Consider the following 72,089-nt stretch of genomic DNA (forward strand, 5'->3'; position numbering starts at 1 on the left):
TATTGTATTTTTTCTATATGTAAAAGTTGAATTTTTTTGCTGTTTCAAAGTGTTGCAGTTCCCATTTCTGTACTCCTCTTTCCTCATATCCACAGCCCCTCCTTCGCCTGGGGGCTGTCGCGGTGAATGTCTTAACTTGAATAGTGTGTTGTGACAGTTCTTTATATAGAAGCATTTTGTCATTTCCCAGAAAATTTGTCACTATTGACTCAATGCACTGTTAAAACAGCCCTGGTACAACAATCACTGAAGAGTGATCAGCGAAGAGAACTGAATGTAGGATCATGTATATTATCCCTAGCTTTCCCAAGATGCTTTCCCCTCACAGACTTTCACTGTCTTGCTCTGGACCTCGACATTCAGTGTCACGTGGTAGTTAGCAATCTGATGTTTGAGAGTTCATTAAAGATGCATACAAGTGTGGTGGCTTATGCCAGTAATCCCTGTGCTTGGGAGGCTGATGCCAGCCAGGGCTAGAGTGCCTCATTTTAGAAAAAAAAACAAAAACAAAAACAAACAAAAAAACAGGCACAGAATGTTGAAAAAGTTTAACAAAATGCAACTTGTTTCAATTCTAAATGCCTGCTTGATACTAAAAATGATGGATTTCTAGATTCACTGGGTTCATTAATGCTGAATAAAGTAAATTTGGTGCTTTTAAAATACTGTTCAAACTTTAGCCAAGATTATGTAAAGATTGTTTTGTATGTGTGATGGTGGAACTTTAAACATAGTAGGCAGGGGTGCTACCCCTGAGGTCCATCCTCAGTCCTAAAGCTGAATATTTAGATCATGATGGGAAAGGAAAGAAAATCCCTCTTCGTGGGCTCAAGAACAAGTGACGACTTTCCCCTCAAATGTTAATGGCCAGTATAGAGTGCAGGGGGAGTTTAGAAAACCTCTGCCTGGGTCATTACCCTGATAGTGACTTTGAGCTTACATTTACTATAATGAATGGATGCCTGTGTGTGTCTGTGATAAACTACTTACGATTCAACTCCACATTACTGACAGAAGCTCACAGGCTTTTTAGTGAACAGCTGCATTTGCAAAAGCCCTTTAAACCTACAAATGTCTGTTTCAACTTAATTTGCTCAAAATCCTTTCCTTGTTCTTAAATATCTCAGGCTTAGAATGCAATAATTTCTGTTTGCAGTAGCAGAAGGCCCCATAACTATACTGGTACTATAACTGGAAGTTTGACTTGTTGCTTACATTAGGCAGCAGTCAGCAGATATTAGTCTGTTGCATGTGCTAGCACTTCCTCATAGGTAGGAGGTGAGGATTCACCATTTGGATATCATTGATTATCTGGAGTAATCCAAAGAGTTGCTAAATCAGAAAGCGTATCAAAGGCAGCTGCATCAAGGGTTTCAAAGCGGCATTTATTAATTGAAAATAAATGTGTTGTAAGTTCTTGATAGCATAGAATTTATGCGATTTTTTTTAAATGAGCTTGATGTACATGAAAATTCCTCGACTCTTGTCATTTTTGTGTGTGTTTGCAACCACCATGACATTCCAGTGCAGGGGGTGGGGTGTCAGATGGAGAGGGATTGTCAACACTGTATTGAAAAAGAAAGAACCCTTCAACAGCTTTCCCTAGTTTGACAAAACTTTTGGAAAGAGAGAAAAGTACACCACAGTGTTTGTAGAACATTTATTACCATTAATTGGTGATGTGATAAGACAGTGTTCAGGTGGCTTGAAAGTTGTTCACAATCACAGCAAAGCTTACTCCAGCCTAGCATATACAAGGGAAAGTAGAAATCAGGGAGATGTGTTCAGGTACATGACAGTATGTATAAAAGTGATGCCGAGCATTTATATAGCTTGAAAAAATATAGAGCCAACTAATGCCATTGTACTTCACTAAATTCTTACTTTGCTGTACGAAAGGTATCTGAAATTTCCGTAAGACTTCCGATGACTAGGCAATAACGTGGAAGGGAAGGGAGCTGCTGTCAAGTTTGTAGCATTTCTAATTGGAAGGAAGCAACAGGGAAGCAAAAATAAATTTGGCTTTAACAAGTACCCCAGAAGGAACATTCATGCTCTAGATAATGACTTTATGTAACACTTTGTGAACAGAGCAACATACTGTTATGAAGAATACCTAGTAATTAACGGTTCTACTTTAATTTGGGGCATTGAAAACAAGTAACTACATGATTATGACCACTAAAACTTTACCTCAGGAGTCAAATGTTCCTTGGCCTTAAAAATTATGTGCTCAAGATTAGGAAAGTCTGTCTTCCTTGTCCCGCTCATTCAGAATACATAATGAATTTTAGTGTAAAACAGCATCATTCTAAGTTAGTCCTCCAAAAGTATCTATTCCCTTTGTTATAATGTGTGATGTATCCAGTAAGGGTCTTTGGTATAAATTTGGTTGCCTAAATTTTCAATAAACTTTCATTTGATCTGTGATGTGTCAATTTCCTTTATTCTTATATATACTGAAATACTACTCTAGTCTTTGGTTTCATCAAACCAGGTTTCACATAATTTAACTTTCCTTTTTCAAGTCCAGTAGTAAATGTATTTTGCCAGATTGTTGGATATATATGAATATAGACGTATCATTTCTATATATGCACATAATTATGAGGCTGACCTTTAAACTTTAAAATGTCCAGAAATAGTATGTTACTTTTTCTACATCTTTCTAATTCATATTTATGTCTCTTAATTTATCATTTGATTAACCAAAGTTCCCTTAAAAAAAAATGGGTAGGCCTGAATGAAGCAGCTTAGCAAAACAGTAATACTGACAAGACATCATCTTAAACCATTAGCTAACATGGACATGAGAGGCAGTGACCATCTACAGTGTGTGAAATGCCACAAGAAGTCATCAGCAAGGGAGGACAGTTATGTCAGTCCAATTTCTTCAAGAACACTACGTGGGGTTTCAGCTTCCTGTGGAGGAAAAATGTGAGACTCTGGTAAGCAGATACAGCTCCCAAGAGGGTCTTAAGACTATGAAAAGCTCACACGAAGGGCATGCTCATTAGAGAAGAAAGGCGGCAGTGCAGGGTCATAGGAGCAATCTACTAGTGACAGCCAGTGGGTTTCAAAGATTGGTGCCTAAAACCCAGAAGAATGTTTCCAGCAGTTACTAAATACCTAAGTAGTGACCAGTGTGCTGGGCACCATCAATTGCTATAACACAAAAAGCAAGCCCATTGTAAACTGACTAGCAATGTATGAAACTATACACAGAAAATATTATCTAAAACAGTAAAGTTCAAAATGTCTTCCAAATAAAACGCCTGGTCCTGGTCCCCACAAGTTCTAGCGAGGCATCTAACACTTTCAATGTTTTGTCTTGTCACAGCTTAACTAGAAAAATGTTTGGTGTAGTTTTTCCTTAACTGTCCACTGCAATGCTTTAGAAACAGCCACCTTCCCAGACCTCCCTTGGGTATCCATTGGCACTGGTGGAGGTGACATACAGAAGAAACAAACTATGGAACAAAAAGCGTTTTCATCTCAATAGAAAAAGGAATATTTGTTTTCAGTGTCAAAGCCAAATCAGCCAAATCTAAAAGAGATATTTTAAAATTTTCCAAACTGCCCAATTTTGTACACTATAGAAGTTTAAAAAAAAAAAAAGGACCATATAGGTCAGCAATTAACTATTACTAGCAATTTTGGAATTAAAAAGCAACATTGTTATTTTAATAGATGAAAACATTGTGAGAATTTGTTATCCAATAATAAACTTACTTTTGCATCCTAATCACGAGACAGCACAAAACAAGGAAAAGAAAAATTATTATATTACATCAGGAATCCTTAGAATGGTAGGAAATGCACTAAATAGTGTAATCTTAAATGACTTAAAATCTGTTGTTTCCATATTTGGAAAACAAAAATAGTAGTACTTACCTTCATATGTTGAGATGAGTTTAAGGCTCAATGCCTGATTTAAAGAAAGTGCTTAAAAATATTAGCTGATAGTGAAATCTAAATGAAGGGATTTAGCATTTAGTACTAAATACTTTAGCCAAAAAAGTTCATAGAATGCCTGTTAGTATGCTTGTCTAGTAATGAAAAATGGGTGGAAATCAGCTTTAGTGAAAAAGGGCGTTTTTCCAAAAGGTAATATAATCTATGAAGTACACTTTCCTCCCATCTGAACTGCAATCTTACCAGGTTACAGATCTAAGATGGAGAAAAGAAAAAGGTAAACATTGTCACAAGAATATAATCCCCTAAATAGGAATGTGGGAAACTGTATGGCAGCATCAAAAAGTCCAGTTTTGTTTTTTAATGGCAGAGTGAAAAAAAAAAAAAGGCTTGCTAAAAATTGAGAGACTAAAGGCCTATGAACCATCCAATATAAAATTTCTTTGGAATCTAATTTAACAAATTGTAAGAAGGTATTTATTCCCTCTGATAATTAGGAAAAGCTGAGCCAGGCACAAGACAAAATTAGTTACTGTCCATTTTGTTTGGTGTGGCACTGATCTGTTAGGAATACATACTGGAGCATTAAAGATGACATGACAGTTTGTCTAGGACACAAGTGGGTATGAAGTTGATAACTGTTGATGTTGAGTGATGTATAAATGAGTGCTCTGTATGGGATTCTGGTTTTGTCTAGATGTTTCATGATAGTTTTTTAAAGACAGTCTAACAACAATAGTGATAGATGCCCATCTCTTCTGCTTAAAAATGTTTGGCTTTCTTTAACCATTAAATACACGGAGAGTGATATCTGAATCACTAAACTATTTCATACTCTAGGCTCAGAAATGGTTAAAATGGTGAATTCTGTATTTAAAACATTACTTGGAAAAATGAAAATATAAAATGTTATTTTATCAAAAAGGATGAAGAAAAGTCATTTACATGAGACAAAGTGCATGTGAATTTAAAGGTTATTTCCATATAATATTATTTTTAAACTTCATTTAAACTTTAATATGTTAAAGGATCCCTACACTGAATTCTACACAGTTTATATTCTCGGCCTATCTAGATAAAAATGGCCCATAACTATTCCCTGGATGATCAGATTTCTCCAGGGTGCTCACTGCCTGTGGTCTGAAGAGAATCATGTTGCTTTCTGGATTTGCATTATTTAAAATATATGTCCTTTCTAAAAGGCCTAATTTACACATTTTATGCCTTTAAGACTGGATAAGTTGAATGTTTGTACAAACTGTTTATAATACAAAATGTAATTTTTACAAGTTCACACTGAAATTGTAGCTCAAAATTATTTAGGGAAATGATTAAAATAGAATGGTTGTTACCAGGGCCTTCCTTCAGTGAGAGAGAAATGGGAAGTGGTTGGCTGATGAGTTATGTAATTTCACTTCTGCAAGATGAAAAAGTTCTGGAGATCTGTTGTACAATATGAATATACTTAGCACTACTATAGGCTCAGAAATGGTTAAAATGGTGAATTCTATGTTATTTTTTAAATCACAATTTAAAAAATTACCTGGAAAAATGATAATATAAAATGTTATTTTATCAAAAAGGATGGAGAAAAAAGTCATTCACATGAGACAAAGTACATGCAATACTTTATTTTAGACATGCAAGAAAAGCTCTTTCAGAATCTGCTAATTTAAAGCAAGCAGCTGTATACAGATACCCCCCCTCAAAAAAAAGCGCAACATTTTGTTACAGCTCAGCACACAGCATCCAAAACAAACAGGCATGAGACAATGCATATTTATGCAACATTAAAATCAGATGAACAACATGTAGGGTGGGAGGATGGAAAAAATGGAAATGAAAGACCAATGTTTTGTGATGCTTCAGATGGTAATGGAGATAGTTGATCTATATACAGCTGCCTAATACTACGTTTCCTAAAACATTTCCATAGATCTTTCAGTGAGAAACTGGTTTGGGTATTTTTTGGCATATTTACTTTTTGTCTTTTGAGACAAGGACTCCCTCAGTAGCATAGTAATTCATCTCCTGCCTCAGCCTCCCAAGTGCTAGGATGACAGTCATGCCCTACCATGCCTCTGAAGTTATTGTTTAATGACAATTTACTTAAGCTCTAAATTCCCTAAATATAAACAATGAGTTATCTGGTACTTTTTATAATAAAATATGCTAAATGTTTTTAAAAGCATACTTATATAAAATTAATATTAAAAGCTTTTAGTATTTCAAAATATACAACCATAGTTAACACAGCACTGAGTGTTTAGAAGGCTTAATATATTAATTAGGAAGCCATTAACTAATAAATAAAAATGTTTGGATACTGAAAATGAATATCAAAATTGTCTTATTATGTAAATAGGCTCAGTATTACTACTTCAAACGAGTTAGCGAGCAACAGACGTTTCAGGAGACTTTGTGACAGCTTTGTGATGGTCAGAGGGACTGTTTGACACTGCATACATGCGGCTCAATCAATATTGGCACTACAAAATTTCTTGAAAAGTCAATGTTTGAACCTTAGGTCTTCTATAATTATAAATGATTTTTCTTTCTTATATTGCTTCAACATATACTTTTATGTGATACAGTTGAACATACTAGCTCATATAGACTGTAAGATAATCTTAGTGTTAAATAAAGCTTGGTTTTCTTCAACACACAATGGACTAAATACTGTGGTGCTGCTAACTTTGCCTGAGTTCATAACTATTTTCTTTGGTAAACATTTGTGATTGCCCAGCCTTTCTGTTATACTCTCATAAGATTAATCACAGATGGTTTACTAACAATAACTTGTATGTGTTTAGGATATTAATCAAAATATTCACAAGCCATTTTTGTCAAGAAGAAAACAGTAGTAGACAGAAATAAACTATTTATCAATATCATATACAGAATGAAAATAGAATTAGGAATGTGCACAGAAAAATACAATCATAAAGGTACTAGCTCTAAGATGCTTTTTATCTTTTTACAGGAGAATTAGTCACCAAGCTGAGGACATTTTCTTTCATAAGTATATCAGTTCTCTATTTCCTCTGTGAAATTCTGCATAGTCGATGAGCAGTCACTTAGTACACAGGGACATTAAAATATTCATGGCGTGGCTACAAAAGAAATGCATATATTCTTACACACAGTATACAAGCTGATGGAGACACAATCAAATTTTTAGATTGTTTAGTTTACAGTAAAGTTATCTAAAGCATCAGGTTTGCTTTTGTTCTTTGGTTTTTGGCTGAACATTTACATTCTTAAAAAAATGCCCAGTTCAGATTTATCTTTTTCAAGTTCATGGTATGTAACAGTAAACAAGATGACCTACATTCTACAGAATCCTAAAGCACTGTATTTACTACCAAGCTGAAAAGATTGCCAGTTTCTTCAGTCAATCTATTAGCGGCAAGTTCAGTTACAGTACTTCCCTTTTCACTTGTGTGTTACATTCATTCGGGTCCTATCCCAGTAAGGAGAGACTCCAGAGAAAAAGCTCCCCCAACAACAACAAGTTAAAAATAGTCACTATATGGTATTATTAAGTACCTAGGAAAGCTTTTAATTGTTGACTTAGCTAAAACAAATGTGACTTTGAGGCTAAAGATTAGTTTTTTTTAAGTCCTCAAAATTATTCTAAGGAATTCCCCAAGTTTGTTAAATGTCTATGCCTACAAATACATCTAACATGTTAGATGTTCTCACATCAAAAAGTGACAAAATAACCCGAGGTAGGGTCTTGAGTGGACCTTCCAGCATCCCAGATGATTTTAAAGTTGGAACTCTAAAGTATTAGGCTATAAAAGCTGCCCCTTTCCCATTTAGAATAGTGTAATGATAAGCAAGTAAAGTAATATTAGTTACAAATGCCTAATGCTTCATTTCCATATAAAAGTGTTCATTCTCACAGGGAAAGTTTAATTCTGTATTAACAGCGTTACTGATTTACTGTACTTAGAAATTCTTTGTCAGTGACTCTCAGCAGTAAATCAATAATCCCAATTATGGGTTATTATAGGGGAAAATTTCCTACAAAGAATCAATTTAATGAAATAATAGGGGCTATCCATTGGGATTTAAATGCAATTAACTTTCCAAATAATGCCAAAATACAAATAATAAACTTGACAAAATTAAAATTAAAACTGAATTCATATAGCCTACTACATTTTGATGCATGTCTGTACTCCAGCTTGTATTCTAGTACGCTTTCTTATACCCAATGATACTCTTGCTGTGAAACATATTCTCTGTTTTCTGGAGAGAGAACAAGAAAAGTTTAAGTCTCAAATAACCTTATATTTCAATACCAGTTGCCTTTATGTTATAGTTTTTTAACTTTTTGATTTCTCAACTTGATATCATGTCATATGAAAACCAACCATGAAAAAGTTTATGCCTATTGAAGGAGAAAGGTGGTTTTCCAACAGGGCTGAATATAATAAATTAAAATAAAATAATAAAATAAAAAATATAATAAAATACAGTCATCCCTTCCCAGAGAAGACTTACAAGTACAAAAATTTTATATGAACAATTTTGAAATGTGGCCACCCCAGGCATTACCATCACTTTTTAACTAACAGGTATTTTTACTAACCTATGGAAAGCAAAATGGTTGATAATAAGCCAAACTATTCTTTAATGCCAAGGGTCCATATTACTATACTAAAACAATAAATTAGTACCCATCAATTGTCAAGAATATTTTCCATAGAAAGAAACCCCTCTTCATTGGAAAAGCATCCTTCAAAAAATAGCCTCTAAAATGCACAAAAATAAATGGTGGTGGTGGTGGTGGTGGTGGTGGTGGTGGTGGTGGTGGTGGTGTGTGTGTGTGTGTGTGTGTGTGTGTATTAAATGGTATATTTTAACCACTTTTAGGATACTAGGACATGTCTGGTTCAGACTGTTAACACATGAAGAAGTTCTGCTAGAGATAAATGCCTTAGTGACTACTTAACATTTAAAGCTGTGTTTTTAAGTAAAAGATTTAACTATGTCTGTAATTGACCAAGATTTTTTTCTCTCATATGCAAAGGATGTATAGTAAGTTCAACATAAACTTCAGTATTCTGGACCCTCATACTACCAGTACATTTTCTGAGTTTAAAAAAAAATATGTAAGAACTAGGGGAGGTAATGGTAAAAGCCCATCTTGGCATACAAGAGACCCTGCACAGCTAGGTCTACTATTTTGTTCTTCCCATGGGCACCTTTGGAAACAGTCATATCTATAACCCAGTAAACTGAATTTATAAATATACTAAAATGCCAGTGATTTAAATTAAGTAGAAGTAAAGGCTAGAATAATACTGAAAAAAAAATGTAATACAGTTACATTATACAAATATAAACCACTAATTTTCCTTAGTGCAGATTCTTTGTCAAGATCTATTTTTCTGAAGAACAATTACAAATGCACTATTTTCAACTTGAAATGGGCTTTCACTTTTGAGTGGTCCCTTTGTTCAGCACTAATTTTTCTTTATTGAATCTGTTGCCATGCCCCATGCTTTGTTAGTTCCTCTTCTCCCCAGTCCCCAATGGTTCTCTAGATTTTCAAGTCCAAGAAAATAAGAACTTTCTCAATTTTGCTCATCTAGCTCATGAGGAAAAAAGATCCCCAGCTTTACTCCATGAGTAAAGGAGACGTTTCTTGTCTGTCCCTACCCCCTTTCAGTACACTCCTTCCTAGTACACGTGCTTTTTCAACTTTCCTCTGCACTAAGAATAATTTCATTCTCAGGCTACAAAAAGGACTAGATGTAGTGTGGCAAGTTTAAGATATCAAACAGAGCAGACAAGAATCAATTTAGATCTGTTTTCAAAACCACCTGTCTTCTTAAGAAAAGACAAACCCTACTACCATGAAATTTCCTAGATATTCATTCACCATGCTAAGCTTCTGGCATGGCTCTTATGTAAAACTAACTGGAAAGCTTATACACTCCTAAACTAGCAATTGCATTGGCTTAACTGCTGTTGAACTGAGAGATGCTTTAGTAAGCTAATGGTGTTAGATATTCAAGACTGAATGGCTACTCTCCTGATTCTACTTCAATGTAGTAAAAGAGAAAATAATTTATATTTAATGAAAAGCAAATATAAGAAAGTGTGATTTCAAGTTTATCACCTTACTGAAATTTTTAAACACCATACTCTCTGTGTTACAAAATTGTATATTTTGTCTCATGTTTTATAAACAATGGTCCTTTTTATTGACCCTAACTGAATTCTGTGGCAAAGCATGCAAACTTCTTATGCTCAACATTGAAAGTCTATTCTTTGAGTTTAAGCTCCAAAGGGTCACACAATATGGCAAACTCACTAAGATCTATTTTGGGTAATGAATTTTAAAAATAGAAGGATTGAAAACAGTTCATGAAGCACCTTTTAGATGACAGGGCTCATGGTATAGTTCTATTTTATAAAATTTGTAAATTAATAAGAACATCTACTGATTTTCTTTTTGTGGAAATGCATTTCTAATTATTTCTATTATTTTAATTATATGTAGGCATGTGTCTCTGCATATGGGTATGTACATGAGTGCAAGTGCCTGCAGAGGCCAGAGGTCTCAGCTTCCCCTGGAGCTGGAATGACAGACAGTTGTGAGCCACCTGATGTGTGTGTGTGTGTGTGTGTGTGTGTGTGTGTGTGTGTGTGTGTGTGTGTATTGGGGACTGAACCCAGGGCCTCTGGATGAACAACAGCAAGTGCTCTTAAGCACTGAGCCATCTCTCCAGCCTTCTATTGATTTTCTTTAACATTAAGTTAGTAATGAGTAGCAAGAGCTTTATGGCTACTCCAGATGGTTAGTGTATCACATGGACAAAAGCTGAAAGTGCTTTACCCTGTGCTGACCCTTTATTTTAGCAAATTCTACTCAGGTTTTTACCATCTGTGTGTGGAGAAACAATGTGAATTCTCAAACAGCAGCATTCTTCCACCAAAAAATGTATAATATTAACTACATGCCCATTTTCCTCTTCTGAAAAATGGAGTGAAGAGCTTTATAATAAATAGTCACTATCCTTGATCATTTATCATTTCATATATCTTTAGTATCTTTCCACATCATTACACAGAAATTTAGTCTTATTTATTTTTACAGTTATGTTAGCAATTGTAGGTATGACTGTGTTGTAATTTTCTTCACTTGTTTCCCACTAATGGACATTTGGGTAAATTCCAGGGGCTAAATATTATGCTAAGCCTATATGTCTTGGTGCATATACATACATACATACATACATACATACATATACATACACACACACACACATATACATTTCTCAGTTGGATAAAATTCTTAGATGTGCAACTAATGGGACAGAAAGTTTCATCATGAAATAGATACCACAAAACCATTCCTTCAAAATGAAACACAAGTTTAAGTGTTTACAAGCAGTAACAATAATATCTCTTATTGCTGCAAGAAGGAAAAATTTCAAAAAGGTTAGGTGGTATTTTAAGGTATTTTAACTTGTATTCCCTTAGTAAAGACTGTTTTTGTTTTTTTCATCCCCAACTTAGTCATGTCCTCTGCTCTTTCCTACTGGGCTACTCATCTATGTCTATTGTTTTTTCCTTCAAAATAAGTGGAGTAACTTTTTTATTACATCTTATAAATGCTACTCCAAAACTTGTTAACTATAAGATCCTAAGGACAAATTACTTTCTCTGGCATCTAATTATGCTTTTTAAATAAAACGACAGAAAGTTAGCTTAGACTTATTCTAGTGTAGCTGTATTTGTCTTCAAATACCCTAAATTTAACCAGTTTTCTAGAAAATGGTTTCTTAGAGTCAGAACTTCAAACAAACTCTTCAAGACTAACAGTGTAAGAACAAAAAGTCTATCTATAAGAAAAGGAAGTCTGTTTATGTAAATCTAGTCACTTTATTCTTCCTTTAAGAAATGATCACATCCTAAAGTGGATGAGGAAATCGGCAGAAAATTCAATAGTGTTCTGCCTGCCTGCAGGGTAGATTCAATCTTGTTTCCACAGAAAAACTCAATTACCTTAATAGAAATGAACAGAGGTAGTTGTTGTTCAGGAAATTCGATTATTCAGTGACATCCCATAAGCTTTTCTGTGGCTTAGGTTCTAAAGGCACCCATAGATTATCTCCCTAGTCGCTAGTTATCAGGCAAAGGTAATTTGTTTGTATCAATCACAGGGGTGGTTTTTTTTATAGCCATTTATGTGTTCTTTAGCATATGTTTTTCTTCACAATTTTAAAGTTTTTTCTACTCATTTGCATTTCTGACTAAGTTTCAACCATTATATATACTGAATACTACATATACTATTGAAAAGATGTAACCATTTATAAATGAAAATGAAATTTTTAGTTCAAGGTATTAAATTATGTCAGGGTTTCTCACCTTGAAAACAACTGACTTTTGGGGCTGGATAATTCTTTGGTGGGTGTGCCTGGGCAGAATAAATAAGATATTTAGCAGTGTCCTTGGTCTCTTCTTAGTAGATGCCAGTCATAATACACAACAAGGAATTTGTCTGGGCATGCATAGCCCAATGTATCCTGGAAGTGCACGAATGCCCCACCTCATTCCCAGGAGAATCAATGAGTTAATCTAATTGGCTCTGCTTGGTGGGTAAGAATATATTCTAGTGTGTTGGCCTGTATTTATTAATTTTTCTACTCTGAGAATTAATTTTTTAAGCACAGAGGAACAAAACAAATTATAATGTCAGCAGGGGAATAACTCAAACCTAAAATTTTCATCAAGTACTGTTTAATGAAAAAAATTACCATTGACCACTTGGAATATGCTTTTAGTAGGTCCTAACCCTAGGATCATGAAATCAATTATTAAGAATAGCATTAAAAAAAGAAAAATAGAATAGAATATAAAACTTGAGGGAACAAAGCAAGAAATGAGACTACTCAATAATTTTTGTACTTTATATGCATTATGATATAACATTGCATTTACTATTATGGGTTTTAGTGAAAAAAATCATTCCAAGATCAACTTTGCAATAATTGGCTATTTAAATTACTCCAGCTTTTAATGATTAGGAAAAGCCAAGTAGAGCCAGGGATACAGGTTTACAGTGACAGAGGGCTTGCCTAGCGTGGGGACTACCAGGAGTTCTCGCCCCAGGCACTGCAGAAACAAACGAGAAACCAAGAGCTGCTTCACCATGAGTTAGAAAAGAAACAACAAGGTGTGGGGGCGGGGGGTGGGTTCAAAATTACAAAGAACAAACAAAAACACTGACTAAAACTCCATAGAACAAAATGATTCCAACCCAGAAAGCAGACACCAATGCCACTAGTCATACTGGATGGCACTAAAAGTAAAGCTAAAGGAGACTGATTCTGCCTTGTGTATCTGTCCGCTTCTAGACTGTCTATTTTAAGCAGCAATAAAACCTCCTTTCTCCAGAATCTGTTCTAGAAGACCCTGAAACTGCATTTAAAACACTCTTGCATTAAGAACTATAGCCTTAACTTTTAATGTAATTAAAGAAACAGTTTAAGCCTAAAAGTTATATAACATGAAAGAATGGTAATTACAAAAGAATTACAGGGGTTTTTTGCTTCTTAAAGCAAATCGGAAAAAAATTTATAACAACGTGTTGTGCTGTTAAATGACATTGTATATATTTGAAAAGATCTATGCTTTTAAAACAATTTTAGATATTCTTGAGTCTCACTACATGCCTAAATATTAATTAGCAAAGTTTAATTTTTTTGAAAAACTTAAATCTTCATAATGTTATAAGATTATGTTATAAGTTATAAGAATTACTTCACAAAATAATTATTTGCTTAATATTATTATAAAAATAATAATAAAAACCTCATTTTTTTTTTTTTTTTGGTTTTTCGAGACAGGGTTTCTCTGTGTAGCTTTGCGCCTTTCCTGGATCTCACTTGGTAGTCCAGGCTGGCCTCGAACTCACAGAGATCCACCTGGCTCTGCCTTCTGAGTGCTGGGATTAAAGGCGTGCGCCACCACCACCCGGCAAAACCTCATTTCTTTAAAGAAATCACTTTTCTCTCAAGATTCTTACCTTTCCATTTTATGCAGTCCCACAGATTAATGATTACTTTCACAAAGACATAGCATACTATTAAGATATTTCATGCAGGCCTCAGCACTAAAACAAATCAATTTTAGCAGCAGTAATTCTTCATAGACTACTGCTTTCTAGACGAGACAGACAAACATCTGCAAATCCAGTCAATCTATTCATAAAGTGGATCATCTTCAAGTAGAAGCAAATTCATGAGTACAGTGCTTGCTTTTGGCACCTCACTTTTCCATTTCATTGATTACTTTAGTGAGAAACAATACCAACAGCAAACAAAGCTCAAAAGAAAAAATTCCCCAGAGATTTCAAAATGATGCTGTTAGTATAAAAAAGAAAGATCGACACATCTCAAAGCGCTGATCAACACCATCATGCATCTACCTCTAGGGTTATAACAAGCCCAATGCCTAACATTTAACTATTTGATCTTCACAGATCAAGCAAAGACTTGAAATCATCTCACGTGCAACAGTCTCTGCATAGTGCCATTTTATCCATGCCACAAAAATGGTAAATTTGGTAGTTACCAATAAATAAGTTGGGGATCAAAGGAACTAAAGTCTTAGACTGCTCTTTATCATAAGATATCCTCAGACAAACCTCCCCATTCTTCATTCTGGCTCTATAAAATTAAGGAGCAGAGAAAAACTGGTAAGTGCCTGACTTCACAGGGAAAAAAAGCCATACTATTATTTCCTTTGTCATTATCAATATATGTGTTTATAAAATAAATTCAACTACATGATACCTCACCTTGCCACCCAAAAACTAGGTATGTGGGGAGAGAAATGTGCTAAGCATTATAAAGAATATAATTTCATTAATCTTAGCATGTCATATCTTAATTTAAAAATCAACTTTAGTACCAGTGGCATGTTGAGATGACATGTTTTAAATTCTAACAGTCAAATATCGAAAATTGGATAATGGGTCAATTTCTGGGCTTACTCACCCAAAGCTAATTATGAATTCATACAACCAAAAGGTATAAATACAGAATTTGTCTACAAATGTCAAATATGAAAAATATACCATTAAATCACAATGTTTACTAATGTTTTGGCAGTTATTCAGATATACATTTGTTTTGTTCTTATTACTAACTGTAGCATAACAGCAGAAAATCTACTTTAACCACTGACATCTGCTCTGCTTGCCCATAAAATGAAAGACTACCTACATTACATATTTAAATAAGCTGGGCAAAAGCAAAATTTTAACAAATTTTCTGAATAGAAGTAAGAATAGAAATTTATATTATTATATATATTCTATAAGAATAGAAATACATATTTCACAAATTATAAAAAGATCTAAAATCAAAATTATTCTAATTTGTATATACTATTCAGCCAACAGATAAAGTTCATTGTTAATTCAAAATTATCTTTAGTGCTTAAAACAGTCCCAATAAAGATTTTGACACCAAATAGAAAAGTTATAATACATGAAAAATTACATTTCAATTGGATTTTTAGTTCCTTTACTGCAAATTTTAGGATACATTTAGCTAAAATAGCTATCCTTAAACAATTTTAGAAACAAAATCACTTGAGGACACTGACAAAGTGACTACTATATTTCAAACTCTAAGACCTACAAAGCTATTAGAGACCTAGGCATTTTGCTAAATCTTAACAAGGAGACTTTGGAGAAAACACTGTCTCTAAATCTAACTACTGATAATGACAATAGTGAACATACTCAGGCCTAAGAAGTTTCTATTTCTTAGTAGTATTCTATAGCACATACTGCTATAATAATGCTTTGTATCCTTTCATAGAGTAAATACACACTATCAAGTAAACATGATATTGTTGTCTGATTATAAAGCATAGAGCAATTTTTTAGCATCATTTAAAAAGCAACTCAGGAACAAGAAGATTATCAGTGCCCTAGGAACACATTAAAAGGAAAAACTGAGCTTTAATATCTTTAAAGATGTCTTAAAAACAACAAAAAATTAACCAGAAAGTGGTGAAAAACAGAAGAAACACCAAGTTCTGATACAAGAGATTATAGTTCTGTAAGAAACATTATTAAGACAAGACACAAATATGAGGAATTTCCAACTCTTAATGTTGGGGCCTATCTTTTGGTTAGTTTTATTTTTTGTTTTTGGCAGGGCCTCAGGTTGCCCAGGCTTCCTTTGAAACTTAACTTTGTAGCCCAGACCTTGAACTGATTCTTCTGTTTCCACTTCCCAAGTACTAAGAAAATAGGCACATACTACTCTACTTAAGACTGCTGAACTTAGGGCTTCATGCAAGCGAGGGAAACACTCTTCCAACTGAGCTACATCCTCAGATTGACCTAATCGCTTTTTTAATTGTTGTTGTTTCTCTTAAGTTTGATTAGTAAATAACAAAAAGGAGATGCTAATTTTAAAACCAATATTATAACAGTAGGATATACTTTTGGAGTCAGCATACCTGATGTTAAAATTACAAACCTCCAAAATGACATGTTTGCAGTCAATTAATAAAGCACCATGGCAAACTGTGCACACAAGGAAAAGGTCTGTGCTCATTGGACTACCAACAGCAGATGGCATGAGGGCTGTCACTGAAATACTTGAGTTTTGCACTCACCAACCATTTTTCTGATAACTACAACATCATTAAACACACAGTTCATTGTCTCCCATTTAATAGTTGTAGACTTTGATTGATATCAACACAACTTGAAGCAGGCCCTAGAGCTGACTGATACAGAGGATTCACTAGGAGTTCCCCCCACCACAGAGGCCAAAAGTAAAGAAATTTTAACAGAGAATTTGAGTTATTCTCCCCTTAGTCATTCCTTTAAAGCTAGCCATTTCAGAAATACTAAAAATTTTGAGTTTAAAAGTCTATTTTACTAATTAAAACATAATAAATATGTAATAATGAAAGGGTTAAAATAAAATAAGAATACAAATCTACTTTTAACACTTTAGTAAATGAACCCATGGGACATAAATATTCATTTGTGTCATATATATATATATATATACACACACACACACTACACACACTACACACACACACACAAATACATACAGCTATCTTAATAAAAATACCCCATTTTTCTTTACTAAGCCATTTTCTTGGTAAACTTTGTATACTGTAACAACCACAATTAGTTCTAAGCCATAACTGAATTTGGTACCTAAGCATCAACCACACGGTTAGCTCAGGATATTGAAGGCAATCAGGAGGGAAAGGGGTTGGTATGGTTCTGGGATATGGAAGTTAAGAATAGAATAGTTTAGACAGAACATGGTTAGTTATTTCAAAAGAACAAAGAGAAGTACAAATTCATTTTAAGTTAATTTTGTTAACACAAAGCCAGAGGGTTCTAGAAAAAGTGTAATTAGAAAACACTAACATTTGCTTGGCTACATTTGTACTTAATGGACATGAGGTGAAAACATGAAGCAATTTGGAAAGGAAATGCCATAATCTCACAGTCAACTCTTAATTATCCACTCTAATGAAACAGGTGGGCGGTTTTTAAGTAATTCAAAACAAAGGATGAGAAGTTCTCAAATGATAATTATTTTTGGCCAATTGTTCCCCCCTTTAATATATATTTATTCATTTACTTATTTTAATTGAAGTAGTCTGTCCTCTAAATCAGCCTGACTGGCAGGCTATCTCCACAAAGAACCATCCATCCATAGATAACTGAGTTGATGTGACTGACACATATTCCAGTCAAACTGTACATGAACACTACATACCAAGCATGCTTTGAAGTAATTTCTGAAACTTGTAGGAATGATGACTGAGATTTCCCTAGCAAAAGCAAAACATGCTAGTTTCTTTTCAGGAGCCTAAGTAGCTTACCTCCTGCAGGAGATCAGCCTGTTCAATTGCTTTAAGGACATTTTTCTTGGACGTTTCCTGAACTTCTCCTCCCAAAAGAAATTCATCCAAAATAAAATAGGCCTTCTCAAAATTAAAGATGATATCAAGTTCACACACCTGGAAAGCAAAAGCAAAATGAAACCAAACAAAGCCTGTTAAAACTTAAGTCAAAGATGCTTATTCACTACTAGGTAGTGAATAAATCTGATCAGATTGAATTGATCTTAATTTTTTCAAAATAGAAATCTTGCTGATTAAGCGACATTGATTTAAGTAAGCTTAATTTTAAGATTTCAAGTACTTGACAACACAATGCCTACAAGTAAGACCTGGCTCTGCACACTCCCTATGTAGTCAACAATAATTTTCCACTCATAAAAACTGATCTTTAAATACATATTTCTTGAGTAATGTGATTAAACTGCAACAATTCTGAAAGCTATACTTCACACTTACAGAATGCTAGTATCAGCAATAGGACTCTTCTATTTCACTAGTGTGTGTGTGTGTGTGTGTGTGTGTGTGTGTGTGTGTGTGTGTGTGTGTGTGTGTTTGGTGCAAATGGGTGTTGTTCCTCAGAAGCCATCTACCTGGTTTTCAGAGACAGGGTCTCTCACTGGGACCTAGGCCTCATAGACTAGGCTAGGCTGGCTGGTCTGTGAGCTCCAGAGATCTGTCTTCACCCTCCTTGGAATTAAAAGTGAAAGCTAGGGGCTGGAGATATGGTTCAGCAATTAAAAGCACTGTCTGCTCTTCGAGAGGACCAAGGTCCAACTCCTAACAACTACATTATACTTCACAGGTAACCGTATCTCTACTTCCAGAGGATTTGACATCTTTTGGCCTCTGTGGACACCAAGTGTGCAAGTGATGCCACAGACGTGCAGGTTGGCAAAACACCCATACACACAAAATTAAAAAAGCAGCAGCAGCTGCTACAGCAGCTGCAGCAGGAGCCAGCACTGGCTTTTTATGTACACACAGAGATTTACTTCCGGTTCTCACGCTTGGGTGGTAAGCACTTCACCAAGTAAGCTTTCTATCTAGCCCTTCTCTTTTGCTATTTTAAGACTTATTCTCACCATTTTCATTAAATGAGTAGATCTGTGGAGCCAGAGATTCTGAAAATTGACTAGATACACTGACAAGAAATAAGAGTCAGTGCAGGGCAGTGGTGGCACATACCCTTAATCTCAGCACTCAGGAGGCAGAGGCAGGTGCATCCCTGTGAGTTCAAGGTCAGTCTGGTCTATAGAGTGAGTTCCAGGACAGCCAAGGCTACATAGTGAAACCCTGTTTTGAAAAACCAAATAAACAAACATCAAACAAACAAACAAATAAATAAATAATGGTCAGTCCTGTCCTCTCCTCACAGTTAGAATCCCCAAATAGTAAGCTTGTTAGAGACAAGATAAAAACTAAATTTACTACTCACGCTGCCAAAATACTTGTCAAGTAATTCCACGTAACGATGGATTATTTCCAGGGTAATCAGTTCATTGTCCTGGTCCTCAATAGCACAGCAAAAGTATAGACTGGCATATCTGTAATGAATCAGAATCACAGAAAAATGTTACCCCTATAATCATGTTTTCTAAATATATTTTCCATGTCCTATTGTACAAGTCCTCATGCTTATTACAGTTATTCTTCTTTTAAAACAAATTCTTTTTTTTCCTAGATTACAAAAGTAATAAATGTACAAGAGAAATTTTGGAAAACACAGGCAAAAAGAAAAATAACTCAATCATGTCTTTTAGAAGGAGTACTTGATCTTGCTCTTCTTTTCAGGTTGCTCTCTGAGCATTTGAAAATATAATTGAGTCAGTTTTTCTTAAGTTTACTTAATTAGAACAAAATATACAGTGTGATTGATTCCAACTATAAGCAAACGGAGAAAATAAGCTGTTAATATATCCCAACTGAAGGGCTTACTGAGGATATTGTCAATGTTTTAGAACATGTTATTGAAGGATAATGTATACACAGAAGTCTCAAATCTGCAAGCCTTTGGTCTCTCAGAGTAGACATTTCAATGTGTTCCCTCATCCTCAGTAAAAGAAATAGGAAAGGCAAAATAGGGCACCATCTCTAACCTAAGCAAAGAACTTCCTCTTGTTCTCATCATAACCTTATTTTGTTTATCTATTTAAAAAGCAAGACTATTACAACTCTCCACCCTCCCTAATCCATGCTCTTCAACAGCATCTGGAGTGTCTGGTACAAATGATATAGGACAGCGATTCTCAACCTTCCAATACCATACCTCATGTTGTGGTGATCTCTAACCATAAAATTATTTTCATTGCTTCTTCAAAACTGTAATTTTGCTGCTCTTATGAATCGTAATGTAAATATTTTTGGAGAAAGAGGGTTGCCCAAGGCGTTGTGACTCACAGGTTGAGAACCACTGGTATAGGAGATTCTTTGAATTATGAAAACTAAAGATTAAAGGAACTGATATAAAAATGACAAACCAAAAAACAGATAAAAGTTATTTCTATGAACAGAATAACAAATAATTCTATTGAAGAGATTATTAATAGTAAGTTTGGAGTAAGATTCTTTATGTTCAAACTTCTCCCATGCTACTGTTAGGCATTCTAGTATGTATCTCCTTGCTTCTTTATCCATAATACTTCCTCTTTGTATACAAATAAATGATATTTAAATAATAATTAAATAATTGAAGGTCCTAAATTATACCAATCATGAATTTAAAAATGAGCAGGACTAGGTACTAACCAAAAATAGTTTAAAAAGAAAAAAAAAAAAAGAACTCCTCCAATAGTGTTTTAGGTTTTTTTTTTTTTTTTTTTTTGTCATTCTAGAGATCAAATCTAGAATCTCCTATACCAGTCAGTGGTAACTTCAATCCTCTCAATGTTTTACTTCACTAAGAACGGGGAAAAGGCATCAGCTTAAAACAACTATTCCTTCCAGGTGAATAGACAGCTATTAGTGTGATAAGAACCCCTCTTCAGAAAGCTGGGGAAGGAAGGAAGGAAGGAAGGAAGGAAGGAAGGAAGGAAGGAAGGAAGGAAGGAAGAAGGAAGGAGGGAGGAGGGAAGGAGGGAAGGAGGGAAGGAGGGAAGGAGGGAAGGAGGGAAGGAGGGAAGGAGGGAGGAGGGAGGAGGAAGGAGGAAGGAAGGAAGGAAGGAAAGTACAATGGCAGGTACAACTGAGAGACTCCTTCTGAGTGAGGCACTAAGTGGTAGTAAAGGCTTTTGCATATTTTACCATCTTAATCTCACAACAGCCCTACCAAGATAGCATTACTTGCATTTATAGGAGACTCAGGCTTAAGTAACTGGATGAGAACAGAAATTTGACCCTGGAGCCCAAATTTCCTATTAAAAACCACAGCTGTGGAGTGTATTAAAATAATCCTGCACCTGGCTAAAATTAAAATATGCTCAATGCAAATATATTAAGAGCTTTGAAGAAGGGAAAGAGATAAACAATGCCATATAGATTTAGTAAAAGATTACCAAGAGAACCTAGAGTACTCTCTATTTTTAGAATCAAATGGTGCTTTAAAATTCAATATGAGCTCATGTTGTTCTCTTAGTAAAATTAATAATAGACTAGTAAGAAGAGAGGTATGTTTAGTTATTTTTAGTACCATGGATTAGGGCTTACTCTAATTACTGGCACTCAGAACATCTGAAAGTGCCTATTCTTATATTCAAAACACATGACTTCTCTGCAGTCAGCTAAATATCAGCTGACTGTGCGTGAATGTAGCTAAACTATTCTCAATACCCACTGGTATGTCATTAAAATTTCTTTTGTTAGTAAAGAAAATCAATAAGTACCCTTCAACAAATTCTCAAGCTAGTAACATGGGGATGCATTTTAAAATTAATTTCAAAAGACCTAATTCAATTGCCTCTACTATGAAATGTCGCACAAACTAGGCATATAATGTTCTGTCTCTAGTGGATATTCAGGAGCACTTACTTTAAAGATGAGGAAACAAAGGCAATAAATAAATAAATAAATAAATAAAAATATTCAAAGTCATAAAACTAGGTAATGGCCCAGATTTTCAACTATATTACCCTTATAGCCCCACTGCTTCCCCCCACAAAGGGAAAATTGTATGCCAAATGCTCAGGGGTGAAGAATGTGGGCAGGACAAATGAACAAAGACGACACAAAAACACATGCTAAGAGGAGCAGTGAAAGTGCTAGAGCAGAATTTAATAGGAGCTCAGTAGAAATTCTCTGGCTTAAAAGGTCTTCTCTTCCAGCCGGAGCAGGGAAAACACATCACCTGATAATAACAAAATACATGGTTAAGTGGGAAGTAGATGAGGTTTTCAGTATGAAATGGGAGGGAGCCTATAGAAAAACATTATTCATTTTGTCTTTTGTATATGAAACATCTCAATAAAGCTATTTTTATTTTTGTTAAGTCCAAATTTTACTTGAAAAAAAAATTCGATCTAAATATCAGATCAGTTTAGAGTTCTTTTTTATAATTTCTGAAAAAGGTAGCAAGATCAACAGGAACAGGCTGAGTGGCAAGTGTATGAACACCAACCTGCTGTTTCCTTTTTTCCCTCTCAATGGCCCATTCATGGGCTTGTTCTCTTGCTAGGATTTTCCTCCTCCACACGGGGGACTCCTTTCACTATCTAGAAATAAGCTTAAACTTCTCAAGCCTTTTATAAACCCTGTCTAGGATTCCAGAATTCAGGTCTATAGGCAGTTACCACCTCTTCTGTTCTTGGCAAAGCTCTCCCAAGTACTCTATAGATGCTGTTTCAATTTCTCTACCTCTCTGCCTTCACCTCATTATATCAAAAATTCTGTCTCTACTCCACTGACAATGTTCTGACAACAGGCAATGCATGGAATGCTCACGATAAGATTCTAGAGTTCTTCACTTTTACTGTACTTCATGTAACAGCTGACATTAGTGTTCTTACGCTCACATTTCTCTGCTCCTCGACTTTCCTGACCTCAAACCAGTCCTTTGCTTCTTTCTCACTTCGATCTGCAGGCCCCTCTTTAGCCCTTGCACCCGCACCAGAATGCTGGTGATTTAATACTTTCAGTCTGGGTTTCACCCTCAAGTTCTATGCCTATGCCCACCATATCTCATCAAAGAGCCAAGTGAACACATATGGCCATATCAACTTGCCCCCAAATTAACTGAATTCTCTAGCTTACCTTTCATCCCAAAGCCAAACTCTGGAAATGGAGGTGACTCCACTTCCTCTTTCCTTGGCTGCTCTCTCTGTTTCTCAGGGTGACTAAGTCTTCTCAAACTTCCCTAGGTAACCGGTGGTTTCCTTTGCAGCGTCTCAGCTCAGGATCCAATTGTCATGCAGTCCCCCACTGATCCTGCAGGTGCCAGTCTCAGCCCCTTCCACTCCCCCAGCCATGGTTCACTGCAGTCTTTTCAGAAATGCAAATCTAATCTTTCTTTCTTTCCACACCTGTTTAAAGCCATTGCCTTCACGCTTAAGACTTAAGTTGCAGCCCCATGCCCATCTCTAGTATGTGACCTTGAGCCAAGTCACCATTAGAAAATTCTCATCTTTTATAAATTGAAATCTGAATGAACAGTAACTGTATTTTTCAAATGGAAGACCTGTCTCTAGTACAGAAAGCAGAGGCCAATTGAGCCAGGGTACAGGTTTCTTATTTCTGATTCCACAAAAGCAATCATACTTCTACTTGTTTTAGTCAAGATTCTATCCCTGTGTGTGTGTGTATGTGTGATTGTATGTGTGATTGTGTGTGTGTATGTGTGAATGTGTGTGTGTATGTGATTGTGTGTGTGTATGTGTGATTGTGTGTGTATGTGTGAATGTGTGTGTGTATGTGTGATTGTGTGTGTGAGTGTGTGTGTGTGTGTCTGTGTGTGTGTGTGTGTGTGTGTGTGTATTGTTCTAAGGCATCACTCAGCTCTCAAATGCTATTTTTTATGATCTTTCTCAACAAGTACCAAGCCAAACACTGAATAAAAAAAAATCACCCAAACTGATGAAATTCACTATGAAATAACAGTAAGTCTAATGTATTTAAGAATCTTTATGTCCTATAAATGTCATTTCTTCCCCTGCCACCTCCTCCACCACAAAACCCATCCATACTTGGAATGTAGTGAGAGAAAAAAATAGAAGAAAACATTTTTCTTCTGCTTCATTGTGTTCCATACTGTTAGTTCTCTGCACACTCCCCTTACAAGAAAGTGTTTTATATGCAGACATGCTTTTATCTTAAATTCAGTAAATTATTCAAAAGGGGCCAGAAATGGGGAAGAAATAAGAAACATTCCCTCAAAAAACATTCTGTAAAATAAAGATGTAGAGCATTAAAGAAAAAAAAAACTGTGTAAAGAGCTAACCTACAAGTTCTTTTGCAACATCATTTAAAAAAAAAAAAAAACATTTATCCTTGGTAAAATTATCATATCTAAGCACAACTCCTCCACAGCAACAAGTCTATCTCAAATTAATAAATACTAATAGCAAAGAGATCCTGTATATACACAAGTATTTAAACATCTGCATAGTGAAATGGTGTATGTGCCCAGGATCTTTATAAGTAAGATTAATTATAAAAATCAGATAAAAGGAATGCCAAATATCAGTCACTTGATAAATAAATCTTTATAGATTTGTTGAAAGGGTTATCACACTATTATTATCTATACATGTCTGATTTATCGAATTACTTAAAATTTTAAAATACTGACCCTATTAACCCCTATAATGAAATTAATTCATTGAATTTTTTCTAAAATGATGACCAAGCACGAATAATTGTTTGTCTTTAATTATATAATTAATTTTAAAATGATTCCCCTGCTGCTAGCATTTCAGCCTAAGGCAAGCAATCAAAACGGCCGTTACTTTTAAATGGAAAGTTTTCCTTTAAATTTATTTCATTTAAATATTTGTTAATCCTTCTTTATCGACATAAAAGTCTGCAATTTCCTCATCTGAAATAATGTTAATGTTTGACCATATTTCACCTTTCTGATTAAAAAAAATGATACCTTTTATAAACAATCTTCAGATCTCTCCACTCAAGGAAGCTGCACATCTTAGGTTTCCGAGCTAAAACGGTTTGAACAAGTTCTCTTGTGATCTTCTTTTTCTCTTTGTCTGAGAGTGGGACATACCATTTCTGCAGCCGCAGCTTTCCCTGACGACTAAAAAGCAACATAAACTGCATCTGTTAAGAGAAATAAAATCAAGATTACATACAATTACCTAGGATCAACAGTTAAGATCACATGGTTTTCAGAGCTGCTTTGGGGATACAGTAAAGAGCCTGCCAAATGATTAGTAAGCCATCAACATTTCTGTACAGGTTATAATAGCAGGAAATTCTTTTGGAAAGGTCTTCAATATGTAGGTAAGTGTGGAAGAGAGTGTGTGGCAAGAAGAACAGGTGGTAAGCTGGAGTGAAATTTTCAAAGAACAAGAACTCTGATAATTTAAGAAACAATTTTCTACCTGTGCTACACATTCCCTGCTCTACATGCATCAAAAGGAAACTGTAGACAGGAGGCAGTTGATTTAGGTACATTTCTAGGAAAGAGGAGACCTACGATTTTTCACCCTGAGGCCGTTCTAGTTCCAGGCTGAATTTCTTACAGACAGACTGCTTACCACTTAAAGCACTCTCCTCAATTTATGCAAGCATATTTTAAGCAAAACAGAATATTAATCAAAAAGATCTCACAAACAACACATGTTTTTTAACAAAAGCATGATTTTTATGTTTGCGTTTCACTTTTATAAAAATTTCTTATAAATTTTTTTATAAAAATTTCACTTTTATAAAATCCAACACTCAAGAACTGAATTAATGTAATATTACATGAGAGAGAATGCAAGTCTGAAAAGCTTAACCAAAAGTTACTCATATTGAGACACTGCACAGAATATTTAATTAAAAAAACAAAATTTTGAGGCATTTCACAGAATACTTGTTTTAAAACAAAAAATACATTTGAATGTATGCTGGATTCTAGTGTGTTTTATACTGAAGCTAATTTGTATGGATTTACTTAGCATTTGCATGTCTGTTGGTCAGGCTTCGTTTTCTAAGGCAGGTATTTTATAATTCAACTGGTAAAAACGAGCTGTATTGTAAAGCTAATTTGAAGGTAAAATTCGGATAGGTGTTCTTTTTTTAACCCCTTTAAGTTCCTTTAACAGCGACAGTGCAAGTAAGACCCCAAGGCAGATTCTTAATATTCACCACACCACCTTAAATTTGGACACCGGGAAGAGGAATTTACGTAACTAATAGAAAATCAAACTGGCTCTAAATTTCGACAGGAAATTCACTTCGCAATATCCCAAAGGCATCAAGAAAACATCCGGAAATTTATGGCGTAGCCATTTAACTTTAATAAAGTTAAAATTGGCTATTACCCCCACACAACACGCTATATAATTCTTTGATAGCAAAGTGCCGCCCATCTAAGTTCTGAAGACAGAGGTATTCGAAGAGGATGACAAGTAGAGAGAGCATCTACTGGACATTGAACGCAAACCGTTACTAGAACTTGCGGAAGGAAACGATTGGTTTTTCTTAAATCTTGGTGACCAGGAGAGAGGGTTTGCTAACGACAGAAGTGCGCTCTAGGCTATCTGTAGCAGGGTCCAGTATCCGCCCTACCACTTTGTAGGACGAAGAAACCACGCATTTCCCTTAAAACAAATGATGTACTAACATGGGACGAAAGCCATGGCACAAGTATTTCTTTTCCCTCGCTTTGATTTTTGCCGCAAATCGCGGAACAAAAATTTCTCCAGATTGGTATTAAAACAAAAACAAAACAAAAAACAACAATGGGCTCAGCCTTGGAATGGGCTCCGGTCCAGCATCCTAGGGGTCCCGCAGTCTTGGACGCCTCCCCTCCTCCCGGGACGACACTCCATCACTGCCCAAAGCCCGGAGAGGTGACCGGCAAGGAGCGGACCAGAGACAATGGCATCCTCTGGCCCGCCAGGGGCGCCAAGTCCTCGGTTGCCGCCACCCCCGGCCCCTCCCCAAAACGCCCCGCCAAACTTAAGGCGATCGGCGAACCACAGGTGCCTCGGGGTCCCCGCGGAACCCAGGACCGGCCCCAGCATCACTGGCGCGCCGCAGAGTAAAGAGCGGGGCGCCACCGCCGCCAGAAGTGAGTTTCGGGGCGCGACGCCCCGGGAGGACTCGGGGTGGGGTCGTCGGGGCGCTCACGGGGCGGCGGGGGGCGCGCCCGACCATCTCTCCCTCTTCCCATCCCTGCCACCTCAGCGGATCCCCTCGATACTTACGGCGGCCGGGGGCCGCGGACGCGGCGGAGCTTGGCCGGCTGCGGAGACCGAGGCGGCGGCGGCGGCGGCTGAGGGGAAGCCCCCGTCGCCGTGCTGTGGAAGGGAAGCCGTGGTGCCGCGGGGAGGGGACCCGTCTGGCGGAGTGCAGGCTTAGGCGGCGAGGGTAGGGCAAGCCAACAGACCCCGCCCCGGAGGCTGGACGAAGGAGGAGCCTCGGCTGCGGCGAGCGGAGAGGCGGGCCAGAGGACGAGCGCCAAGCTGCCGAAGGGGCCGCCAACCGCCTCTAGTAACAGGACAGTTGCCGGCGACAGCGAGAAAGCTGATTGGTCAAATAGTCACAGGGAGGCGTGGCGGGGGCCGGAAGTATGGCCACGTGACCCGGAAGCGGCTTCGGCTGTGACGAGCGCGCCTGCGTACTTCTCCCCGTGCCGCCGGGACGCGGCCCGCGCGGCTGTCCTGGCTTCGTTGGTGGCGGGAGGATGGGGTTCTGCGGCGCCCTTAGCTGACCCCGTGGTGCAGGCTAAGGATGGTCCGCACTGCAAGGAGCTGACTTCGCGCTCCAATGACTCTCTGGGTCCCCAGAGGGTTGGACGGGGAGGTGTGACAATCGGTGATGATGGTGGGAAGAAAGACAGGAGTGCTGCAACTCTGGGGAAAACAAGTCAGCTCTTTCGTGGTGCTCGTGCCTGCGTTGGCAGGGAGGCCCCTCCTTTCCAACGCACTGCTACAGCCCTCCTAGCCCAGACACTTCTCGCTCCAAGCTTTGCAAGAGCTTCTCTGCCGGGCTTGCTTCACTCAGCAGTGCGGCGGACTGGATGAGACGCGTCTGCTCTCGGCTGCAAAAGCCCAGACAGCGCTTAGTCCTCCAGATCCCGCTTCCTTCTCACGGTCTCGCCCCAGACCCCACTCCCCCCGCTCGGGTTCCAGTTGTAGCCTTGCTGACGACTCGCTCTTCTTGGCATGTCCTTCCTCTAATGTCACATCTATGAAGCCTCACCCTAAAGCCCCGGAACAACGAATCCCTCTTTTACCCACATGCTTCTGTTTAGCGCATCATGGATTTTATTCGTTTAACAACCTAGTTCCTTGCCTGGTCTTTAACACTACTGATAAATGTGAGTTGCCTAATCAAATTATAAAATGATGATAGACTGGTTAAAAGCTGAAATGTTGATTTAGTTCTGGGCATATAATGGATGCCCATGTTTTATTTGAATGATAGAATCGATGAATCATCTAGTTCAACTGATCTTTTATAGATAGGGGGAGTGGAGACCCATAGGATTAGGTGACCTTGCTTGGACAGCCATGGATTTCCCATGTCAAATGCCATTCATTACTCCAGTCACCTCCGTTCCTATAAAGAAAGCCAAAAGAGCATTTGCTGGGCCATGCCTTCCCTTGCAGAGGTTACTAAACACACATTTTAAATTAACCAATGTAAGAAAAAGATGCTACATTTTAAACGAAGCTGTATTTATTCAATTTAAAGAAATCCCTTATTAGAGATTAATGTTCATTTTTATGTCTTACAGTGTCAATGTAAGGATCATATATGATAGGAATTGAGGTCATTTTATGATGCCTTTGTTTAGCAAAATAAAACTAGAATATCTTTCCCTTTCAGCAATACAATGCTGCTTGGAAAGTTTCCTACTAACGTGTGTGTGATTGATATATACTGGAATATTAAAGTGGCCAACAGAAAGCAGAATTGGCTTTTGATAGATCTTTAGGCCCCCTGCCCAAATTTCTCTGTTTCCTGTCCAAACATACCCCTGAAATGCCAATGTCCTTTTTCTCCCTTAATACAGGAACCAGATGTCATTAGCCAGTTTAAAGATATCACCAAAACTACACAATGAAAACCTGCCCTCTAATTTCAGACACTGCCTTTTCTTTTTGTGTACAAAAACACATATGTCCTCAAGGTTCCTGAGATAGCCACCTCCCAAGTTTAAACTTATTGGATATGTTACTAATGTTGCTTGGTACCTCTGGAAATGATGGGAGACTTGCTAATGACATATTGGCAGTCTCATCACTGTGTTCCTAGCCAAAAAAGAAAAAAAGGGAAAAAGAAAAAGATGGGAAGGGCTGGGGGTAGAGAAGGAATTATGGGAAAATAATTAGCAGCTGAAAGCAGCTATTACATAATCTTGGCTGCTTATTAATTTAGCAGAAGGAATGGCTTATTAAATTCTAATAGCAACAGCAAAACTGCAAACAACCTACAATTAACAGAGCAGGGCCCATTATTTTGTTAATACACTCTCTTCCTTTGGCAAGTATATGAGAACAAAATTTATAGAAGCAGATGGTCTTTTTCAGTAGATTATAGACGGTTTATTCCCGAGCCTTAGTACTAAGTGCTAATCATGCATTCACTGTGAAAGACAAAAAGAAACACGGCTGCCATCTTTGTTAGTAATTAACTAGCTTGACTTTGATTTCCACATTTCTCCAATTGTAGGCTTTGTTGTATCCATGTTTCTTCTGACCTAATATCTTTTTCATCTGTCATGCCAATACATTACCTTTTTTATTCCTTTGTCTTTGTTTGCAGGATGATCCTGCCTTATGTTAGCAATACAGAAATTATGTGGGAAAAATTAATAACCAGAATTTGCACTTGTTCGTTACATTTAAAAAAAGTGCCTTGCTGTCATGTATGCTAACTACAAGATGTGAGGGTAAAATAGAGATTCTATATTTTAGTAATAAAATTTGGATAGTCTATTATCTAAAGTTTTAAAAAATAATTTTAGTTTCCTGTTAAATTTGTGATAGCAATGCATTTTTATGCCTGCTCCATATCAAAATATGACTAAATGAAAAGGGGAAGAGGGGCAATGTTTAAAACATGCCCATATGGTGCTGGAGAGACGGCTAATTGGTTAAGAACACTGGCTGCTATTGCCGAAGACTCAAGTTCAGTTCCCAGCACCCACATGACAGTTCATAACTGTAACTTTAGTTCCCAGGGGTCTGACACCCTCTTTTGGCCTCTCTGGAAACAAGGCACAAAGGGATATACAGATAAGCATGTAGGCAACACACACAATTAAAATAAAAGTTACTTTAAAAAATAACTAAAACATGCCCACATGGATGATGACAAGGATCATTTACATGAGAAGGTCAATAAGGATATTAAGATACACTATCAACATATCATTTAAATACTGGTGATTTAAATAAAAAGTCAACAAATTGAAAATATGGAATATTCATGTAGAAGGAGAGGTTACAGTAATGCTGAAGTAAATGCATCTGAAATAAACCCAGAAGTTGTATTAGCATGTTTCTTCCATTCCAGGAAGCAAACTCCAGAAATAATGGTGAATTTCCATGGATAGACATTTGAGGTAGAATGTAACAAGAGGGATTAATAGATTTTATTTCAATTTTTAAATAATTTAAGTATTATCATGGAGTAGTAGTATGGACTCCTACAGAGTTCCTTTAGTCAGCTTTTAGATTACTTTTACACACTAGTATAATTCAGTATACAAGTTATATGCAAAAATGATGCTTAGAGTTTATAAATTTGCATATCCCATGATAAAGTTGTCCCAAGGAGAAAATGGACCTAATATGATGAGAATTTGTGAACTGGATCCTTTTTTTTTTTTTTTTTTTTTTTTTTTTGGAGCTGAGGACCGAACCCAGGGCCTTGCGCTTGCTAGGCAGGTGCTCTACCACTGAGCTAAATCCCCAACCCCCACATCCTTTTAAAATAGTTCTGTCCCTTAAAGAGTCCTCAACAGTGAGCTAGAGAAAAATGTAGAACATATGCTCTTTCTATAGCTCTGAACAAAATTACTATTAAGCTACTCTCAGCCCAGACAGTTTTACTCGTCAGGGTAGCCTTGGCAGTGTCTGTAATATCTGGCTTGTCACAACTGGGAGTCCATGATGCTCTAGGCATCCAGTGGACAACCAGAGGATCTGAGGTGCTGCTTAACTTCCTACAGCATACACGTTAGCCACACAACAAAGAATGACCCAGCTCTAAATGTCAGTGCTACCAGGGGACAAAGCCTGTCTTAGTCACTGCAAATGTTAACATGCAGTAGCAGATCTTTTATAGACATTTCCAGAAATGGAACAGCACAGCCTTCATAGAAAGCTTTTTTCTGTGTCTCTCAGAGGAACTGGATATATTAGTCTTAATACTTGATAGATAAAATCTTAAACTGCAGAAAAGGCTGGCCATATACCTAAGTCAGTCGGTATCTTAATAATACTTAACTAGAATAAAGTATCCAAATGTGATTTAAAACAACTGACCCCATTCCAGAAGAGTAGTCAACAGTACTTGAATCCATGAGATGACTACCCACTCATTCATCATAAATGTTTATTATGTATCTCTTACCCAAACAGAATTCTGACAATTTCTCTCCCCCCCATCCTTCCCTCATTTATCTCTTTTTACTTATTTTATTCAGAGTCTCACATTTGGCTCTGAACTCATGACCCAGCCAGGCCTGGAACCTACAACAGTTCTGCCTCATGCTCCCTCCTGCTGGGATTATAGTTGTGAGCCACCATGCTCATCATTTGGAGACAAACCCTAGATGGCCAAAGAAACAGTCATGAATCACATGACTACAGTTTTTTTTTTTTTTTTTTTTTTTTTTTTTAAGGAAGTCACTAGACATGCTTCATTAGAACTTTCGATCTTTATGGCTGACATTTTTGGAAACTATGCCCTTGTGATGTCTCAGGACTCTTAAGAGCAACAGTCCTTTCGTTTTGTGAATTTACTACATCAATCTTAGTTAACAGCAACATGAGAAAAGAGGAAGAGGTTTTATGTTTTGTTTGTTTGCTGGGAAGATGGATCGGTGAGTAGAGAACTTGCTGTACAAAGATCGAGGAGCTGAGTTTGAATTCCCAGAACCCGTGTAAAGCCTGAAGTGGTAGCATTTCTCTATAATCTCAGTGCTCCTAGGGGGAAATGGAGGGCAGAGACAGAATGCCTGGAAACCCGATGGCCAGCTAGCCTGGTGTTCAGTGGCAAACAAGAGACCCTGTCTCAAGCAAGGTAAAAACGTGAGGACTGATACCCAAAGTTATCCCCTACCTCTACATTCGCGCGCGCGCGCACGCGCGCGCACGCACACACACACACACACACAGAGGAATCATATACATAAGATGAACAAAACAATTTGAAATAATGTTTCAACTTGGTTCTTGAGGTAAAATTCCCCAAAATAATACAACTCAACTAAATAACTGGATTAGTGCTTCTAGAATATTCTTTTATAGTAGTTGTACAGATTACTGGGCCTTATTACCCCAACTGCAGCAAAGGCTAGCCACATATGTAAGATGCAGTCTGAATTGAGACCTGAAAAATTGTATTAACAAGTTACTAAATGCTGATGTTACTCCAGGGGTCATATTTTGAGAAATACTATTCCACATCAAATAAAAGTTACATAATATCTTATAGGATAATTTGTGTCCCCCCACCTCCCCGAGACAGAGTTTCTCTGTGTAGTTTTGGTGCCTGTCCTGGATCTCATTCTGTAGACCAGGCTGGCCTTGAACTCACAGAGATCTGCCTGGCTCTGTCTCCTAAGTGCTGGGATTAAAGGTGTGTGCTACCACTGCCCAGCTAAGGAAAATTCTTAAAGTCAGCAGGTATGATTTAATTTCCTAGACAAATGTCCTAAAGGAAAGTAGAAGTCTGATTTCATTTTAATCATTGACCTCTTAACCCTGATAACTTTAGGCAAGGAATATCCCTAGTTTTATGAACCTGAAGCTAAATCCATATGCCATCCAGAGTGACATATGGTCACTGTAAACCTTGTACAAAGTAACATACTGGAAGATTCTAAGGCACAAATTAGAGTGCTGAGAGAAGCCTGAAGCCTGCACCATGAAGACCATGCTTACTTGATGAATATCAACACTCCAAATATAGTTTCCAATTGTTCATGGCAAGTTAGAATCAACTCTGAAATATTTCATCAGCAAGTGTAGACATGGTAGAAAGAAGAAGCTGAGAGGGAACATCTAGAAAGAATCAATATCCCTGGGTAAGGCAGAGCCCCCAAAGCAGCATGTAGTAATCAAATTTGCTAGACCCTGTTCCTCAGCCCCTGCTGCAGTTATGTGTGCCCATGTTGCTAAGGGCAGACCAACAGAATGTGGAAAGAAACAGTACCAAGACTAGTCACCAAAGCATCCAGCAAGCAGCTGGGCACAGTGGCACGTGGTTTTAATCCCCAGCACTCGGGAGACAGAGGCTGGCAGATCTCTGTGAGTTTGGAGGCAGCCTGGTCTACATCGTGAGTTCCAGGCTAGTCAGAGTTACTTGATAAGACCCTGTCTCAAAAAGCAACAAAGGAAACAAAAACCCACCGCCACCACCAAACCACAAAATATCCAATAAGACCCCCTCCCTCCCATCCTCTTAAACTTTGTTTTTGATGTCTGAATGCTAACACCTTGGGGGTCCTTGGAGGTCATGGATTGTGCATGAGAGTAACTGAGTCTCTGTCCTGAATGACAGACTGCATGGAGAAAGCAGATATCACCACCACCATCATTCCTGCCATCAGTTGTACTGGAAATGAAAGAAATGGCTTGATTTGAAGTCAGTGCTCTTTCTGGGCTCATCTGTTACAGCTGCTAGCCGTTCTGGCCATTCTTGTAAGCTGTTGCATGCCTAGTTACAAAGAGAGGATGAGGTGATGAAATAGCTCTTCTCATGATTCTAATCTTGTTTTTTTTTGTTTTGTGTGTGTATGTGTGTGTGTGTGTGTGTGTGTGCCTTCATATGTCTTCCTTCCACTGATATTTGAAGACAATTGCCACACAGTCTGAGGCCAGAATTGAAAACGACTCATTTATCAAAGCAGATAAAAAGAAAATGCTTATTTGAAGTTCTCCTTTGCATTCTTCTACCAAAGACTAGCATCCCTATCTGGCAATACAAAAAAGCAAACCACAAAGGAAATCATAAGGCTGGAAAGGCTGAGAACGTGGAGTGAGAAGCACATCTGAGCAAATTGTCCTCAAACTAGCAAAGGTGACTGTTGTCATCTGTCTCTGAGAATCAAGAGATCAAAGCCTCGGTCTGTGGCCATCCTTCTCTTCTAAACACTACAGGAAATGTTCGCACACTTAAAGTGATGTTAGCATTATTTCATATGTATTGACATTCTAATCAGATGATTGAAAAAGTATTAGAGCTAGTTCACATTTTAAATATGACAAACATATAAAATAATAGAATGCTTAAGGTTATTTCATTCAAAAAGTCCATCCTACTAATGAGAAACTTAAAGCCCAGAGAAGTTGAGCAACTTATTCAAGATTGTATTACCAGATGGTGGGGGGTGAAGATTTTAAGGAGTCCTATGTTCTCCATCCAGACAGGCAACTCGCTCTTCCCACCAAGGTGCACTATGTCTAGTGTTACTGATTACTAGCCCATTAACTTTAGACAAAACAAATGAAAACTTGAAAAGCCCACACAGTCTCAAAACATAAACTCTTTCAGTTCCACCACTGGATTGCTCTGCTTGGTGTGGAAGTATTTATATGTCCAGCTTGCTAACCAAAAGCCTTGCAACAGCCAGGTTTTGGATGTCTTAGCAATTGCAATGCCTCATAACTTAGTTCAAAGCTTTGCACAGAGTAGGTACTCAAAAATGTGAATGAAATGGACTGGAAATATAATAAAGCCCTATCTTGTAACTTTATTTTAATTTTTGTTACATTTCGTGTGTGTGTGTGTGTGTGTGTGTGTGTGTGTGTGTGTGTGTGTGTGTGTGGACACCATGGCTTACATGTGGAGGTGAGAGGACAACTTATGGGAGACTGTTCTCCCCTTCTACCTTTACCGACTCACTGAGCCACCTTGCCAGCACTAGTATATTGCAGTTTTCTGAAACAGTCTCCCTTTCATTGCCTATGATACTGCACTATGTCAGACTAACAAGCTGGACTTTCCGTCTCAGCCCCTTTCCTCCAGATGATCCCACCACAGTTCCTTTTGTGAGTGCGTGTTTCCCTAAGACACAAAGACAATAAGGATTAGACCTTCTATTGAAAATCCTATGATTTGGGGCTGAGCTTGTAGGTCAGTGGTAGAGGACTTGTCCACCATGTGTGAGATCCTAGATTGGATCCTTAATACCATCAAAATAAATATATAAATAAATAAAATAAAAGCTTCCATTTCTTTATTAGTTCATCTAATTTATACACTCAAGTCTGGGCCAGGTATTCATTGAGTAGTGAGACTATAAAGCCACTTAGATATGGACCCTCCAGTGTAGCATAATTAGGGAGGGAGGACAGTTTACAACTGGCAATCACGATTCAGTGGAGTGTGTCAAAGGTACGGGGCTAGGATGCTGTGTGAGAACATGGCAGGGCATTGACCCAGTGTTTGGGTGATAACGATGGGAGGTGTGGTCAGAGAAGCTTTCTTAGGGAACACAGCCCTCTAAGCCAAAACAAAATTGAAAGAAAAAAAAAAAGAATTAGCCAAGAGAAGACAGGTTGTGAGGGAAAACAGCGTGTACCAAGACAAAGAGAGGGGCTCATGACTGTCTTGGGGACCCAAAGGAAGACAAATATGGCCAGAGAGTGAATGGGTAAATATAAGTCTGCGGAGGATAAGAGTATCAAGTTATAAGACCTTTGATGTAAGATTAAAATGCTCAGAGGTAGGCCTGGAGACATTGGCTTAGTTGTTGAGATGCTTCCTGCTCTTCCAGAGACCTGAGGTCTCATGTCAGGTGCTTAACAAATGCCTGTGATTCCAGCTCCAGAGGATACAATGCTTTCTTCTGGTCTCCATGGGCACTCTCATAATAGATATATTATGGTAGATATATGAAAATTGTGTGTGTGTGTGTGTGTGTGTGTGTGTGTGTGAAAAATGGCTCTTCTTTCTCTCCCAGAGGCCCCAATTTCAGTTCACAACACCCACATCAAGTTCACAACTGCCTGTAACTCTAGCTCCAGAGGACCCAATGCCCTCTTTTGGCTTTCAAAAGGGCACCTGCACACATGCAATATACAATCCCACAGATACAAACATAGACAAATAAATAAAAATACATCTTGTAAACAATGCTCACACTTGATAAAAAGGATATTGAAGCTATTGGACAATCTTAAAGATTGGCAGTGCCTTCATCGAATTTGCATTTTAGAGTTTGAGAATATCAAAGTGGGTAAGATGTGGCTCTTTGTAGATGATGTAGTAGTCATAGTTCAGGTGCAGATAAAATATACCACCTGGGTACAAATACAAGCTGTATAAAAATGATTGGAATTGTTAGGGGAGCGAAATCTAGACTGAGCTTCCAAGAAACCTCTCAGAATAGCCTGACTGCCAGAGATCTGTTGCTTCTGTTTCGATCAGTGAACTGGAATATTAAGACTCTGTCTCCACATAATGGCTGGCTCCAAGACTTTTTCTTCTTTGCCATGGTCTGGAAATCATCCAGCAAACTGAATGCTCTTTTCACTCATGTAGCTAGAGCCTGGACACTGGACACTCCCTCCACAGCAGCCACTAAGAGCCAAATAGCTCTATAACTCTGCTTGCCAATGGAAAGAGCAGAAGCAGAGCCCTCTGGCCATGATATATCACTTCCACCTTCTACATCTTGCGTGGGTGTACTTGATTGTTGAACTGTATATCACAACCAGAAGCCTAGCTAGGGAATGCAGCTTGCTAAACGGAACTGAAGGGAGGTTAGGGTGGGACTCTGCAATGTGCTCTATAGAGGTCAAAGCGAAGAGATGACTTATGGGACTGCTGAACAATTCATGGGAGAGGTGAAGGTAGCCAGTGCCGAGAGTACAGAGAAGGGACTCCTATAAGTTGTCCTCCAACCTTCACAAATACACCATCATGCTTGTATACATATACACATGCATGTGAGCGAGCGAGCGAGCGAGAGAGCACGCGCACGCACACACACACACACACACACACAAAGTGAGTAAATACTTTTTTTTAATGTGAGATATTTGAAGCATAAAGAAATACAATAAGGGAGAGAGATTTTTTAAAAATGTTTTCAGATTTATTTTATGTATATGAGTGTTTTGTCCATATGTCCATATGTCCATATGTCTGTGCACTATGGGCATGTCTGGTTCTTTCAGAGTTCAGAGGAGGACATTGGATCCCCTGGAACTGGAATTACATACAGCTGTGAGCTTCCATGCTGTGAACCAAAACTGTGTTCTCTGTAAGAACTGCAGGTGCTTTTAACCACTGAACCATCTCTCCAGCCTTGAGAGAGTTCTTTTTTTTTTTTCTTTTTTTCCCCCACTGCTGAAATGGAGGAGGCCACTTGGAAGCTCATGAGTATAGCCTCTAAGAAGTGAAGAGGAGCCAGCTGATAGGCAACAGTAACAATAGCAAAAACAAACAAGCACCCCTAGTCTATATCTGTTATTTAGCCAGCAGGCCTTGCACAAACAACCATAACCAGGCAATTTAACTTAGATGTTAGATAGGACCAGTGACTGGCAGCTATTGACCAGAGGCCTAGTGGAAAAAAAAAACCCTACTGCCTTTTTAGAGTGCTTTGAGGAGGCTATGTAAAAGTCCACTCTGACTGATTTATCCTCCTGTGAAGGCCACATCCTTGTCAAGACAAGGTCATTCCTCAATCTTCTCTTGATGTCTGAAGGAAATGGTAGAAATTGTCTTTGGGCCCTAACACTGCCAATGATGGCCTGCTAATTACAGCAAATCCTGTTGTTTATAACCAGGATTTAGAAGAGGAAGAGGGCAGATAAAAGGAGGCTAAAGCTAACAGAGGGAGAAGAAAATCCGGCAGAACTTCTCACAGCAGAAGGTTTTACGATCTCCCACTGGTTCTGCTCCAGCAGAAAATCAACTTACAAGTAACTGCTAAGTCTCTTGGTAGGTAGGTCACTGCAGAAAACTGCCCAGATATTGGATGTCTTCCTAAGGATACTTGCCGTCAAAGTGGCAAGGAAGAAACTGGAAGGCTTACTACCTACCCGAGCCTCAGGTGTCAATGGAATAAGCCCCAGTTGACCTCTGACCATCAACAGCAATGGAACGGAGCCTTGGGTAAGTCACAGATAGGACCCTGTCTTTCCTCCTGGATACTGAAGCCTCCTACTCTGTTCCTATCTCATATTATAGCTAATTGGCCCCCATCACTTGCCAAACAATAGGCATTCATGGGACTCCTGCAACCAAATATTTTACTCTGCCTTTATGCTGTCTATGGAATGGTGTGTGTGTGTGTGTGTGTGTGTGTGTGTGTGTGTGCACATGCATGCTCCCCAGGTTGGTGTTGGGTGTCTTCCTCAATCACTTTCTACTTAATTTTGGGAGCAGGGTCTCCTATTGAACCTGGAGCTCATTGATTTGTTAAGCTGCATAGCCAATGAGCTCAAAGGATCTGCCAGTCTCCGGCTCCCCTCTCAGCACCAGGACTACAGCTGTGGACTACCTCTTGGCTTTTAAGTAGCTGCTGGGGATTTGAACTCCTATCCTCATGCTTGCACAGTCCCAGGAATTTATTCTTTCTCCATATTCTAATCCCCGGATCTCCTCTTACTTCATTGGGCAGAGACCTAGCCAAACAAAAACAGGAGCGTAAATTATCTTCAGCCCTCTACAAAACCCCACAGTAACAGCCATGACCACCTCCACTGAAGAGACAAACAATGATTGACTCTTTACAGGCATCATTAACCTCCAAGTATGAGCTGCTGCCATGCCAGGTAGGGCACTCACAACCATCTCTCCAATCAGATTAAAGGACTCTTGTGCTTTTCCTCACTCTAAGGAATGTTTTCTCTGGCTTGAAGTGTGAGGATCACTTAAAACTCTGATCAGTAAATTACCCCCATTATGAGTTTTTACCTCTTGCTAGTCATCACAATACTCCAACCCCAGCCATTTAAATTATTCCCTGTTTGATCTTCCAAGATCTCTTCAAATGGTCCTTCTTTTATTTCCCAGTTTCCTTGGTATGTAGTTAACAGAGAATTAAGTTACTATTTTCATTCCTCTTGAAGACCTCAGTTCTCTGGAACAGTGGGGCATACCCACCAAGACCCTAAAGTAATCCTTTCAAAACTTTTGCCAGGAGACTCAGCTTACTGGGAGGGCAATAGTACCATCAGCTCTACAGGAACTCCACACAGGCCCTCATTCGGCTCCCAGCCTAACCCTGTGAAGGGGCTTCATGAACACCCCTTTCTACAGTAGATCCATGAAGCGTGATCCTAATTAGTCTTAATCAATAAAAACCCAGAGTCAGATGTTAGGGTGAAAGCTGAAAGATCAGAGAAGCAGAGCAACAGGAACTAGAGACTTCTTACCTCTATGAAATCTCACACTGAATGGGGGCTGAGAGCCTGTCTCCACCTGCTTTATATTCCTGTCTCCACCTCCCTAGTGCTGGGATTAAAGGCGTGCACCACCACCGCCCGGGCTGTTTCTCTTTTAGAATGGTTCAATCTCGTGTAGCCCAGAGTGGTCTTGAACTCCTTGATCTTCCTTCCTCTTCCCAAGTGCTGGGATTAAAGGTGTGTGCCACCATTGCCTGTCCTCTATGGTTAACTAGTGGCTAGCTCTGCCCTCTGATCTCCAGGCAGGCTTATTTGTCAGAACACAAACAAAAGATCATACAACAGATCTGTTCCTGCATAATGAAACCTTTAAACCAGTTTGCCTCTAGACTCAATGAATTCCAACAAGATAACAAAGAATCTGAATTATAGAGGCTGCCTAAGCCATGGAGAAAAAACATTACCCCCTTTTTTAACTGGAAGAACATGTGCTAATTAAACCTAAAAGGGAGGGCTCTCGGGGCCAACGGTCAACTCTTCTTTGGAGAGACCCTCTCTTGGTGCTGTTACCTTTTCTTACAGTCATCAAGGTCTCAGGAACTGCTAACTAGGTCCATCACTCCCAGTTCAACCTTGCAAAGACCTTCCTGAAGAAATATCTTCCATAGACTCTTGGGAAAGTCAACACATAAGAGATCTTATATATCTGTCCAAATGAACAAAGAAGTGAAAGTTTTACTGTTTCTTCCTTCCTTGTGTTTGTCTTTACTTCTGGGTAGCCTTTTCTCTCTGCCTTCTTTATAATGAAGATGAAAAACTCTAGATCATCTCAGTAATTTACCAATGTTACACATGGACTCAAAGTGTTTTCCATTGGCATAATTACTCAGCTTCTATTTTCACACTATTTATTGGGCTACAGGATGGCATTGGAATGAGGTTAAGTGCTATGGATATAGTTTTGATAATTTCACTAATGTCTAATCAGCCTTATGAGTCTACAAAACCAGATTCAAAATATGTCAGATACCATCATCTCTTTCATTGCACAGTTTTGGAACTGGATCTCGGGTTTTCATAGTGGAAATAGGCTATATGTATTATAATCCTTATAGTGATTCTATTAGTCTTTGGACTTCATGTACCTAACAGCTGTTGATCCACTATCAGATGGTCCCCTGGCAATTTAACTCCATCTGTCTGGATCCCCTTGATCATTCTCCAAAGCTGAAAGTCCACAAAAATGGAGACCCTAAAACCTTCCTATATTCCATTTCAGTTAAAAGCAGCTAAATCAACTCAATACTCATCCTGTAAAAGATTCTAGGGTCTGAACTCTTGAGAGGGGTGTTTGGTAGCTTTAAAAATCATTGGGGGCAGACTCTTCTCTCATAATTAGAAGCTTGTAAAACAATGAGTGAGAGTGCAGGACCTTGATTATTGACCAAAAGAATCGCATCTGAGTCTTAGCACTCACCATGGGGAGAGACATAGTATTCTAAATTGCCGCCAAAATCATAAAATTTCTATGTACTAAAAGGCTTTCTGATAAGTAAACAAAAGCATTTTATATGCTAATCTAAAACATTAACAACAATAATAAAAGACATATCATTTTTCCTCTCTAAAAAGTTAATCCAAATGGGCCTGTTGATCACTTGGGCAGGAGAACATCTCCAGGAAAGCAGTCTGTTCCAGAAATTCTAAGAAATAGTATAAATAATATTTAAAATGTTGGTTGGCATAATAGTCTCTCTGGCTATTGTACTTGCTAGCCCAATCAATGACAGAACATTGTTGTTACTCTGTAAAGAAATCTCAAACCTTTCTGCCATCACTCTGCAAACCACCATCCAGCCTCATAGTCCATTGGAAATCATTAATCTGCTTCCTGTCTGTGGATTTCCTTAGTCTGTCAATTCCATATAAATGGAATCAAACAATATTTGGTCCTTTGTAACTGGTTTCTTTCATTTCTTACAAAGTTTTTGCAATTCATCCATGCTGTAGCATCTACTTATATTTCATGTTGTGACTGTATTTTAAAAAATGAATTCATTTTATGTGTATGAGTATTTTGCCTGCTATATGTATATCACATGACTGCATGGTGCCCATGGCACCTGTGGTCAGAAGAAGGTGTCAGATCCCCTGGGACTAGAGTTATGGATAGTTATGAGCTGTAATGTAGGTATAGGGAACCAAACCCAGGTCCTGTGCAAGAACACAAGTACTCTTAATTTCTGAGCTAACTCTCCAGCCCATCATGTCATGATTTTAATGGATGGGGTGAATCTCAAGGAAATTAGGGAAGGATGCAAGGCCAAATGCTTCCAAGTTGGCTCTGGTTATTTGTTCTCTATGCCTAACAGTTACAAGTACCTCTGTCTCTTGAGAAGGGAAGAAAGCGATATTACATGTTCATGTTTACGTCTTCTCTCCCCACTCCCAGCTGTAGCTACAACTGAAAACCTTGCTTGATTATAAAACTGGAGTCAGTCATTGCTGCTTCGTGTTAACTGCTTGCCGAAGAAACACATTCATCTCGTCGAAGACATAATGAGCAAAACTGGCAATGCCCTAATAAGCTCTAAATTAAGCATACATAATGTTGAACAAAATATAAGAATCAGCAATTTTTTTCTACTTATTGATCATTAGTGTTAATGAGAGCAGCAGCAAGTGGCTTTGTTCCTGTTCACTTAGAAAGTAGAAAAACAAGGTAAGCAAGCAATTAGGAAGGTTAATACGAGGATTCAGTTCTCATCCTGATAAATGGAACAATTTATTTCCCAGCCTATTGACCTCAGAAGCCCTCAATGACTCCATCTTCTCTGCTTTCAAACTAATTTTCAACCACATTGGTAGCAGGAACTGTAGAAATAGCATCAGAGCTTACCAAAAGCAATAAACCTGAATGAATACATCTGTTTCCAAGAGATGTGTGTTACAAACAAGCAAAAGGAGTTATCTGTGTGTAGGTACTAGAGCCCCTAATAATAATAGTGGAGTGCCTTCATTGTGCAGTACAATAGAATACCGTAGATTAGGTGGCTTAAACAATGAGAGCCTGGGGTGCAGCTCAGTGGTACAATGAATGCTTTCGTTTGTATCACATCCCAGATTCAATGCCCAGCACTCCCAAACTCCCAAATCAACAACAACCACAGCAACAAAAATGATATTTATTTCTCACAGTTCTGGAGGCTGGGAAGGTCAAGATTACAGGGCAGCCCATCCAGTATCTGGTCAGAGCTCTCTTCTTGGTTAGTAGGCAGCCAGTCCTCTCACTGTATCCCAAGAAAGGAAAGAGAGGATAGGAAGGGAGACGGAGAGAGAACACAAACTCTCCTGAGCCTCTTTCTTTTTTATAAGAACATGAATCCCATCTTTTCGGACTTGATTATCAGACTCTAATTACATCCCTCAGGCCTCATCTCCAAATACCATCAAATCATGGATTGATGTTTCAACATAGGAATTTGAAGAGGACATGGACATTAAGTCCACAGCATAAAGAAAACAACTCAGGGACCCGAAGTTGCTGGGGAGCTAGGGATAGGTTCTCTGAGGAGCTCAGTTTGTAAGATACATAAAAGTCTGGAAGAGGGAGGTGGGAGTCAAAGATTCAAACCATAAGAACAGCACAGAACTGGAATAATAATTTCAGAAAGACTAACTAGAAAGAACTGAGTCTTAAAGGATATTTGAATTTGTAGGTTCACTGCCGCCATGAAATCTATTTTATTTACCCGGTATCCATCACTCATTTTGAAAACAGCATCCCAATTTCTTTTTGGGGGAGGGGGACTGTGATTTCCTCCCACCACCATCAGTCCATTCCCAATGCTGCAAACAGAAACAATGGCATGGCCTTTAGAAAGTCCATATTTGAGCTGGGGATGTCTCTCTGTGGTAGAACCCTCGTCAACCATATGCCATATCTTGAGTTTAATTCCTAGTCCTGCAAGATAAACAAGCAAATAATCAAAGGGAAAGAAAACAAAAATGACACCTGAAAGAATATAAATCTTCAGATTTGGGTAAATCATATCTAAGAATATGGAAACAGTTCTCAAAAGAGATCCATAAAATATCATCTGCAATCTATGGGGAATAGAAACTCCCTGAAGGTAGGAAATGGCAAATGTCTTGCTTTTCAAAACTGGGAAGACAGTAGATGATACAAATGTTGCCCTAAGATTTCAACGTTACTTGTCTATTAAGAGTACCATGGTGGTTTGATCTCCTCAGTATGTTTCAGGGACGAAACTATAGCTTAGTGGCGAAGTACTTGCCCAGCATATGTAAGGTCCTGGCTTCAGACATCTCGTAGTGAGAAATCAAATGAGAGGTAGGTCAACGTAGAGAGGGGATGGAGAGAGAAGGGAGTATTTTATTAAGAGTATTGGGTATTGGGGTCTTTTGTGATATTCTTACCATCCTAGTAGACTACAGGAATCCCGTGAATCTAGTTTCTGTATTTTCAAATCCTGTCTTAGAATCCTATAGAAAAGGCCTGAGTGCTGATAAACAGATCTGTCTTGGTCAAATTTGGCAAATTTTGTCAACAGTCTGCATGGACTAGGGCTATTTTCCCAGATAAGTCTTTTTCCAATCTCTCTTTAAGTATCCTGGAGAGGGGCTGAGTGGACTTGGCTCTCAATATATGGAGATCAAGAAGCTGGGAGGAAATGTGAATAAATCAGTCTGCAAAGTAAGACCCAAGCTGACATTAGCCCAGAGATGATATATTGGCCACCCAGTACCTTTTAAGGAATAAAACAGGATACATGTATAAATGGCTATGTGTATAAAGATAAAATTTAATTTGTTTTCATCATGCTGGGGATTGGATCTGGGACTCTGCATATGCTAGCATGTGCTCTACCACTGAGATATAGCTCCAACCCAAGGTGAAATTTAAATTGTACCCAGTTCTATGTTCTATCCTTGGAACAAAAGTTAAGGTTGTAGGAAGAACTTGGTAAATAGCAGCATGTGAAAGAAAATAATTTGAGGGCGTTAGTGGCCTGAATTCAGTGGCAGAAAAGCAATATGAAACTTCAAAACATGGGTTGGGTTCAGGGACATCCAAACCAAAGCATTCCTAGGCTGTTGAAATAGAAATATAGCATTCTGACTGTTCTGTGCTTTGATGATGCATCTTACGATACTTTGATTTATTATGTTCAATTCTGGAAAATATATTTCATGAGGACACAGACCAACTTCAACTCCTCCACAAGAGTCACATCGTACAGCATTATAAATCATGACAGATGAGAACAGACAAGATGAGGGAGGATGGTTTGCTCAGGAAATAAAATATTTAGGGACACAAGGAGTTAGCATAGGAAGGTAGGCTTCTCTTTAATTCCAAGAAGAAAACAAGAATGAAAGTTACAGGTATTAGACATTTTCAGATAAAGTATAAACAAGTATTGAGACGCAATTAGGAGTGTGGCGTTGGAGCAGGAGAGGTGAGCCTCTCATTGTTGGAGATGTTCAAGGAAGGTCTGGCCAGCCAAAACCTAAGAGGGATTTATAACTCAGTGACTCCCAAAAGCCCACTTCAAATATGCTGCTCTTTAGCCGTGTATGACAGGGGAGAGGATTTCTGTAAGTAGAAATGAAGTGTTTCATGATGAAACATTAGCCATGGTCAGGCAAGACATGTTGGAAACCCAGTGTCTAGATAGTTCCTTAGGATTACTTCCATAATTGCCAATATGCAAGTTCTCAAGGAAGGAGCTCATTTGTTGAGATTTCTTTGTGGTGCTCATGAAAATGCCCCCCCCCTCCTTTTTCAGTTTTTCAAGGCAGGGTTTCACTGTTTAACAGCTCTGTGGATCAGGCTAGCCCCAGTGTCACACAGATCTGTTTGCCTCTACCTTTGGAGTGCTGGGATAAAGGCATGCATGCACCACCATTCCCTGGAGAATATGCTTTTTTTTTTTTTTTTTGGTTTTTCGAGACAGAGTTTCTCTGTGTAGCTTTGCACCTTTCCTGGATCTCGCTCTGTAGCCCTGGCTGGCCTCGAACTCACAGAGATCCTCCTGGCTCTGCCTCCCGAGTGCTGGGATTAAAGGCGTGCGCTGCCACCGCCTGGCAGAAAATGCCTTCTTATTGCATGCCTTATAACTTATGACTTAGCTCTCAAGTGATTTTTGTCTTCTTGAAGGTCTCTGTTGCAGAATATTTGTACACTGTGAAGATGTGTCTTGGCCAAGGCACCTTCTGGTTAGTTTAATAAAGAGCTTAATTGCCAATAGCTAGGCAGGAAGTATAGGCAGGATTTCCAGGGAGAGAGAGAAAGAGGAGGAGAATCTAGGTGCACAGGAGATATGGAGAGAAACAGGAGGTGCAAGAGGAAGAGAGGTCATGCCATGTGATAGAATGCAGATTAATATAAATGGGTTAATTTAAGTTACAAGAGCTAGTTAGGAACCAGCCTAAGCTATAGGCTGAGCTTCCATAATTAATAAGAAGTCTCTGTGTCAGCCGGGTGGTGGTGGCACATGCCTTTAATCCCAGCACTCAGGAAGCAGGGCCAGGCGGACCTCTGTGAGCTCAAGGCCAGCCTGGGCTACAGAGTGAGATCCAGGACAGGCACCAAAACTACACAGAGAAACCCTGTCTCGAAACAACAACAACAACAAAAGTCTCTGTGTCATTATTTGGGAACTAGCTGGCGAGACAGAGAAAGACTCGTTACAGTCTTCCCTCTAGTCTTTCTTTGCCCAGGGATATCACCTAGTCTCTTTTTCATTCGTTGACAATTTCATACATCTATATCATGCATTTTGGTCATTTCATTCATCTAGATCATTGCCTTCTCTCCTTCTCCTTGAACTTCCACTAAACCTTTCTTTCTTCCCACCAAGTTGCCCTTTTAAACTTTCGTGTCTCTGTGGTTTGGTTTTGGCTTTGATCTTTTTGTGACCTCCTGAGTTTGATTTGGGGTTGCCTTCCTGAGCCGGAGTGTGGGATTATTTGATGGGCCTCAGCAACTTACCAGTGCCTACACCCATGAAGAAAATGACTCCTCCCCAGGCTGGAGAGATGGCTCAGAGGTCAAGAGCACTGGCTGCTCTTCCAGAGGTCCTGAGTTCACCCCAACCCATGGGCTCCACCATCCGCAATGAATCTGTGCCTCTTCTGACCTGCAGACAGAACACTGTGTACATAATAAATTTAAAAAAAAAGAAAATGACTCCTCCCCCTCATAGCAGCCATCCTCTGCTAACAGTCCTTCCCCTATGCATGATGGAAGGTGGAATGATGGAAGGTGGAAGGGCCCCTCTTGTCTGGCTCTTGTGCAGGGAAGTACAGCTGCTCTGAGTTTAGGCAGGGACTGACGATATCACGTCCAGAAGACAGCTTTGCACAGGACGTCTCTCCATCCTCCTGCCCTTACAGTTTTTCTACCTCCTTTTCTTCGATGCTCTCTGAGGGGCTGTATCTCCTAATTTAAGAGTAGAGAATTAAGCCTTTTCACAGCTACTAAAAAAAGCTATTCCTTCTCAATATGATTTCTAGCCAATTCATACTCTCTTCCTTTTCAGTTTTTTTCTGAAAATGTATTTTACTTTATTTTGTGTTTGTATGAGGTGTGTGTGGGATGCACATGTGGAGGTCAGTGGACAACTTTTTGGAGTCGGTTCTCTCCTTCCACCTTTACCTGGGTTCTGGGAATTGAACTCAGGGAACTAAGCTTGTACAGCTGAGCCATCTGGCTGGCCTTCTGATAGGACTTTTATAGTGTCTAGCTGGAACCAAGGACACAGTGCATGCTGGTCAAGTGCTTGACCATTGGCTTACCCTCAGTCTTGGCATTTGTTTTAAAAGGTGCTTGATCTGCCGGGTGGTGGTGGTGCACACCTTTAATCCCAGCACTTGGGAGGCAGAGGCAGGCAGACCTCTGTGAGTTCGAGGGTAGCCTGGGCTACAGAGTGAGATCCAGGACAGGCACCAAAACTACACAGAGAAACCCTGTCTCAAAAAACCAAAAAACCAACAAGGTACTCGATCTTGGTCACAAAAGCCTGAACAAGTTTCTTGGAAATACAGTACAAAACAGTGTGCCCTCCAAGTCAGACTGACCCAGCCTTTAAGTCTTGGCTTCTTTATATTCCTTGCTTAGTTTCTCAGGAACTCAGTTTCCTCATCTATTTAATGAGCCTAATGGCATACATATATTCCAGAAAGCCATTTGAAGATGAACTAGAATGAAGTTTGCCAAGGACTATCATAACACTTAGTATGCAACAGGCGTACAATGAAAATCAAATAGTATTATGAACTCCCGACTTTCCCACAACTCTCAGCATTGCCTTAAAATAATACATTAAATTTAATTTCTTAACACTATATTTATATTTAAGTTGTTTAGTGCCTATGTGCATTTAGTTTTCAAATGTAACCATTTACCTACAGCTAAAATGTCCTCACTTCATAATTACTGATAGGTTCATTAAAACACAATTGACATAATGGTAGCTGAGTCTATGGCATATATTTATCAGTAGCCAAGGGCATTTCTAAAAAACTACCTGTGTTCTGTCTAGGCCAGAAGCTGTAGTTTTCCAAAAATACTTTGCCCAGAGAAAAGCAATTGCAGGGTTCCTGCCTCTGTAGCCCGCCCTAGTCAAGCTGAGGGCACTGACTGTTTTCTTCCCACACTTTGCAGAAATTGGCCTCCTCTGTTTGATTTGAAGTCATGAGTCTGGATCGCAGTGAGCGGTACAGTCTGCTTAATGAATCATTAGTAGAACAGAGAAAAGGACAGACTCAATTACATGCTGGGTTGGTTAACCAGCCTTTCCCTGAACATTGCCCTGTTCCAACCTACGCCGAGACAGGGAGGCTTTTGTCTGGCAACTACTCCCTCGCCAGCAGTTCTGTCTGTTGAACCTAAGACCCATATTCTACATTCTTGATTGATTTTAATCTGACTTGGCAGTTTTCTTAAGTACTGTGGCCATCTGCAAGCAGGGATAATGTGGGCTTTGTACAAATAGCGTTATCGGCCTTGTCCCCCCACTTTCTGTCCCATTGATCACATTGTTCAATGCCCACAGGTGTCAGACTCTGAGTGGTGGCCTCTCAGGGTCAGGCTCTTAGAGCTTGATCTAAAGGTGAGTAACCCCAAGAGGCGAGGGAAAAGAGAGTAAGAGGATGGATGAATAAACTGATACACGAATAATGAGGTGATAGTAAGTGCTACCCCCTTTTTATCCAGTGCAGTTATAGCCCCTGACTCAGAATTTTGAGGGTCAGAAGAATCAGTGATCTCTTGTACCTCCGTGGGTAGGAATACCCATGGAAACCTTCCTTGGCCTCTCAAGAGAATCTCAGCCCCTTCCATGTTCAGCATATCCCAGCTCTTTGGATGGCCACACAATGCTTAGGATATCAACGTTACTCAGTAACTCTTCTTTGATCGACTGAGTGAGGAGGGGGAGTTCAAGCCCAAATTTTGATTTATTACCATGAATAATTACTGAAACGCCCATAGTGTGCCAAGGGATCCAGATGATGAAAAAAGAAATACATACATAGGTTAGAGAGTGAGAAGTGCCAAGAGGCAAGAGGATGGAAGGAGACACACAATAAGCAGATGAATAAATAGGTCAGGAGATAATAAACCGCCAGAGAACAATGCCAAAAGAGACGCCATTTGGGGTTGCTGTCTTGAATAGAGTGGTGAGGGAAGCCCTCCCTGACCGAGTGGGCAATGTGATATTTGAGCACAGATGTGAAGAAAGCGAGAGTGCCCAGTCATGGTGAGTGTGATGGTAATCAACGTCCTGAAAAGCATAAGGCAGGAGGATGATGAGTTGGAGACCAGCTTGGACTACATCTTTGTAGCACAATGCTAGAATGCTTGCCTAACACACATAAAGTCCTAGGTTCCAGTCCCAGCCATGGTAAAAGGTAAGGGCTAAAGTGTGGACTGTAAGCTTTTCAGAGGGATTTGAATCTGGGAGCCGAGTAGGAGAAACAATGGCATTTTTTTTTTGAGGTGAAGGATTAAGTTAGTGTCTGAGGCTGGGGTATAGATCAGTGATAAAGTGTTTGCCTAAACATGCACAAGTCCCTGGATTGGATCTCCATCACCAGAAAAAAAACAAAACAAAACAAGACAAAACAAAACAAAAACCTGGTGTGGCTGGACAGAGTGAGCAGAGAAGAGAATGGATGGAGGGGATTGGAAAGGAGACACAGGTGTTGCCTCTAACTAAGTATGATATTATTCCCAAGTAATGATTTACAATACTCAAAGAATGATTTACAAGCACCCACACAGGATGTCAGTGGGCTGCAAAAGCTGGGCCACTGGGGTCACAAAGACCATCACATTATGCCAATAGATCCCCTTTCACCTGCTCCTCCGCTGATGCTTGGCTGATCAAATAGTACAAATAGGATACACAGACTTCTGCACTGGGCTTGGCAAGGTCTTCGTATCCCCGTGGGAGGGCTGGACAGCCACTCTGCATAGTTAACGATGGCTTTGTTCTTTTTGTTTGTATTCCCTCGAGTGTGGCAAACTACATATAACACAGTGCTTTCTATTTCAATGATTTTCTTTTTCCTTCTGAGACATGGTCTTGAGATATAGCCCAGGCTGGTCTGAAACTCAATCTGCCTGTTCTAGCTTGCTAAATTCTGGGATCATGAGCAGGGGCCACCCCACCCAACTCGATTTAGTTATTACATTTCATTTCATTTTAGACAGGGTCTCATGGAGCCTCCCAAGGCCAGTTTCTAACTCACTGTGTAACCTAGGCTGCCTTCGAATTCCTGAGCAGCCTGAATTGACTTCAGGCCTGTGCCATTACTCCTGGGTCTTTTAACTAATTTTTAAAAAAAAACCTTTTTTTTTTTTGGACAGGCTGGCCTGGAACTTGCAATATAATGAATGGAGAATGACCTTGTCACTCTTCTCCTCCTGCCCCCATCTCCTGAGTGCTGGTTTGATAGGAATTATCACCATGCACAGTTTATGCAGTGGTGAGGATTGAAACCTAGGGCTTTGTGCATGCTGGGCAAGCAGTCCACCAATTGAGCCATATTCGTGGGCCACATTTAAAAAAAAACTCAGAATCCATCAAAATGCTTATATAATATTTTCGTCTTCAACATCATGATCACTTCAGAGAACAAGGCAAATATTCTCTAAAAAATTTATGAAAAAGTAAATCATAGAATTCCATTCAATTTTTAACTATGTGTAATATTTATGAGTCTACAAATTGCGAATGAAAAAAGGGAAGGAAAAGGTAATAAAAATGATTTGTTTCCACATGAGAACCTGCTCTTCTGAAGTCATGTTTGCTCCATTTGCTCCTTAGGGCCCGGAGAGTCAGCCTTAGAGATTTTCAGGTAAAGAATGACTCTCCAGGCTTAAATGTGAACAAACGACTTTAATTTGGACAGTTTTACCTGGTATTTGAAGACCCAACTCTTAGCCAGACACAGAAAAAAAAAGACCCTTTAACGTGACTGAGGAGGTAGCTTAGTGGGCAGAGGCCCAGCTCTGCACTCACCTGTCTGTGATCCCAGCATGCAGGAGGTAGAGGAGTAAGGATCAGAGGTTCGAGGTCACCTTTGGCTATGCAGGGAATTCAGGACCAGCCTGGCCTAGGGAGCCTGTTAATAAATAAATAATCTAAAATGGCTAAACAAAGTCTCAAGGTCTTAGGGCTGGGAGACACTTTAGTGGTTTTTGCACACGACCCAATTTTGGTACCCACCCCCTCTGGGCAGCTGACAACTGCCTGTAACTCCAACTCCAGGATCTGACACCCTTTTGTGGACTCCAAAGGCATCTGACCTCACACATGCATGGGCCCCCACACCCATACACACATATACTCTTGATTAAAAAAAAGAAGTAAATTTTAAGCAAAGTCTCAGGATCTCAGGTAAGAAATATTAAAACTGCCCTTATTCTCAGCACTATGCATTTCAAACATTTTTTTCACCCTTGAAGTTGTTTGCAGATCAGAATGATGCTATTTGACAACTTATAAAAGTAAGCACGGATGAGGGCAATAATCCTAACAAACATTTTTGGAATGCTGGATAACAATCACCTCTTTCAGTCAAAAATCTGCCTCAAAGGAGATATGCATGGTATTGCTCATGTCCTCCACTCAAACATCCTCACTGACAATTTACAAACCAGTGGCCAAGATGAAAAGTCCCACAGAAAAATATCAAAGGCTAGGGGAGAAAGGTAGTGTGCTTCCCTAGTCTATACAAGGGCCTATACAAATATCTAAAAGATCATTATATCTTTCCATTTCACAATGAAAATGTCATTACTTGGCACCAGAAAGACAGATGAATCAAATATATATATATATATATATATATATATATATATATATATATATATTTACATTTTTATTCATTATTATTATTGTTACTGTGTGTATATGTTATGTGTATGTGGGTGTGCATACCACAGTGTTTGTGTGGAGGTCAGAGGACAACTTCTTGGAGTTGGTTGTTATGCATACTAGAGATGCATAACATCTCAGGTCCTCAGGCTTTCTTGCAAAGGGCCTTTACCTAAAAAGGCATCTCACTGTTAAGTATTTTTTACAATGTACCTTTTTTTGCCATTGATCCTTAGGCCTGCCAGACTAATCGGCATCATGATCTGGACACTGGCACAGTTTTCATTAATATGTGAACATGCACATTATTACCACTATCATCATCAGGGATGGAAACATTAGACTGCAGACCCACCCAAGCCTCTGCTCTCCCCGCACAGGAGGATGATCACATTTAAGTAGAATTGTCTGTGGAAATGCTGACTGTGCTGAGGAGGTGTTCATGTGCCCTCACCAGCAAACACAGCACTTCTCTGGAGCGCCACTAATTCTCAGTGTCTTTATTTCCCTGCATACCTGCTTCTTACTCTTCAAATTAAAAAACAGATTCCTACCACTTCAGTTTGCATGCCCTTCTGTTCGATGAGCCTGGCAGGCCTGGCCACCAAGAATACTCTGGAGGTTATCTTGGCTACCTCGTCTGTTTTCTCCTGCAGCCATGCATTCTTACCTGTACCTGTTCTCCTTCGTTTTCTTTCTCCCCCTCAGCAGCAATTTACTGTCATCCTCCATTGGGAAATACCCAGCATTGCTCCCACTTTGTCAGAATGACCTTGATCCTGTCCTGACCCCAAAAGAGGACAGACATTGCTTGTTTTCACTAAGGTCTGGAACCAGGGGATTAAGTGGAAAAAATTTCTGAAGGATTATGACATCATTTGTTTGGCTAGTTCATGGTCTACATTTTCTTGAAAAATAAACATAAAACCAAAAATAAATATAAAACTAAATGGCAACTATCTGGCTAACATGGCATGTTCTGTGTTAATTTGATTTCAAGGAAACACTTTAAAATGCTTTAAAATACAAAGACTAGACATCTGAACTGCAGTAAAGAGGCCTAAAAGCTGTAACTGTACAAGGAAAGAGTCCTGCTTTTTGAGAGGCAACATTCAAGGTAGTCAGCCCTGGCATGCCAGGAAAGAGACCCTCACAGCTCAAATCAAATTCTTCTCGTGTGGGATTATCCATTCCGTTAGGGATTTGAACTCAGACGGAGATATACATTTTTGCTCATTCTTATTCTCAAAATAATAATATCCCATCTTTGAGCCAATTTTATTTCAAATTCTTTCTAGCTAAGACTGCTATAAGTTATAATACCCAGCAAAGAAATGGCAAAGTATATTGCTTTTTTTGTCATGCAACTCCCAGTGATCTTCCCCTTTCGATTTCATTTTTATTTAAATTGTAAGAGGACAGGAAAAAATATTGAATTTTTCTGTCATTCCTAGCTTGTGATCCATGTTAACTTGTTTTTTGTCCCCCACTCAGTGAAAAATATTTCCACGATACACATTTTTTAACACAGAATTTTACATAATGAAGCCTGGATTCATGATAGAACTTGAAGAAAAGAGAGAACAGCCCTGACTGATGTCATTCCAATAATTGCTTGAATATTCTCCATATAAAACAATAGAATTATTTCCAATGTTTCCTCGAGTATGCCGTTTTTCTTGGGAGGAGCCCACTAACAGCAAAGTATATGCATTTCAGGAAAATTTGATCTATGTTTGTCTTCATTATAACAGGATACATTTCTCTCAAGAATTTCAAGCCCATGGCATCCATTCTAAAACCATCTTGTGCCACTGCTGGACAATACCCTCCTTTTGTGAGTGGAATGAGAGTGTTTAGGGAAGGCTCTCTGTAATCTACTGAAGCCTGTTTATCCATGAGTGAGTGTCTTCCTTGCTTTGATGCTTATTTAGAGCTGAGGTCAAAATGAGCCACTCAGTGGCCGTTTTCATTTGGGCCCTGCAGAACAGACTCAGAGCTTCAGCTTGGAAAGCTGAGAGGTCACTGTGGAGGTAAGCCCTGGAAGGCTGAGTGACAGAGAGAGAAGATTGTGCAAGCCAAGGGGAAGTCACTAAAAAGGATGAGTTACTGAGTAAACAATCAGTGAGTAAATGAGGCTAGGCTTCCAAATGGGCTCACTGAAGACGAGAAAGCTGAGAGACTGAGCTGGGGACTTTGGTCTCTCACCAGTTAAGCGCTGCCCCTGGAGGTGATAAATCTCAGGATTTCCTGGACAGCCTGAGCACAAGATGGGCAGCTCTAAAGGTGCTTAAGGAAGCCACAGGCAGACAGAGACTCACTGGCAGTTGCCTGAGGGAAGAGCTGTCTGCAGGTGCCAGACAGTCTTCTCCAGTCACCACAGATGACCCTGAAATGGGTCAAGATGCGGGGAAGGAAACTTTTGGTGTGTGCCAAGTTGGCTAGGACATGCAGACTCATTAGCAGAGCCCAGGCCTGGTCTCTGGAGCTGATGAGTGTTGTCTGTCCTGGCCCAGGCCTATCATAAACACTTGAGATGAGCGAAGCAGCATCCTAGGTGAAATTATCCAGCGTTTCCTTTAACACTGTGGACCGGTGCCTCCAGAGCTATTTTTAGACGCAGCCTCTGCTGTTTCATGCTGTGGTTTGAGAGGAAGCACATACTAGCATAATTTGTTCTAACTCTGGATTTTCATTTGAAACATCTGAAGGGCTTTGGAGGAAAATACAGATGCTCAGGCACCACACACTCAAAATAGAATCCCTAGGCTCACAACAAATGAATGGATGAAAAAGGACAGATATGTATGCAAGGAAATTTTATTCAGCTGGGAAATGGTTGTTATTTGGAAGAAAATGGGTGGTACTGGAGTGGTCATGCTAAGTGAAATAAACCAGACTCAGAAAGACAAATCTCTGTTTTCTATCCTATGTAGACTTTCGGGTGAAATAGGAATGAACGTAGAACATGAAAGTAGAAGGGTTACTATGCAGAGAAAATAAAGGGGAGAAAGAGAACAATGGGGAAGAAACACAAAATATCCCACGTTTTCTCTCATATGCAGAATATAGATGTAAATATACACACATATATGTGACATAAACGCAGAAGGGGGACCATGGAGAGGGGCAGAAGGGATGAGAGAGGGCTATGGGAAAACTGGATAAGAGCAAGGTACAATGATATGTATGTAACATGTCATTTTAAAAATGATTTTTCTCATATACTACATCCCAATCTCAGTTTCCCTCCCCTCCTTCTCTCCAGTCTCTCCCCTCCATTTCCACTCTCCCCCAGATCCACACCCCCTCTATTTCCCCTCAGAAAAGAGCAAGCCTTCCAGGGACATCAATCAAACATGGTATAGTATGCTACAATAAGACAGTTACATACCATCACATCAAGGCTGGAAGGGGCAACCTAGTAGAAGGAAGAGGGTCTCATAAGGAGGCAAAAGAGTCAGAGACAACCCCCACTCCCAGCGTTAGGAACCTCACAAGAACACCAAGCTACTCAGCCATAACATATATGCAGAGGACCTAGATCAGAGTCCTATGGGCTCCCTGATCTCTGCTCACCCCCATGAGTCCTGTTTAATTGATTCTGTGGGCCAAACATGTCATTTTTTTTTAAAAAGATAGATTCAAACTATGTATTCTTGGCCTGGAACTCATAGAGATCCACCTGTCTTTGCCTCAAGGCTTCTCCACCAAAATGTCATTTTAAAACAATAAAATAGGACTTCTAGGATAGAAGCCAAGGCTGCAAGCGCACATCGTGTGTGTGTGTGTGTGTGTGTGTGTGTGTGTGTGTGTGTGTGTGTGTACACATTTAACTCTTCAGATGATTCTGATATATAGCCAAAGTTGACACTGACAGATAATGAAGGGAGTGTAACTGGAAACTGGATTCAAACAGCCTGGGTACAGACTTCTGTGACTTCACTGACTGGCTCTGTAGTTTTCTTTGAGTAGTGCTCCATCCCTGGAGCTCAGTTTCCCCTTTAGGAAAACGGGGATACCCTATCTGTGTCCCAGACTTCTTTGAGGAAAATGTCTGCTCTCAAGGCAGGCACATCACTGGTGCCTGGTCAGCGTCAGTTTTCACATCCCCAGCCCTGAACATCTTGCTCGGAAAAGTGCCGGTGGGTCCCCATCTACTGGAAAGTGACACGAATTCTCCCGTGTAGGTGGAGAGGGTGGTGCAAGGACCAAGAGACCGTTCTGCTGCCAGAAGTAAATGTACAAGAATGTCAGAGAGCAAATAAGGGGCTGAAAAGGAAACCGAGAAAATCACTGGCTAACATTCACTAGTGCAAAGAAAGGCTCCTTTTGGAATGTATTTAACACGGCAGGAGGGCCAATCCCTGCCAACAGTAAGCAGAAATTGCAGGGTCAGGCCTCCTAAAAGGTATCCATATGGAGTTTAAGTCCCAGCTGGAAAGACCTGCAAGTACTGGTAAAAATTTTGTTTTAATAGTAATTATTTCATTTAGTGTGTTTGTGTTTGTGACAGACAAAGAGAGACACACACAGAGCATGTGTTTGTGTGTATGTGGATCACATGTATATTCAGGCACATGTGCACATGTGTGTATTTGTGTGTGAAGGCCACAGATCAGTCTAGATGGTCAATTCTTAGGAGCTCTCCACTATGGTTTTTGAGACAGGGTCTGTCACTGGGACTAGGGCTCACCCATTAGGCTAGGCTGGTTGCTCAGCGAACTCCAGGGATCTACCTACCTCTGCTTCTCCAATGCTGGGTTTTTACATAGGTTTGGGATAGAACTCAAGTCTTTGTGGTTGCATGTCAAGCACTTTATTGGCTAAGCTTTCTCCTTAGTCCCTTACTTGAATGTTATTATATGGGCTTCATAAGACCATTTTCATTCATGTATATGGTATAATATACTTTGAATATATTCCTTTTCATATAACCCAATACCCCCTTAACTTTCTTTCCACTCCCTCTCTCATTAATCTTCTTAATCTTCTTTGTTCTCCTGGGCAATTTCACATCCACTTTCATGTCATCTGTACACATATGATTTTATGCATCAATATAAATCTAGGGTCATGGATCACCGTTCAATGGATGTTCCGTATAACACTCAGAGTAACCATTTATGTATAGCTTAGAGGATTGTTTCTGTGGGATAACATTACACTCCTTCACCAGCATTGTTGGTCACATAATAGATTTAGCAATTATCAGATAGACTAAGTTAACACAGACACTGGGCCATTGAGGTACACCTCAAGGTTTTCTCTGTCAACAAATGGCAGCTTCCTGGGGTGGAGATGTAGCTAAGTTAGTTTGCCTAGGGGAAACTCTAGGGGAAGTGGGCCCAGGGGTGCAGGGGAGGCCCACAGATGATCCTTAGCACTGGATAAACCAGTCATTTTGTCACACCTGTAATTCCAGCAACAGAATTCAGATGCAGGAGATTGAGAGGTTCAAGGTCATCTCCTGCTACACACCGAGTCTGAGGCCAACGTGGTATACAAAAGACCTTGCTTTAAAATACCAATAACAGAAACAAAATAAAACAAGCTCCCCTCCCCCCAAATAACAAAAAGCAAATGTCACCCTTGATCTCTTCTTTGATCCAGGAATGGAAAGTTTGTTTGATTAGGAAAGAGTCAAATGATCGAAGAGACAGAATTCTACAACCTTTTTGCTGCCATAAAGAATGTGAGTCCTCTTAATGGGACACTTTTCTAAGAGGGACAAGAGGTAGGAAGGTGTAGCAAGAAGGAACCTTGTACTCAGGAGGTAGAAATGTAGATTGCTGCAGCCATTGTGGAAAAGAGTGCGAAAATCCATAAGAAATCCAAAACCAACTACCCTATAAGTCAGCAATCCCTTTCTGGGTTTCCAATGAAGGGAAGTGAAATCAGCCTGTCTCAGATAGCTGCACTCCTATATTCATTGAAACAGCATTTCCAATAGCCAAGATGTGGAAACAAGTGGTCTTCATTTAGATGAATGGGTAAAGAAATTGATATCTATGTATATATAATATAATTATATGCAAACATTATCCCACCTTAAAAACAGGGGACTTTGCCACTGCAAAAACATGAACAAAATTGGAGGACATTATGCTAAGTGAACTAAGCCAGATACAGACAGAAAAATATACACAATGTCTCTCATATGTGGAATATTTTTATTTCTTTGTTTATTTACTTATTTTGGTTTTTCAAGACAGGGTTTCTCTGTGTAGCTTTGTGCCTTTCCTGGGACTCACTCTGTAGCCCAGGCTGGCCTTGAACTCACAGAGATCTGCCTGGCTCTGCCTCCCAAGTGCTAGGATTAAAGATGTGTACCACCACCACCTGGCTGGAATATTTCTAAATATAGTAAGTATTTTTACTGAATTTCATACATGTGTATGATTTTTTTGATCATATTCACCTCCACTCCTTCCCCTAATTTTGTCCAGATGTATCCATCCCTCCCCACACCCCTCAACTTCATGTACTCTTTAAAAAAATTTATAACCAACTATATTAGCCAAGATTCTCTAGAGGAGCAGAACTGATTATATATATATACACACATTAATTATATGATTTATTAGAATGGCTTGTAGGTTGTCGTCTAGCTAGTCCAACGATGGCTGTCTCTTGATGGAAAGGCCAGGAATTGGGTAGTTGTTCAGTCCATTAGGCTGGATGTCCAAGCTTGTTTTCAGTCTACTTTGGATACCCAAAGATGTAGGTTCTAATATCAGTGAAGGAATGCCTCAGCATCAGAATAGATGAACTTGCTAGCAGGAGTAAGAGCAAGAAGGCAAAAAGCAAAAGCTTGTTTCTTCCATGTTGTTTTATGTAGGCTGCCACCAGAAAATGTGTCCTAGATTTAAAATAGGTCTTCTCATCTCAAATAATCCAATAAAGAAAATCTTCATAGATGTGCCCAGATGATTTCACTTTAGTTGGTTCCAGATGTAGTCAAGTTGACAAACAAGATCAGCCGTCCCACCTACCAAATTCAATTAATGCTGTCCATATACTCATGGGTATGGGGCAATCCACTGCGGGGGTGGAGTTGACATATTGGGGGCCACACCCTTAAAGAAAACCGACTTTTCCTTCCCTGGAACCTTTAACTGTCAAGAGCTCTTCAGTTAGGGGTTGGCTGCTCATGAGCTCCTCTCTACTGCATGCTAGAGTGTTGACTGGCTTGATCTTGTGCAGGCAACCATAGCTACTGTGAGATCATTCATATAGTGGGCCTGTCTTGTTTATAGGACACTGTTTCAGGGGGCTGGAGAAAAAACTCAGTGGTTAAGAGCACTAGTTGCTCTTTCAGAGGACCAAGGTTTGATTCCCAGCACCCACATGATTGCTCAGGGATCTGACATCATCTTCTAGCCTCTGTGGGCATAGGCATGCATGTGGTGCACAGACATACATATAGACAAAATGCCCACACTCCTCACATAAAAATAAAATGAAAAAAGGTACACTGTTTCATTATGCTCCTATTTCTCCTATTTCACTTCTGTCTATGTTAATCTTTCTATCCTCTATTCCCTTAAAATATTAAGTACATGGAAACAGAAACTAAAAAAGTGGTTATCAGGAGCAAAGGAAGATGTAGACTAAAGGGCTTAAAGTTGTGATAATGTAAAATGAATAATATGTGGAGCTAATATCTAATATGGAGGATATAACTAACAATAAAATATTGTGCTGTATAATTGAAATTTGCCAAAAAAGTAGATTTTAGGTACTATTGTCACTATGAAAGAAAGAAGGTGAGTACACATGAAATGGTGGATGTCATTATACTTGACTGTCTAATACTCACTTCACCTCATTATCTACATGCATACACATATATACACATATATGGATATCAGGAAATCATGTTGTATACCTTAAAGTTATGGAATAAAATTAATTTTGAAAAAATCGCTAGTGTTCAAAAGATCTTTCATAGGAATATAGAGGTTCCTGCATGGCAGTTAGGCAAGCCAATTCTAATTTAAAAAATACCCTAACAGTGCAGTCTAGAGTTTCTATCTATTTGTATTTTATACCACGTATATTGGGTGCATTGTTGTCACATAAGCTAGATAATGGTTAGATTTCTGAGCATCCATTGGTGTTTAAGTTGTAGCTTTTCATAGCAGATGACAAAGCAAACTGAAGGACAGTTAGGTGAAAGGGATTTCTTGGAAGAATCTTTGGACAACTCATTACAAAGCAACCTCAGCAAGATGCTGATGTGATTGGTGGAAAGATGCTCACAGACACAATAAGGGAGTATTCTTTCTCTGATAGTAAGAGATACTTAGCTGCACGCAGCCTCACAAAAGTGGAGACAATATGGCTTGCATCTGTGGTCTCTGGATCTTCAGAGGATGGTGAGCATATAGTGAGATTTTGACTGATTTGGAGAAACACTCATTTCCCTTTCTTCATGGAAGCTTTATACTCTCTTAGCTTCTTTCAATCATACCATAGAGCCCAGCTATCAACATGGCTACTTACCAGACATAAGAAATGAACACAAGTTTGTGCACATGACTCCTGTTTGCCATAAGACTAGTGATATTAAAGATTAATGTATTACCATCATCTGGTTCTGAGGTTTCACATTGGCCTGAGGTCCATTCCATACTCCCAGAATGGAGGATGAGAGCAATATACTGCATCTCAGGGAAGCAAGACACAGGATTACCCTGGGAAACTCAGGGACAAGATGGTGATGCCCCTGTCCTCAAGATGTTGCCTCACTTTTATCTCAACTTCTCTCAGCCATGATGCATATTCATGTGGGTACATATGTACATATGGGTATACATGCATGTGTATGTGTGCATGTAGTGGTCAAATGGTGGGTGTCTTTTACTGTCATTCTACATCCTCATTTTTGAGACAGAGTCTCTCACTGAACCCGGAGCTCATTGATTTGACTGGGATATTTGTCTTAGTTACTTTTCAATTGCCATTGCAAAATGCCATGACAAAATCAACTTATAAAAAAGTGTTTAATTTGTGGCTCATGGTTCCAAAGAGTTATAATCTATGACTACCATGGTGGGGAGCATGGCAACAGGCAGGCAAACAGGCAGGCAGGCAGGCAGGCAGGCATGGAGCTGGAGTAGTTGCTGACAGGTCACATCTTGAGACACAAGCATGAAGCATAGAGAATGAGCTAACTGGGAATGTTATGGGCTTTTGAAACCTCAAAGCTGAGCCTTAGTGACACACCTCCTCCAACAAGGCCACACCTCCTAATCCTTCCCAAACAGTTCCACTGACTGGGGACCAAGCATCAAACACATGAGCCTATGGAGGGTCATTCTTATTCAAACCACCATAGTAGCTGGTCAAATGAACTCTATGGATCTGACTACCTCTGCCCCCTTTTCCTTTCCCCTGGTACTGGTGTTACAGATACATGCTTTTTATGTGGGTGCTGAGAATCTGAACTCTGGTCCTCATGCTTGTAGAGAAGATACTTTACTCATTGAACTATTCTCTATAGGCCTCTTCCTCCTCCTTTTCCTTCTCTTCTTCCTTCTCATATTTGTGCTTTATTTCTGATATAGTATTCTTGTTGTGCAATTTTATTTTCTTTTTGACATTGTCATATATGCTTATTATGTACTTTAATCATATTCACTCCCAAAATCTTCTCTTGCCCCCTCACCCTCCTGTGGATCCCCTTCCTCTTTCATGCATTTTTGTTTGTGTGTTTTAATAAAATAATGCGTTTAATGAGGACTGCTTCTAGGAGTGTAGATGAGTAGTTGTCTTAGTTAAGGTTTCTATCACTGTTAAGAGACACCATGATGACAGCAACTCCTATAAAGGAAAACATTTAATTGGGGCTGGCTTACAGTTTCAGAGGTTTAGTCCATTATCATTATGGTAGGACATGGCAGCATGCATGCAGACATAGTGCTGGAGAAGGAGCTGAGTGTCCTACATTTTAATTCACAGACAACAAGAAGTAAACTGAGACACTGGGTGTGGCTTGAGAATATGTAAGACTTCAAAGCTTGCCTCCACAGTGACACACTTCCTCCAACAAGGCCATGCTTATTCCAATAAAGCTACACCTTCTAATAGTGCTACTCCCTATGAGCTTATGGGGACAATTACACTCAAACTACCACAGTAATTTACAGGAGCCTCGGCAATTTATCAGTGGCTACATTAGAAAATGTCTCCTATTACCCCAGTCACCATTAACTGCCTCTATAGATCCTCAGAGATGAGCAGGGCCTCGTAAGTCTCCTTTCCTTTCTGACTCCATTCTTATGAAATGCCTAGAAGAGGCAAACTTGCAGAGACAGAAAAAACATTAGTGACTGCCAGGGCCTGACTAGGTAATATAAAAATAAGTTTATTTTGGAAACTGAAAGCCCAATGCTCAACAGTTCCATTTGCTCAGTCTCTGGTGGGGGACTCACAGCAGATGACATCATGGCAGGTGTACATGTGAGAGGAATCATATGGCAAGGCAGGAAGCCAGAGGCAGCACAGAGGGACTAGGCTTGCTTATTTGTAACAACTCATTGATTTTGTTTATATGTATGTGTGTGTGTGCCTGGTTGCCCAGATTGCCACATTAGTGCAGGTACCCTAATAGGCCAGAAGAAGGCATCAGATCCCCTGGAGTTGGAGTTAAAGGCAGTTGTGAGCTGCCCAAGGTAGTTGCTGGAAGCTGTACTCAGGTCCTCTACAAGAACAGTATGTGCCTTAATAACTGAGCCATCTCTTCAACTCCAGGTCTCACCTCTTAAAGCAGTGGTTCTCAACCTGTGGGTTAGAGGGGTCACCTAAGACCATTGGGGAACACAGATATTTACATTACAATTCTTTACAGTAGCAAAATTACAGTTTTGAAGTAGCAATGAAAATAATCTTATGTGGGGGAGTATCACCACAGCATGAGGAACTGTATTAAAGAGCTGAAGCATTAGGAAGGTTGAGAACCACTGTCTTCAAGGCTTCTTCTCCTCCATGTCACAACACTGAAGACAGACCCTCTGCCACATGAGTCCTTGGGAAACAAACTACAATTCTAACCCTAGCAATTCGGTTTTTTGAGGTGGTGGAACTATTCCAAGATATGGTTAACGGTTTCTGTGTTAGTCCACCTTTTCTGGAGTCGTAAGAATTGCCTCCATAGGCTCATATATTTGAATACTGGGCCCCCAGTTTGTGGAACTGTTTGGGAAGGATTAGGAAGTGTGGCCATGTTGGAGGAGGCGTGTCACTGGGGGTGGGCTTTGACATTTCAAAAGCCCACATCATTCCCAGTTAGATATTTCTTTGCCTTGTCCTTGTGGATCAGATGTGAGCTCTCAGCTACCTGATACCATGCTCTCCACCATGATGGTCATGGATTCAGCCTCTGAACTTATAAATCCCCAATAAACTCTTTCTGTTAAATTGCCTTGGTCGTGGTGCTTTGTCAGAGTGACATAAAGGTAACCAAGACAGCTAGCTTAACAATATCACAGAGAAGTTAAATTATTAAGAACAAAAGTTGATTTTCTCATTGTTCTGGAGACTGGGAAGTCCCTGATCAAGAGTAGAGCAGGTTCAGTTGTCTGATGAGACAGTCATCCTCCAGATGATTTTACTGTGACGACATGTCAGAAGTGAAGAGGGCAAGAGAGCTCAGATGCTGTGTGCAACCTCTTTCACAATGGCACTAAAGCCATTGATAAAGGAGGGACTTTCACAGATCTATTCTCTCTCCCTACCACCCCGTGCGCGCGCGCACACACACACACACACACACACACACACACACACACACACACACACACAGAGGTGCATATGTCCAGGTTAAAGGACAACTTGCAGGAGTTGGTTCTCTCCTTCTACCACATAGTTTCCAAGGCTTGAACTCAGGCTGTCAGTGTCAGGCTTGGTGGCAAGTACCCTTACCTGCTGAGCCATTTCATGGACCTCTAATCACTTTTTAAAAATAAGTTTGTTTTTGTTTGTTTGTCTGTTTATTTAATATCTTGGCCACAGTTTCCCTCCCCTCCTCTCCTCCCAGTTCCTCTCCCACACTCCCCCTCTTTTCTCACCCCCAAATCCATTCCTCTTCTGTTTCTGTTTAGGAAAGGGCAGGTCTCCCATGACTATCAAGTTGCAGTAAGACTAAGCACCTCTCCATGTATTAAGGCTAGGCAAGGTGACTCAGTATGAGAAGTAGGGTCCCAAAAGCCAATCAAAGAGTCAGAGACAGCTCCTGCTCTCACTTTTAGGAGCCTCACAAGAGGACCGAGCTCCACAACTGTAACATATATGCAGAGCTCAGTCCCATGGAGGCTCCCTGATTGTCAGTTCAGTCTCTGTGAGCCCCTACAAGCCCAGGTTAGTTGATTCTGTGAGTTTTCTTGATTCCCTGGCTGCTACAATCTTTTCTCACCCTCTTCTGCAGGATTTCCTAAACTCTGCCTAATGTTTGGCTGTAGGTCTGCATCTGTACCCGTCAGTTTATAGATGACACCTCTCTGATGACAATTGGACTAGGGACCCAATCTGGTCACTGGAGATGGCCAGTTCAGGCTATGTATCCATTATTGCTAGGAATCTTAGCTGGGGTCATCCTTGTAGATTCCTGGGAGATTTCTTTCTGCTGGGATTTTACCTGACCCTGAAATGCCCCCTGCTTCCAGTAGTCTCTTCAATACTCTAATCACTTCTTAAAAGCTCTGCTTCTTAGTCTTCCCACCTAAGTTCTAACCAAGCTTGACTCTGCGGAGTGTCTGAGTTAGATGAGAATGGGCATGGTCAAGATGATATCTACGGCTGTAGACCCCACTTCTTAATTCTGTTACATTGGCCATTAAGCTTTAACTCCTGATTTTTAGATGGGAAACATTCAAACAACAGAGTTGCATAAGTTTGTATATACTAAAAAGAATACTAAGGTTTACTACTCAAGTGATAAATTGGATGGCAAGAATATTCTTTCTCCACAATGTAGTTCTTAAAAAAAGAGCGAGGTGAGATGACTCAGCAGGTAAGCTAGCCTGGAAGCCTTAGCTTGGTCCCTGGAACTCACATAAAAGTAGAAAGAGAGGCTTTCTCAGAGCTTAGGGATATAGGGAAAGGAGGCACGGCTCCCACTGTCACCCTCAGCAACCTGAGGGGTACCTCAACTCACTTAAAAACAGGACTCATGACTTTGACACCCAAAACAATTTCAGGACTAGCCAGTTTGTGAAGCAGGCCTGGAGATTTTGTTTTATAAGGCATATATATATATATATATATATATATATACATATATATATACATATATATGTATATATATGATTTCAACATATATTTTAATATATCAACATACAGTTTTATAATATATATATATTGAAATTTTAGAGACAGGATTTCTCTGTGTAACAGCCCTGGCTGTTCTGGAACTCACTATGTAGACCAGCCTGGCCTCAAACTCAGACAGATTCACCTGCCTCTGCCTCCCGAGTGCTGGGATTAAAGGCTTGCACCACTATGCCCGGGAAGTTATTTTAACATAGGCTTAAGCATGAGAATTTGAAGAAAACGCCTCTCAGAGTCAGACACATCCAAGTACAGGTTCCCTAAAGGAGAGCCACAGCTCATTGTTTTTACAATTGCCACGTACAGGGTTTTGGTGAGCTTTGAAGTTACTATGGGATTACTTGGTGGGGGATTCCCAAAGCACCAATAGAGCTGCAATAGATAAGGAAAAAGTCTAACTCTTAGGGATACAGGGCAGTAGGATGCCTTTACTATAAACAGTTTCATTTGAGATGCTCCAGCAATGTCTCAGGAGAGCAATGAGGCTCTACCCAAGGTCATATGCATTCAAGTATTAAGCCTGGATCTTCGTGGCTTCAACATAAAATATCTACATATGAAAACAATACTCTGTGTTGGCATCCTGTCGTTGTTATTGTGCTGCAGTTCCGGTTTCTAAACTGTCAAGAGGCTTTAATTAGACTCTGGGACAATGGGCCTCTTTCTCAAGTCCCCATAATTTCTTTCTATCCTGACTCAAGCTTCACAAAGTTGTCCTCTGTTTGCCACACAAATGTGGCACATGCACACGCACACATCTTGCATACACAATAACAATAAACAAGCACTTTATAAGAAATATCATAAAACTAAAAAAAATGAAGAACTGGGTAGTTTCTGGGAAAAGTTCAGAAAGGTACAAAAAAAGTGCATAAACACCCTTTCAGCAAGCCAGGCCCACACCTGAAGACAGTGGGCAGAGATGAGGTTATTTCAGAGCTCATTAGACATACCTGAGTTTGGGTATGTCTAATGAACAATCTTGAGGCTCTCTTGGGATCATTAAAGCTTAGAAAACACTAATTTGAGTCATTGCTGTTTTTAATAAGCACTAACTCCTTCCCTACCAGTGGCCAAAGGTGCTGTCGACAGTGCAGATCAAACAAGAGATAAAAGCCTCAATAACTGATTTTTTAACTTAAATTTTCTTTTAAAATGTAAAGATTTATTTACCTTATTTATGTCCACGCATGTTCGGCATCTATGTGTATGCATCTACGTGTATGCATCTATGTGTATCACGCGCATGCCTGGTACCCACGCAAGGCAGAAGAGGGCGCTGGATTTCCTGGAACCACCATGTATGTGCTGGGAATTGAATCCAGGTCCTCTGCAAGAACAAGAAATGCTTCTAACCTCTGAACCATCTCTTCAGACCCCCTGCTTTTTTTCTTTAATGTTATTGGGTGAGCTGGAGATGTAGCTCAGTTGGAAGAACGCTTGCCTAGCATGCACAAGGCTCTGGGTTCCATCTGATGCCATATTCTTGTAATCATTCTGGAGGTCAAGACCAGAAGATGAGGTGTTCAAGGTTGCCTTTGGCTCCTAAATGAATTCTGGGTCACTCTCAGATTCATGAGATTCTGAAAAAAAAAAAAAAAAAAAAAAAAAAAAACGAGAAAAATGTTACTGTTACTTGGACAAAAGGCCTTAATTCTGTACCTCACAGCTAATGATATCGACATAGCGGGGTTTATTAACAAATGGCAATTACTCACAGTGAATTTGGGTTGTTGGCTGGAAGCTGCTAAAGCAGTTACCTAGACCAATGTGCTTTGGACCTGCAAGTGCTTCCTACAGGAGCCTCCGGAAAGATGCCGCTATCACTTTTCTGCAGTGAAGATCCCAAAATTGGTGTGAGTGCAGTGGAAGCTGAGATGCAGGTGGGAATTCTGAGATAGCTTTGTCATCTTGAAAGCCAATTACTTGCTCCAGTGCTGCATTTCCAGATTCAAGGTTTGAGGACAAATTTTTACTGCCTGTGATCATGTGAGGGCTGGTAAATGCAGAACACACATTAGAAATAAAAGGAATGACTAAGGAAAACAATCTAACACTGCTCCCCAAAATATCCAGAAAGTCTCTTCTTTAAGCTGTGGGTGTATAGAGCTCTGGGGTGAGGCTGCTTCAGTGAGACGATACTGTCACCTTTGACTCCAGGAGGTGAATTTTGACCCTGGTAAGTTACTATCAGGAAGATCTATTAGGAAGGCAGCATGACCAGCAGCAGAACCCTGTGCACCCAAACCATCATGCACATTCTCTGACTTCCATTGCATGTCTATTTATTTATTTACTGCAAAATTGCAAATGTGTGGGGCAGTAATCAAGACCATAATGCATTGCTATTCACTGTATTTATCATGCAGCATTTTAGATCTGTGTTTATTCCTCCTGGCATCCTTCAACCAGTATCTTCCCATCCCTGGCTCTTGATATATATATATATATAATTTCAATGTAAGTGATTCCATACAATATTCTTTAGGGATACATATATATGCAATAAACTTGTCTAAAAATAAGTGAGGGCTGGAGGTTTGAGGGTTCAGTGGTGAAACACTTGCTTCAAGGCCTTAGGTTCAATTTCATAGCACTGAAAGATTAAAAAAGGAAGAAAAGAAGTGAGTAATAAAAAGAGAGAATTGGGCCGGGGGGTGGTGGCGGCGGCGGCGGCGGCGGCGGCGGCGGCAGCGGTGGCGCACGCCTTTAATCCCAGCACTTAGGAGGCAGAGGCAGGCAGATCTCTGTGAGTTCAAGGCCAGCCTGGTTTCCAAAGTGAGTTCCAGGAAAGGCACAAAACTACAGAGAAACCCTGTCTTGAAAAACCAAAAGAGAGAGAGAGAGAGAGAGAGAGAGAGAGAGAGAGAGAGAGAGAGAGAGAATTGACAACATTCGAGGGAGTAGCCACTGCAGGTGGTGGGTAGCACACAAAGGGGACCTTAAAACATTAGTTGAAGGCCGGGTGGTGGTGGCGCACGCCTTTAAGCCCAGCACTCAGGAGGCAGAACCACGCGGATCTCTGTGAGTTCCAGTCTAGTCTGGACTACAGAGAGAATTCCAGGAAAGGAGCAAAGCTACCCAGAGTGTCTCAAAAAAAAAAAAAAAAGACATATTTCCTTTATTATTCCACAAACTTTATATAAGAAATATAATCTTTTTAAATGAACGAAGTGGACAAAGTGGTTCATGATAGATTTGTTTTTCTTGAGACAGGATATCACTATGTTACTCTGAGTGACTTGGAACTAAGTATGCTGACTAGGCTGACCTTGAATTCACAGAAATTCACCTATTTCTATCTCTGAAGTGCTGGGATTAAATGCATATGCAGTCACACCGGACACTGTGACACTAAGCTTGTTCTGCTTTTATAAATATTATTTTAAATATGATCATTTCATGCTTATTAATTGCTAATATACATTTTAATTTTTTTATTTGTGTGTGTGTGTGTGTGTGTGTGTGTGTATGTGTGTGTGTGTGTGTGTGTGTGTGTGTGTGTGTGTGTATGGGTGCCAGTGCCAAGGCAGGTTGGAGAACAGCTTGAAGAAGTTGGTTCTCTTCTATCATGTATGTTCTAGGGATGAACTCGGGTCATCCGGCTTGGTGGCAACTACCTTTACCTCCTGAGCCTTTCCAACCCAATTGCACCCTTTAAAATTCTCTGTAGTCATGCTAGACTGAGCTTCTGTATTTAGTAGGTCTGTAACACGGCTTTGTTTTTCTTCTCATACTGTGCTTTTTCCCCCTGCTGCTGGAGGGCTTCACACATGCTAGACAAGTGCTGTATTGCTGAGCCATAGTCAAGATATGCTTTGCTTTAGTTTAGGTAGAGAGATGAGTGCTGTCTAGCTATCCAGAGCAGAGCCTTTCAGCAAGAGGTCAGGCTTCTGTCAGGCCTTGGAAAGGAGGAACTAGCTAGTCTGTCAAAGCTAAAATGCTTCATCTGCTCCACCCCTTCCTTCTGGGGATGAAGAAATGGAGATGGAGGGAAGTAGCTTTGAAAAAAAAAAGCATAATACCACTTTTTTTTTTTTACATCATTATACCATTTTCAAGGTGGAAAATGCCAAAAAGAGAGCAACTCTTACGAAGCAATCCCCAGCCCTGCTGCATTGCCAGTTTAGGCCTATCTTTCTCTTTCCGGGTCTTTGTCTGCTGCTCTGCTCAGTGCTTGCTACTAGCCTTGCTCCTAGGATTGTCTAGCTGTTGCTGGCCAAGCAACCTCAGTTTTCACTGCTTCCCCTCTTGACCACAACAGGTGTCGCGGGACAGTAAAGTGCTTATGTTAAGTACTGTCGTGGTAGTCTTGGACGCCTGAGTGACAGCACGACAGAGCATAGAGGGCTAGAATCTAGAACTAGGAATTTTTGTTTGTGAGATCGTCTCATGCAGCCCAGGCTGGCCTTGGACTTCTAGCACAGTCAGTTTTATGTAGTGCCAGGGATCAGACCCAGGGCTTTGTGCATGCTCCACAAGCACTCTAGCAACTGAGCCACAGTTCCCGGCCCCAATTTCGTCTTGAAAGAGCTACACACATAATCCACATACCAGTGACCAGTGAGAGAAGGGTAAGTTCCTCTTCCATTCCCAACCCCCGCTTTTTCAGATAAGCGGAAATGAGGACTCTAAGTTAGCTTCCCCAAGCTCAGCTCTGCAAAAATGAAGAAGCATCAGGTTCCAATTATGGATCTGGTCAGCTCCAAAGTCCATGTTATTTTCCCCGGAACCCACTGACGGCAAGCCATGTTGCCCTTATCATTCTGTCTAATCTTGTTTGTAGCGATTCATTTGGAGTAATTCATTCATCCATGCTTCTCTGAAAATAAGGTTGTTAGATTAAACCCTAAGCAATATTTGGGGGCATATTTATACCAAAAATCATTTGTCATTTATTTGACATTTAAAATGAAAATTTAACTACGCATTTAGTTTTTCGTTTTTGAGACAGGATTTCCCAGTGTAGGCCAGGCTGGCCTCAAACTCAGTTATGTAGACCAAGCTGGCTTTGAACTTGGTATCTTCCTGCCTCATTCTCCTGAGTGCTGGCATTATAGGTCTTTACCATCACATTAGGCAAGAAGCTATCTCTCTCTCCTTTTTATTTCCCAGAGAAATAATGCCAAAGCCATTTATGTGGACAAGTTAATTTACAATTATGGATACTGTCACCAGCAGGAATAGCCTCAATTTGCAAAATGCTTTAGCAGCAGGTATCACAATAGACTGCTACCAGTTTTGTGCCTTTCATTATGTTCACTGAATGAAGTTTTTCCCTTGCACTGGGGGCAGGGTCAGAAGTTCAAATAGTCAACCAGTAGGCCAAAGCAGACGGTGGTCAGAGTTGGTTGAATCTTACCACTTTCCTGTGACCAAGCTTTCGAACCCCACCCAGCCTTTGAATCATAGAGCCTTTGTTAGTCTCTAGAGTTACTGTGGCTTTTGGTCCTGGGATAAGACTTCCACTGAGCAGCCAGAGGGACTGTTTTAATTACTCAGGAAACTTGGTCTTGCTGTACCAGCTCTTTCCTCCTTCAGTCTGCATCCACACTTTCCTTGAGGGTGGCCAGATAGAACTAGGGTCCCTAGGCACAGGAAGGACGCCCAAGCCTTTAACTGAAAAGGGATCAGCCAGTAATAGGGATTGGTGCCATTAACATTTTGTGTCCAGATTTATCTTAGGCTCCCGAGGTAAACAGTGAGCAGTGGATGTTATTTATTGTTATGTCAAGAGCCCCTAGAGATACACAGGGGACTGGAGAAAAATTGGAACCGCTTTTGTTCACTCTCCTTACAAATGAATACAAGATACATTTTGGGCTCATATACTCAGAGAAAAAAACCTTCTTTGTTCAAAAAGACTAAAGACAACAGATACTGAAGTGGTTTGAACTTTGCAGCAGATAGCCTACGAATGCTTTGAGTTTAGCACCATCTGTTTATCTGACATTACATTTCTAGCAAATGGTCATGCCAGGAGATACTGTGTTCCTTTTCATGTGCAGCCAAAACAGAATAATAAGAATCAGCTCGAGTGAAGAAATATGTTCATAAAAGGTTTCTTTTTTAGTCAGAGCTGGCTGAGAAAGTGACTTTTGAAGCTAGTGGCAACTGCCTTTTGGGCCAGTTTTCAGTCTAAAGAGTTGAGGTTGGAGACATCGTGGGTTGTGTATTTGGATGCAGTAGAGCCAACAGCACATTTTCAGCTCCAAAGAAGACAGACCCAGGTATCACAAATGGCTCTTCTCCCATTTGTCTACTTTCTAATGATTTCTTGTCTCTCTGCCTGACATGAGAGACAAGCAGGCACTGGGTCTGCAAATTAAAAGCACACGTAGCAAATTGCATACCAGCCCGTTTCTGAGTTCTTTTTATTTGGCGCTAAGAAAGTCACAGCCTACACATTAATTGGCATTTGTTTACAGGAGGGGAACACGACGACTTTTGAAAAATATGACTCAGTGGAAACACTTCTCGTCACACTGGCTTGCAAATAGAATCACTGTGCTCCCTTTGGGTTGCATGGGTGATTCCAGTGGGAGCCTGGGAGCCTTCCCAACAGAGTGTTAATTAAAGAGAGACACCTCTTGTCACCGCGCTCTCGCTCCCTCGTCACTTCAAACTCCTCCAGTCGCCTCTTTAATCAACAACATGTGTTGGATGTCTACTTTTCATGTGAAGCACTACAGCTACCATGCTGATTTCAAAGGCAACGGCGAGCACATGGTTTGATTGCATGGCCTGAGAGTCAAAGCACCCAACCCTCCATTAAGAGATGGCCTTTATACCTGCCACTGATGTGGACAATTGAAACTTTCTACGTAAACTGTGAGTTTTGTAGAAGAGACAGATCTTGGCTTCTTGTCTT

General features: G+C 39.8%; 1 protein-coding gene across 10 annotated transcripts; it reads right to left on the bottom strand.

Annotated features, from left to right (window-relative positions):
- Positions 1 to 1,641: 1,641 nt before the first annotated feature.
- On the bottom strand, positions 1,642 to 27,392 carry Ap1s2 (adaptor related protein complex 1 subunit sigma 2). 10 transcript variants are annotated; one of them, XR_003736429.2, is made up of 7 exons: positions 27,138 to 27,337; positions 24,860 to 25,038; positions 19,277 to 19,385; positions 17,821 to 17,958; positions 14,518 to 14,612; positions 3,733 to 3,741; positions 1,642 to 2,922 (listed from the first exon to the last, which is right to left on the bottom strand). XR_003736429.2 is itself a non-coding variant. In XM_037199408.1 (7 exons), the coding sequence occupies exons 2-6, from the start codon at positions 25,036 to 25,038 to the stop codon at positions 8,129 to 8,131; spliced, it is 519 nt and encodes a 172-aa protein (XP_037055303.1). In that variant the 5' UTR covers positions 27,138 to 27,343; the 3' UTR covers positions 5,522 to 7,028; positions 8,083 to 8,128. The 10 variants fall into 10 exon arrangements, 7 of the variants coding, with proteins under 7 accessions (XP_028743583.1, XP_037055305.1, XP_028743585.1 ...); XM_037199408.1 differs by lacking the exons at positions 1,642 to 2,922; positions 3,733 to 3,741; positions 14,518 to 14,612 and adding exons at positions 5,522 to 7,028; positions 8,083 to 8,172; positions 12,310 to 12,358 and having other exon boundaries at positions 27,138 to 27,343; XR_005090047.1 differs by lacking the exon at positions 3,733 to 3,741 and having other exon boundaries at positions 1,642 to 1,981.
- Between the last annotated feature and the right edge of the window lie 44,697 nt (positions 27,393 to 72,089).

Source organism: Peromyscus leucopus, chromosome X, assembly GCF_004664715.2.
Source record: "Peromyscus leucopus breed LL Stock chromosome X, UCI_PerLeu_2.1, whole genome shotgun sequence".
NCBI lineage: Eukaryota > Metazoa > Chordata > Mammalia > Rodentia > Cricetidae > Peromyscus > Peromyscus leucopus.

What these genes read in the sequence shown, in the direction of transcription:
- Ap1s2 (XM_037199408.1), bottom strand. Translation starts at nt 25,038, where the DNA reads ATGCAGTTTATGTTGCTTTTTAGTCGTCAGGGAAAGCTGCGGCTGCAG. An exon ending in TTGACAAGTATTTTGGCAGC is followed by an intron (nt 17,959 to 19,276) that starts GTGAGTAGTAAA and finishes TTTGCTTTCCAG; the next exon opens with GTGTGTGAACTTGATATCAT. An exon ending in AAAAGTCAGTTGTTTTCAAG is followed by an intron (nt 8,173 to 12,309) that starts GTGAGAAACCCT and finishes TTCTCTCTCCAG; the next exon opens with AAAACAGAGAATATGTTTCA.